Here is a 72,089-nt window from a genome sequence, read left to right as displayed (position 1 = left end):
AGCAAATGCACACAACTTCATATCAGCATTACCTCAGGGCTATAATACTCATGTCGGGGAATGTGGTGCTCAATTATCCGGTGGACAAAAGCAACGGATTGCCATTGCACGGGCAATAGTGAAGGACCCAAAAATCCTATTATTAGATGAGGTAACAAGTTCTCTAGATGCAGAGTCAGAAAAAGCAGTTCAAGCTGCACTAAACCAAGTGATGGTAAGCAAAACAGCAATTGTTGTGACTCACAGATTGACAGCAATTAGAGGAAGTGACACCGTTGCATTTTTAAGAAATAGTGTGATTGTTGAGAAAGGTAGACACCTGTGCATCCCATCCCCAAGAATGCACATGCGATAGAGAGGTGATTCGAACACACGACCTTGGGATTTAACTAGGCTACATCCGAGCCAACCCCAAGGGGCAATAAAAGCACATATTAATTATCATATTATTTCATGGATGAGCACAATCAAAGCCTTGTTAAAACTAGAGCTGCTAATCGAGTCGAATCAAGATCGAGCACATGATAATCGAACTCGACTCGAACCTCCAATCGAGCTAGCTCGAGCTCGAGCTGTTACTAGACATGATAATCGAGCTCGACTCGAAGCTCCAATTGAGCTAGCTCGATCTCGCTCGATTAGTAATTCGAGCTTCAAAAGCTGTTCAAGATCGACTCATCAAATTCGACTGAAAACTTGAACTCGAGATCGAACTCGAGTTCAAAATCGAGCCGAGCTTAACAAGCTCGATGAGCTCGAGGCTCGAGCTCGAACACCTGGACATTACAGCCATTATTGTCTAATCTGTAAATAAAATTTTCAAGCAAATTCAACAACTAAATCTACGGTTGCAATAGATACAAAAATCACAATTCAAGCAGTTCACAATTCCAGTAGTCCAAACATTTAAACATCAGCCATCAAATAGTTTTAAACAGATTCTAAAATGTCCAAACTCTAGACCTAGTTGACCAACATGTTTAACTTCAATTGTCCAAGAGTTAAACACAACTTTCTTGAGTGAAAACAACTTGTGAATGATGCAGCTTTTGAACAAAATCAGCTTGGGAAATCAGCATGTGAATGAAATCAGCTTGCACCAATCAACATCAACAGCCACCAAATCAGGTTGTGAATGATTCAAGAAGTTCAACTTCCTCAAATGTAATTGATTCGGCCGCATCAAGTGATTCCTACAAAACAAAAGTATGAAAGTTATGAAGTTCTTGAAAATCAGATCTAATGAAACTGTAACAACAAAGAAAACATCCAATCAATTACTTACGCGAGACTTATTCTTTAGGCCATGAAGACTGTGGATCCAATTGTTGCCGCAAAGCAGCATTTGCACCGTCTCAACTGACATAGAAGCTCGTCGATCATTAATTACTCTATCTCCGGTACTGAAGGTAGATTCTGAAGCCACAGTTGTAATAAGAACGGAGAGTATATCGGCAGCCATCCTCGACAAGATAGGAAATCTCAATCTTTCCCCTTTCCACCAAGCCAAAACATCCAGATTCGCATTTGCATCACAAGCATACCTACTTTCTTCTAAATAAACATCTAAATCTGATTTTTCTGGTGGAGTCTTGTCAAGTTCACTCACATGCATGTGAAATTTTTCTTTACTAGTTAAAATGGTGGGTCCAGTCATTTTACTAGCTTTCTTATTAGAAGAACTAGAACCTTCATTTTGTTGCCAATTTACAGCCTGCCTCTATTGTTGTTCAGAATGGAAAATAATGTGACAATCACCATATTCATTGTAAAGCTCATAAAGAATGTCTCTAACCTCAGCCACGAATTTAGGAGCTCCATCCTCACCATAAATCAGCAGAAAAGCATGATTAATAAGAACCATTTTGTATCTCGGATCCAAAATTGCACCCAAAGATAGCAGCACATTACTTTCCCCTCAATACTTATCAAATTTAGCAGACATACTTCCAACCATAGCCTGAATATGCTCACAAGGGTCAAGAGCTTTTTCATTTAAAAGCTCTTTAATCCTATAGATCTCCACAAGAAATATGTTAACTATTGGATACTCGGATCTGGAAATCATATCAGTGATTTCATTAAATATTTCTAGAAATTTGCACACTTCTTCCACTTTCATCCACTCAAAATCAGTAAGAACAGTAAAATTCGGGGTCAATATCTGCATATCTTGGAAAGAAATTCTTGAACTCTAAACCCGAAACCAACATCAAATATGTGCTATTCTACCTTGTTGGACAGTCCAAAATTAGCTTTCCAAAGGGCAACTCGAGCTATTTTTTAATTTTGGCAAACTCAAGAAGTCTAGATTCAGAATTGTTCAGGTACTTTATCCCCTCTCTAATAACATCAATTACATCATCAAGTTGACCAAGACCATCTTGCACGAAGAGAGTAAGTATATGTGCACAACACCTAATATGAAAATTTTTTTCTCCAATACTTAATCTCTTTCTTAGAGAAAAGTCCTCTCTAAGTCTCCTAATGCACACATCATTATATGAAGCATTATGTACAATTATGCTAGAAACTTTATTCTCAATCCCCCAATCAATAAAGTACTTACTTAGAGTATCGGTTATAATAACTCCAGTATGAGAAGGAGGAACATTGTAAAAATTCAACACACGTTTTTGTAACACCCAATCAGAATCAACAAAATGATCAGTCACAACCATATATTGAATTTTTTGGCCAGATATTGAGAAAACAAGATCCTCAAATAATAGTCATGTCAATTCAGATCCAAATCCAATTTTACTACCTGTTGATTTTGATCAAGAGGGACTCGAGACAGAACAGAGAGAGAATGTTGATAATGGTGATGATCCTGCTGCTGATGAATCTGAGCATGAGGCGCCATCTACTCCACCACCTCCATCACAAGATGAGGTTAGAAGATTTACCAGAGAGAGAAGGCCTTCTAACAGATATAATTTCCATAAATATGTGTTATTGATAGATGAAGGAGAACCAGAGTTCTACTATGAGGTTCTAGAGCATGAGAACAAAGAAAATTGGTTGCGAGCCATGCAAGAGAAGATAGTGTCCCTACATGAGAATCACACTTATGACTTAGTGAAACTGCCTAATGGTAAGAGAGTTTTGAAAAAAAAAATGGGTCTATAAATTGAAAACTCAGGAGTACAACTCATAACCAAAGTACAAAACAAGATTGGTCGTGAAGGGATTCAGTCAGAAGAAGAGTGTAGACTTTGAAGAAATTTTCTCTCCTGTTGTAAAGATATCGTTAATTTGAGTTGTTATGGGTATTGCAACCAGCTTGAATTTGGAGATCGAGCAACTTAATGTGAAGACAGCCTTCCTGCATGGTCACTTGGAAGAGAAGATCTACATAGAGCAATCGGAGGGGTTCAAAGAAAGTGGCAAGAAAAACTTTGTATGCCGTCTCAAGAAGAGTTTGTATGGGTTGAAACAGACACCAAAACAATGGTACAAGAAGTTTGACTCCTTCATGACAGACCATGAGTACCACAAGACTACATCTGATCACTGTATTTATGTGAAAAATTTTTCAGATGGTGATTTTATTATTCTTTTACTGTATGTTGATGACATGTTGATTGTTGGCTATACTATGAAGATTGACAGGCTAAAAAAGGAGCTACGTAAATCCTTTACAATGAAGGATTTGGGTCCGGTTAGATAGATACTGGGGATGAAAATCTCACAAGACAGGCAAAATGAAAAACTTTGATTGTCTCAAAAAAAATACATTGAGAAAGTACTTAATAGGTTTAACATAAGTAAGGCTAAGGAAATCTATACTCCACTTGCAGGTCACTTTAGACTGAATATCAAGTATTGTCCTACAAGTGAGAAAGACAATAAAGACATGAGAAAAGTTCCTGATGCATCGGCTGTTGGTAGTTTGATGTATACTATTATTTACACTAGACTAGATATTGCTCATGTAGTTGGGGTAGTCAGTCAGTATCTTTCCAATCCTGATAAGGAGTATTGAAATGCTGTCAAGTAGATCTTTAGATATCTCAAGGAAACTTTCAAGTTGTGTTTGTATTTCGACAATGAAAAAATTATGCTACATGGGTCCACCGATGCAGATATGGCAGGTGATCCCGATAACAAGAAGTCCACATCTGGGTACTTGATGATTTTTGCAGGGAGAGCAGTGTCATGACAAAATAAGTTGCAAAAATGTATCGCCCTCTCAAGTACGGAGGTAGAGTACATTGCAACCACTAAAGCATGCAAAGAGACTCTTTGGCTACAGGAATTTCTTCATGAGTTGGGTATGAAGCAAGAGATGTATAGTTTTCACTCTGACAGTCAGAGTGCCATTTATTTGTGTAAAAATTATACATTTTCCGCTCGATCCAAGCACATTGATGTGAGATATCATTGGATTTGGGAAGTATTGGATTCCAAGTTGTTGACACTTAAGAAGATGCATACAAATGATAATGATGCTAACACGTTGACCAAAACGTTGTCTAAGGAAAAACTCTTGTTTTGTAAATAGGAAGCAGGTTTGATTATGCCCCCCTCCCCCAAATGAGCTGGAAGGGGAGATTGTTGAGTTTGGACCAACCCATTTGTGGGCCAAACTACAAAATAAATCCCATTAGATTGAAGTTAAATTTGACTTGGGAAAGTTTGGCCTTTCTTTCTTGGGAACAAAAGACAAAAGCTTCAGTCGAGAGATAGAAATCAACCGAGGAAGAAATATAGCAGCCGTCACTTTTCTTTCTTAGAGAAAAATGAAGAGAGAGAAAAAATAATAAAGAACTAAAGAGAGAGAAACTTCAAGATCTTGATTGGAGGGTGATTCGAAACCCGATTGAGACAAAATTGTATCCACACGATCCTCTCGTCAAACGCTACTCATCACTGGTTCAGATTTTGGATTTTCTCTTTGTTTGGTAATACCCTTTCATACCCACTTCTTTGATAATTGTAATTTTTGGGAGTGAATTTGTAGTAATTCACTTGATATTAGTAATTCACTCTTTGACAATTGTAATTCGCTCTTACAACTATTGAGGGAGTAACTTGGTTATATAACTACTCATTTACTCCCTCAATAGTTGTAAGAAATAATAGAATTAAGAGTTTTGTCATTAGTTTTATAATTAGGGCAAATTAGGGTTTTCACGTATTCTGGTAGTGTGATTAATTATGGAGGTGTGTGTACTAAATTTGGTGATTAAGAGTGAGTTTTATTGACGTGCGCGGGGTATACATATAACATTTAACTCATCCACAATCAAGTTTTACATTTATAATTCCTAAATTCCCCGCACGCGATTTATTGCAAGTATACGAATCGTGAGCGAGTATATGGTATTAAGGATCGATCCCATAAGGAAGATTGCAATTACCGGTGTTTTTCGAACTTCTTTATTATCTAAACTACCGTAAATGTAAAAGTAATAAAATAACACTAGAAAGCTCCTAGAGATATGGAATTCCTTACTACTCTTGCAAATGAAGTTGCCGGTTAAGTGAATGCTATTATCTTTGCTAGTTATGGCATAATTTCCTAATGTATGTGAAACCTACTCTCGTAGTGAATCAACTATATTTGTAACTAAGTCATACCTACTCTCGTGGTTATGATATTAACTACAAGCTCATTTCTTCTATGAAATTACATGAAACAAGTCACTAAAGCCACATAGGTGCACCTCTACTCTCGTGAGTGTATTACATAGGTTTATCACTTCCTTGAACTAGTATTAAATTTCAATTCTCATTGCAAACTTAACACCTTTAGATAATCACAATTAATGGCTAGTTAATCATGATTAGAAAAGCGAAAGTGATAAGTAACTTGCTCAAAATAATATCATTAAATAACCAAGTAAACATCATATACAAGACATAGAAAGTTCATTCATACTCTAGGCATAAACTTTAGAAACACATATTTAATATAAATCCAAATCTTGCATTAACAAAACTTAGAGTTCAATACAAAGATAAAGATGTGGAAAGAAGAAAACCCTTGTCACTAGAGTTTCTTGAGCCTCTCCTTCTTCATCTCCCTTGGCCTCCTTGTTGAGCCAATACAAGAATGAATAACACTCAGAACTACCTAAACTAATGAACCAAGAAAAACTAGTGAAGACTACATTTTTGGTGAGTTTCTCTAGCCTTCCAAAATTATTTTGAATCTTGCAAGTCCATGGCTATATATAGATGAATGCAGTCAGGAAATGAGGCTTGAAACATCCCTTTTACAGCTGCTAATTGGTTGTCATACGTTCATCCATAGCTGTGAATTATTGAAGGAGAAAACAGGTTGTACCAGTGGAGAGCAGCTATTTCTGACCAGAATCTGGCTACTTCAACTGCTATTTTCTCTATGATGGCGGCTGAATTAGCTCTTGTGCAAAACATAAAAGTTGTAGGTCTTTGAAATAGATGTCCAATGCTTCAAGAATCATCCAAATCGGAGCTTTATAGACTGAGATATGACCAAAATACCAAAGTCTGGTCAGAGATCTATTTTCAACTTTGGACAGCAGTGTTGAACTTTGGTATTTCGACCTTCTGACTGAGAAAACGGCTAAATTGGACTCTGTTGTCTTCATACCAAATTGAGATACATCTCTTAGCTTCAAATTGGTTTAAGAATCATCCCAATCCAATGTTTGTAGCTCAAGATATAGCCAAAATACCAACAGTTGCCAAAGCTGACTTTTTTTGCATTCTTTTGACCTTAATTGCATTTATTCTTTCACACTTCATATTCTATTTTTATCACTTTAATCTATCATCAATCATCCAAATATCTTCTCAATGCACTCCATTTGATGATTGAATCATTAAACCTACAAAATATGAAATTTTTACCGTAAAAATCCATAGAAATGCAATTTTTACCACTTAAACCATAAAATGCATATTTTCACTAGAAACTTAGTTTATTAGCTATAAAATTAAATAAAACACACCAAAACTAATTAATAAAGAACACTAAAAATATGTAAAATATATTCTTATCATTTATATAAGAAAAAGTGTGTGATTAGAAGTGTTAATAATAAGTGAGTGAATCATAAGTTAAAACACTAGTACGTGCAAGCTAAAGAAAATCGGCTTGAACCGACGTGCACCGTTTGTTACCGATTGAATACACCACTTGAACACCACTTTATTACCTTAATCTCCTTGCTTTTATTTCAGAAATATCAACCCTAAAATATCCTAGAGGTGGCCGAAAATTTTGACCAAAAGAAAGAGAAAAAGAAGAAAAATGTTGAGATTTAACCATGCGGCGACACTTGGCGGAAATCTACCCAACTTTGACTAAACCAATTTTCTTTCTTCTTACCTTTCTCTTGGCTTCCATTCTGCTCCATTTCGTTCTTGTTGGCCGAGCTTCAAGAGAGAAAAAAAAAACAAGAGAGAAACTAGCAACTTCCACCTTGAATCAAGCTTGTTTGAGCGGAATCGACAAAACTAAACCGATTAACCTTTCCTTTTGGTGCTTGGAAGACTTGAGGTGCTGAAAATTTGGGGAGAAAGTAGTTTGTTTCTCACTTACAAGGGGCTTTGGGAAGGTATCATGCTTAAACTTGCTTTACTTTTGTTAATTTTGCTAAAGTTGGGGATAAAAGTTCTTAATATTGGATTTTGATGGTTGAATTCCTAGTTGTGATGGTATAGTAGAATGTTTAGCTAAGGTTTGCGATTTTCAGCCTTGATTATCATTGTTTACCTCATAATTTATGGTATTGAGCTAGGAAATGAATGTGGTGAAGTGTTTGGATATGAATTTCTAGAGTAAAAGTTCAATTTCAGCAATTATAGTGATTCTGCCCTGTTTTGGAATCGAACTGACCTGCATATTTTTCCATGATAAAGGCTGAATCAGGTCTAGCTCAAAACATGAAAGTTGTAGGGAATTGAGTGAACTAGCTGCCTGTAAAATTTCAGCTCAATCAGAGCACTGTAACATATAAAATGACTAAAATACCCCTGATTGCCCAAATGCCTGTTTAACGGACAGCTTTCTGTTTTCTCTGAAATTTCACATTTTAACCTTGAAAATGCAGGAACTGGGCATCGATGTCTTCATAGGAAATGTAGGTCTCTGTTTTAACTTCGAAACGCCATAACATTTACCCCAATTTGATAAGCGTAGCTTCAGCTGTGACCAAAACGCCGGAAGATGTCAAACCTATTACTTAGCCATTCGTCTTTAAAATTGGTTTCCAGCTTTGATTTTGATGGTTGCATTGTTAGAATTGCCTTGTGTTTGGATGAAATTGAGCCTAGTTGAAAGGCTATTGTATTAAGATTGCTTATGTGTGAATTTGGGCTGAGTTGAGGAAAATAATGAAGTCATAAATGGCTGAAAAATAGCTAAATACAAAGGGCATGCCGCCCAAATTTTCACTCGAGGGTTAGGCGTGTGTACTCGCGACTTGAGCAAAGATTTGAGGTCGAATTAAACTTGGATTGTCTATGGTATTCGAGTCTTCTTTCGTAGAAGTATATAAGCTGAAATTTGGCCAAAACTCGTACCCTTGGAAAAATGAAAATAGCGACTACTCGGAATATATTTTCCTCGTCTTTTAGCCCACTTACAAACTTAAACGTTTTAACCGCTTCCGAAACTAAAAGAGCGAGCATGAGTTTTCTAGGGTGTGATAAGTAAAATGAATACTACTTAAATGAGTTTCATTTATTTGATTTTCTGAAGCGAAACTCCTATGTTTCGAACTCTAGAGAATTTTACACTCTTAAATGATATTTTATCTCAGATTTGGACTCCAACCAAGGAGTTGGACCCGAACGTGATTTTGAAAAGCACTAGACCTTTGGTGAGTGCTTCCAAATACATGATTAAACTTGATACTTGATTTAAGTCCTTTACCAACGTGATCGGATAAGATTTACTTGGTTTGGTCGGGCAAGTGTGTACTTTATCGCATTTGACCTAACTCAACTAAACACTTGATATCTTATTCATGCTTGTACAAGTAACTTGATTTGCATTGACCTGTACTTGTATTTGTACTTGTGCTTGACTTGTAAGTGCTGAGCGGCAGTATGTACCACACTCTATCCGACTGGGAGGTGCCTCTCATTCTCGTCTCCGTACTTTTTCTCTTGACTAAGTCGATTGGTCATCGACTATGCTGACTACTTGGGAACCCAAATCCCACTGGGTAATTAATCGAGTCGAGTCGGCAAGGGTTTGGTCGATTAGATAATGAACCATGGGTCTCTTGTTTTGTCGAGTGGAGTGATACCTCCTCGACTAATCGGTATGCTCGAGTATTACCACCAGTGTTTAGTTGGTGTTCGGGCCCGGTAAAGGGATTGAATGGTGAACGGGTTGGTGTTAAGCGAAGCACTACTGGATTGGTTATTTCACTTGAAAGTTGACGGAGTGTCAACTACTACTTGATTAGACACTGTTGAAGCAATGGGAATTTGGCTCCGGAGAGCCATCTGTATCCTTATACTTTGATTGTTATTCATAGTGTTATTGTTTCTTTTAGAAAAAAGAATTTTACACTCGTTCATTTTAAGATTTGCTACTTGAAGTGTTATCACTCATTTTTATGGACTTGTTATGCTCGCTACTTTGCTACTTGATACGTGCACTTTTAAATAATGGTCAACTTGCTATTTAGAACCTCACTGAGTTTTAGCTCACCCGATTCCGTTAAATTTGTTTTCCTTACAGGGGGTACGAGCGAGGGCGTGAGACTGATACAGGCTAGCATAGTCTAGTTTTTTTTTGAATTTTTACGATTGTACTCGCGCTAGTACTCGGTTAGGGTTGGATTTATCTGGGATTCATATCTTTTGTTATAATTGGGATTGTACGAATGATTGAGATAGAAATAAATGTATATGTACGTTCCAAACTTGGGAACTGTTATTCCATTTACGTTTGAGGTTGTAACCTATTTTATTTGAAGTGAGTGAGTGAGTCCTGGTGAGAGCTGGGTAGACGGTCCGCTAAACCCTTGGGTACGCCTTAGGAGGAGGTGGGGTCGTCACAGGCATTGTTACTTGATGAAGTGATTTATTGCTATTTTAACTAGTACTTGGAAAAAGAGTAATTTGACTTGGGTTAATTCTGATATTGTGTGCCTGCACCAATACCCATTTTCGAACAAATAAACTATAAGGAGAACTTACCACACCTAAGTCTAAGCATAAATCTAGATGTATATTATAATGAATTTAAAATTGTAATTGATTTGTTTTATTTTCAAATTGCGGAGTGAATCAAGATATTTCAATAAATTTGAGCTCATTGTAACCATTTGTCACAGTGAATCGGTGATTTTTTATTGTTCAACTTCATCTTTGATAATATCAGTAACATTTTGATCTAACATATTTTAGGCCATCATCCTTCTCTCTTCTTTCTCTTTAGAAAAAACTCTCTAACTAAAACTCCCTTCAATTCTTCCATGGGAGAGAGATCAGATTTTTCTAATTTTTTCCCATGGAAAGAGCCCTCTCTATAGTTTTTTTTTCATTTATGTGAATAAAATATCTTTTAAGATTTTCTATTGAGAGTTTCTTCTCTCCTTAGAGTTGTTTAATGAGAGTTTTTTTTCTTCTAAATTTTTTAGTAGAGTTTTATTCTCTGCTAAGTATTCCTAGTGAGAGTTTTTGATAATTTTTTCATTTTTCTTTTATTAGATTTGAGTTTTTCATATTTTGGTTATTAGATTTGGAATTTCTTGAATCTAATCGGCAAATTTCACCATAATATGTGGACTTGAATCAATTAATCAGCAAATCTGATGATTAAAAGCATGCATAGATGTCCGTGGAGTTACAATTATTTTATCTCATTTTTTAAATTTGGAGCTTTATAATGTAATTTTTTTTGTTCTTTAGATCTATAGTATCCTTTCTTTAGATTTATTGTTTGGTATCTATGTATGTTTGATGATATAATTTCTGCCATTAGTACAGATTTTAAAGAAAATATGATAATTTATAAAAAAAAAAAATTCATCTTTGATCAAAACACAATCGGAAGTTGTTGGCAGGTCATTATTTTTCTCCCAAAAAGTGAAAAAGAAAGCTTCTTAACTCTTAGTGGACTTACTAGCATATGGACAATAGGTCAATGTTTTGAACTATTCATATTGTTGTTCTAAATATATTTTTCTCTTTTTATTTGGTTTGGAAGATAGTGGATGGAGGGCGGCAGGGTGGTTAATTTCTCATGGCTTTTCAGCTTATTTTTTTGCTTGACCCTTCGTCATCCTGTATTTAGCCATTCCTAGATCTTTATACTTCCCTAAACATATATCTAAAATGTTAACTTTAAAAATTATCACATCAACATATTCTTTTATTCTATCTTTCTCAGTAGGTAATTTTACAGAAAAATCAACTTTACCTACTAAAAAATCTCACCTATCTGATGCATTAGCGTTCAAATTTGGATAGACATGAAAACGTTAAATTAAATGGTATCATTGAATTGCTTCAATCAAAACCATATGGCAAAGTGCATCAGTGGCCATTAAATTTTCATTAATTTTTTTTCATTCAAGAAAATTCAGTAACTATTAGTACAGTTTGCCAAAAATTTTGGCACACTACGTATGTTAGTTCATGTCATAAACAGTTTTCATCCTAAAACTGCATGGTTAAAGAATTACAAGACTAAAGATAGAACATTTGATTTAAATTCCCCGGTTTGTGTGTGCTGTGCACGGTTGGTCAAATATACCTTAGAGGAAGAGGCAGCTAGGGGAATAAATGAGGTTTTCTTAAATCTTCTGGTTGAGTGATCATGTATAACATGTCTGCCCAGTCAAGCTTTTGCTCCTCTGATTTGACAAAGGCCTGCCCATATCCTTCTACATCTCCTGGTTCTTGACCATATTTGTTCTTTTCAGCCATCGGCAGATTGAAAAAATCTTGAACTTCTGATTTCAATTTCTCCACCAATGAAGAGCTAACTTCATGATTAATCAGCTGCTGACAGTTTTTCTCATAAGTAATAGCGTCTGGATGGAACAGCACATAAGCATATGTATACTTTCAACTGATTTGCACTCGTAAAATTCAGGTCAAAGATGATTAAGTCATTCAACGGATTCACTTTTCATAGGACTTTGCTTTCATTTGAAGATGCTTTCTTTTTATTTTCAGAACCAAAAAAAAAAAAAAAAAGGTGGGATGGTCTCAAACCTTGAAAAAGGTAACCATAGAGTTTTGGACTAGTGGCCACCAAGAGAAATTTAAAGTTTCTCTCCAAGGTGTTGGTTAGGGTTCAAACCTCACACCAAATTGATGGTTCAAACATTGAAAATTTATTTTTGTAAAAAAGTTGTATAATCAAACTATTTCAAATCTACAATAGCTCGTCACACGAATATATGTTTGTCACACATTCAATCCTTGTATATATAGCTAGAAAAAACCCCACTCCTTGCAAGCAGAATGCAGCTTCTGAAGCTCCAAATCGCTTACCTCCTCAGTAGAACTAGACAAGCTTTGCATATCCACAACTGGTATTTGGTGGAAAGAACCACCGTTAGAGATGGTTGGATATTGGTCTTTGTTGGGTCGAATGTAACGAGTTGGAACAGAAGAGGGATTTTCCTCAGCCAACTCTTGGACAAAAGGAACTTTCACAGATCCCCAAGCTTTCTTGTCTTGGGATCCATGATTGTGGTTCTTTTGAACTTCAAAGTTCTAATTCTTGTGTCTATCCACTGAATCCGTAGTGCAGAATATATATATATATTTTTTTTTTTCGCACCAGATGTTTCATTAATCCAACATTGTTTATTATTAGTCGAAATGCAAGGTGCTAGGTTTGGATAATATAAGAAGTTCTATACGGAACTACTTCCAGGCTTGACAATGATGTCTCACCTAAAGAGCTGCTATTATAATTAATTTCATCCATATTCCACCTAAATGCAGTGTTTCAAAGGAACCCATGGTACCATATAGTACAAATTAAACCTTGTCAAATCTCTTGGTCCTACAAATTACGTTGATTTCGTAGACCCATTGATAATTACCTCCTCCTTGATCACATCAAAAAAAAAAGAGCAAGTTTTATCACTTCGAAATTTTAAAATTGACTTATGATTAAGGGTGTATCAGCTACTGTCTTCGAAAATGGTTCATCACCTGCACTTCATGATGTTATCCAAATTTTAGATTATCCTCAAATATTTATTGAAATTATATTGGCCTTGCTACGTAGACGGAAGCATAACAATTACTTTGATTAAAAAAAACTGTATATATATATATATATAACTTTTTATCATTAAATTTTATAAATTTTTTTAGAGGCAAAAGTTAACATTTATGCTTTCAAACCTTTAATGAGGGAAAACTAAAATTTCTAGGCTTTAGAGAGTCGGTGACTAGAGGAATGACAATGACGTGGATATAAGGATAGGAAACCCTCACCTGTCTCCCTCCTTGTGCTTTAAAAACTTCTCCTGGCTTTAGTGCTGTCCCCCCACTTCTCTTATCCCTGACCCCATCTGTCTACCCAACCAGGGTGCCCTGATTGGTGGTTCAAAATAAAATTTTATTTTTTATTTTGATCTTATTTTTTCATATATAATATTAACAAATAACTTTATAAATCAATCTTTCGAACTTTTAACTAATATTCAACATGACATTATGTTTAAAATCTACTTTAATCTTTTAAAAACATTTCTCCGTATTTGTTAGCAAATCTAAACTAACAGCTGTTACTATTATTGTTACAAAATTGTAAATAATATAATATGTACATAGATATTGGCAAATATAGCTGCATATTAATTAATTAATTTAATTTAAAGGCAAGGATGGTGCGGGGATGGTAGCCACATGGTGGGGGGAAAAAAATCCCCACCACCCCACTCCTGCCCCCACAGCTCTCTTCACTCCATTTCTCTCCCCAAAGGACGGGCATCCATTCCTATCATGACCCCTCCCCACCTCTTAATTCTCATGCCATTGGATGGGCCAATTTAAGGCTTTGTGGGGTGGGAAGTCAAGGTTTCAAACCTTGCCTCTCACCCATTGCCACAATAAGTGGCTCTTCTAAAAAGTCCAGATGGGTGCATAGTGCACCCATTTGATCCGATGGTGGTTCAGTCCCCACCTGCCCCCCATAGGCCCAGTTGGGTTTTCCTTTAGATAGATTAGGATAGAGTCAGATATAGATAAAATAGCGACGAATAACAAAAAAAAAATTAGAGGGAAAGTGAATAAAGTTGGCATCTATCTGCCCTATGGTTTAAGTCGTTATGGAAAGGAGGTGACCTCTTAATTATCATGCCATTTCCAACTTTGAGTGATGAAACAAGGAAGATGAAAATTCAGGACAAATTGTTGTGTCTCAATCAATGAACTCGAAGATGGATCATGCAACGGCGTGATTCTTGGTATGTTATTGTCCAATTAGCAAATTTTGAAAACATCATTGATGGTTGAGATGAAAGTCAAGTAACAAGAGGTTTAAAACTATTCGGATTCTTCTATTCACGGAACATAATAAAAGATAGGTGCACTCTTCAATTATTCATGCCACCGTATGTTTCATTAATCAACATTATTGTTTATTATTAATCGAATGCAACGTTCTAGATTTGGATTATAAAAGAAGTTGTATACGGAACTAGATTATAGGCTGACAATGATGTCTTATCTAATTAAAAAGGTGCTATTTCAATTAATTTCATCCATATTTCACCTAAACGCACTGTTTTAAGGGTAGCCTATGGTACCGAACTAGGTATGTCAACGGGTCGGATTTTATCCAAATCAAATCTAAACCCAGTATATCTGAGTAGGATTTAGGTTTAATTTATTAACCCAGACCCTAACCAAATCTAGATCCCGTAAGAGAATCATGAATTTGGGTGGAGTATGGTTTTCTATGATTTAGATCCAAATTCAAATCCAAATTAGACCCTACCAATACCCATGCAATATTCTATGTGTGTGTATGTATCAGTAAATTCAGAAAATAACCTAATATTCTATGTCATTATAATTAGTACAAACATTTTCAAGAAAAAGAGAAAAAATGAAAGCAAATAAATAAAAGATTGAATATAGACACAGATGAAACTTTGAAAACAAATAGTTTTAGTTGATAATAATTCTTTCTTTGAGTTCATAATATAGTGTTCAACATCATGAATGTTGATTTTATTATTTGAAAATAAAAGTTGGATGATATTTATGTTATTTTTAACTCTATATATTTTCAAAATATTTTTACTTTGGTTCTTCACTGTATATTCAAAAAAGTATTCACGAATACCTGTTGAATACCTAAACCTATGAGGGTTCGAGTTTGAGTTTACTTTTTCAGACCCATAAGGGGTTGGGTATGGGTTTGGGTCTAACTAAATTTAATAAGTTTGAATGTAGATCAAAAGGATCCAAATCAAACCCTACCCACTAAAATACCTATAAAATACCTATACTATACAATATAAATTAAACCTTGTCAAATCCCTTGGGCCCACAAATTATGTTGACTTGGTAAACCCCTGGATAATTACCTCCATCTTTTTTTATATAAAATATCATAATTTCATTAAAATTTGCATTAATGATAGAAATTACATCATCAAACATACACAGATATCAAAGAACAGGGTAATATGGTGAGATCTATCGAATAGATCCAAAAAATTCCAAATCTGATAATCAAAATCTGAAAAAACTCATCTTGGGCACATGAAGAAAGCAAGTTTTATCGTTCCGAACTTCAAAATTGACTTTTAAGAATCTATTAGCTATTGTCCTTGAAAATGGTTCATCACCATCACTTCATGATGTTTATCCAAATTTTATATTATCCTTAAATTTTTTATTGAAATTATACTGGCCTTGCTATGTTACCTATGTAGAAGGAAGCATAACAATTACTTTGATCGAAAAACAGCATATACAAATAACATTTAATTTTATAATAATATTTTATAGAATTCTTTTTGGAGGTAGAAGTTAACATTTACTTCAAACGTTATGCGAGGGAAAACTAAAATTTCTAGATTTTAAAGAATTGGTGACTAGGAATGACAACGAGATGGATTTGGAATTAGACAACCCTCTCCCGTCTCCCCTCCTGTGCTTTAAAAACTTCCCCTTGCCCTAAGCTGTCCCCCCTGCCCTCACCACCCCACTACCCAATCAAGGTGCCCCAATGGGTGGTTCAAAATAAACTTCTATTTTTCATAATTTTTCATATATAATGTGACAGCCCCACCTTCCCCTAAGGCGAACCAAAGGGGTTAGCGGACTGCCTGCCCAACTCTCGCCAGGACTAACGGTTCAGTTTAAAGCGATCTAATACGTTCCGGAACATACAAACGCTTGTAAACAAGTCAAAATGTCAAAATAAAAAAATGAAACAAGAGTCGGCCATGAATAGTAACCGACACGTCAAAACCCAACCAAACATCAAGCAAATATTTACATGTTGAAATTAAGCATATACAATCCAAAGTGGCATACAAAAGTTATTCAAAAGTGGATACATGTACGGTTTGCCAAATCAAAAAAGAAACGGACCCAAAAGTACATTTAGGGTTTCAATCAAGGAGCTATACAAAAGATACGTCCATCTAACTCAATTCGGCAACCAACTATCAAATCCAGTCCAAAAGTATTTATTTTCCTGTAAGGAAAACAAAAGGGAATAGAGTGAGCTTACGCCCAGTGAGATAATACCACTCAAGCAGCAAAGTTCACATAAGCATAAAGCTTTTCATTCCAATTCATCAAAAGTAAGCAAAGGCACACATCAATAGTGGTGATAAAAGGATACGGACGGCTCTCAAGAGCCCTTTTCCTCGTTTGCATTCTTGATCGAACCTCATTGACCCTCCGTCAATGTTTAAGAGTAACCAACCGTAGGCTCCACTTTACTTCCATTCCTTCCACCCAACATACCCCTACCGGGCCCGAACTCCAAACAGTAGAAATTTGGTAATACTCGAGTATACCGGAATCAAGAGTCTCACTACTACAAGATTCCATATAACAGTCCCCATGGCTCGTCAATTTTTACGACCAAGCCCTCGCAGGCTCGATCCAATCGACTACCAATGGAGTTGAGCTCAGTCGTATCAGTAATGGTCGTTGGATACTCGTCCAAGCGACACCAAATTCATGAACCAATTTAGTATTTCATGTATCATTCAATCATTACAGTAAAACAGTAGACAGTCATATGAGATACCAAATGGGTGAGGACGATCAAGTACACCCTCACTCAATGAAGTTCAACGGAGCAAATAAGCCTTCAAGGCATCAAGTTCACATATACCAAAGCCACATTGTAAACAACAAGTGAGTGGTACACTCACCAATCAAGCAAATGATATTTCATGCACTTCCGCCTAAGAGCGTCTTGGACCACCGTCACGTCCTAAAACATTCAAATAAGCATAATAAGACTCGATTACCGGTCATAAACCAAGTCCAAATACCACCAAAATAGGGCTCCATAAGAATACATAAGCACTAGAGTAAACCAGGAAAATCCGGAAATGGAATTAAGCTCTAACCCAAAAAAATAGTTTTTGACATCATTTTGCGGTTTTGGCACCATTAGCACTACTATTATCGGATGGAGGTGCAAGATACACCGTTTCGATGCTAAGAGATAGGGATACAATGTTTAATAAGGCTACTCTGTCCATTTTCGAGTTTAACCAGGTCAAAAATGCAAGATACTAAACCAGAACCGCAAAAACAGGTTCACAAACCGCATGCTGGTTCAAACATCATAAGTCAGGCTACCTAAGTCCAAATCAAGTGATTCCAAATCCATCCGAAAGCTAAGATACAAGGTTACAATTCATCAGAAGTCACCAACAACCAAATCAGAAGCATTCCCAACCAAATTAACCAATTACAGACGCAATTATCAAATTCGGGTAGAACCAGGGCAGCAGGGGTAATTCAGTCTTTTCACAAGCTACGTTGGTCCGATTGACCTGAAATTTTGCAGCCATCTCTAAAATATCATTCCCTACAACTTTCATGTTTTAAACCAAGGCCAATTCAGCCCCTAACTATGAGTCACAATGCCGGGCAGAATGTAAGAACATGAAACCCTAACTTCCAAAATTTCTTCCAAAACAGAAATTTCCTGTAATTAACCACTTTTTCCACCTTCTAGCTTCCTTAAATATCATTTCCAATCATCATACATGACCCCATAATAATAATCATATGAAAACAGAAAAATCACCAATAATTATAAAACTTCACCAATTCAACCAAAATCAAGATATAATCCATAAAATTACATCTTAAACTACCACAAATCATGAATTAAACATCATTAGATGGATGAGAGGGGTTCCTTCACTACTCACCTTAGCAACACAAGAGAGGGAGCAACTAATCACCTTAGCCTTCCAAACAACTCCACTAAACACCTCACAATCACTCACTTAAGGTTTTCTATGGAACAAAAGCAAGATTAAGTGGTTGATTTGGTAGATTTGAGCAAGATTGAAGCAAAAACTTGAAGAGTTCTCTTTCTTTCTTTCTTGGAGAGGGCCGGCTATGAGCTTGCAAATTTGGAGTGAATTTTGGTCAATTTTTGAGTTATTTTAGTAAAATGGTAAAAGTATGAATAGTAGTCAAAAGTAACCACTAACCATATGGTGACACTTGTCACTATAATTAATGCATCTCTATCTCTTTGTTTCCTCTCACACCAATCCAAATAGCAACCTCTAATTATTTCATAACACCCAATAAATAAATCCAGTATCTAAAACTTAACCTAACTGGCCGAATTTTTTCGAACTTTTTGCACTAGCGGGTCCCACGTCCGGTATACACTCTTAATTTCTTAAAAACTAACCGATACTAGAAAAATCACCGAAAAACTATATTTACTCATAAACATTATCTAGAAATTTTCCTAATAACGAAAATGCAGAAAAACATGCCATTGAATATAATAAAACCTAGAAAATGAGAAAATTACGGGTTCTCACATATAATATCAACGAATAACTGTATAAATCAATCTTTTGAACTTTTAACTAATATTCAACATGAAATTAAGTTTAAAATATACTTTAATCTTTTAAAAATATTTCTCCATATTTATTAGCATAACTAAAGTAATAGCTGCTACTATTGTTATCTTATTGCAAACATGCAATACACAAAAAAAAAAGTTCAGTAAACTAAAAATAACAAAATCATCATTTTACCACACAAATCATGATATCATGAGTTTTCAAATTATAATGTATATGTCTGTATGTGTATGTGTGTGTCTATATATATATGTGGGCCCTACTATATTATATATGTACATAGATATTGACAAATATAGTTACGTATTAATTAATTTATTTAATGTATAGGTGGGGATAGTACTGAGACAAATTCCCGCAACCCCTACTCCCACTCCGCATCTCTCTCCGCCCCATTTCTCTATCCCTACAGGGTGGCATCCTTACCGATCGTGAGCCCTCTCCATCTCTTAATTCCCGTGCCATTAGATGGGCCAATTTAGAATGAAAGTCAATAAAGTTGGCATCCATGCTGCCGTATGGTTAGGTGGCCTATAGCATTGAATGGTTTCATTTCTATCTTTGAATAATGAAACCATGAAGATGAAGTCTCAAGGACGAATTGTCGTGCCTCAGTCAATCACTTCGATGATAGATCACGCAACGGAGTGATACTTGATATATGATTGTCTAATTAACCAATCTTTGCAACATCATTGATGATTGAGATATAGTCAAGTAACAAGGTTTAAAACTTTAAGAATTATTCCATTCAGGACACACGATAGGAGATGAATCTACTTTCCAATTATTTGTACAAGATTTTATAATTCAATAAATAAATAATAATAATAATTGAAATTTATAGCGAGTCCACCCTTTCTATTTTATATGCTTATTCTGTGCTAAATTTTTAAGGACATAATAGAAAAATCCAAAATTTGAATTTAATACCATATCAACGCATAGTTTTCCTTTTGATTTTTCTATGTTGCCACGTAAGATTGATATTTATTTGATAAATGTTAGAGTTAATGAAACTAATTTGACAAACTGTTGATAGAAGTGGACATGGCATTGACTATGTAATTCTTCTATTGATTAAGGTTTCTTATCCCATGCACTTGGAAGTTGACGTTTTAACTTTTAAGGGGAAAAAAAAAAGGAATAGTGAGAGGTCCGCTTAGAATTGGGCCCATCAGCCTAACCCTTTCGCCCAATCAGTTTCATCTGGCTAAATTTCCACAATGTTGATGGGGTAAGATTCGAAGGAGCGAAGCTATGTCGGTGAATAGAATATGAAATAAACGAAAATCAAACTTATGGAATAGCAATATATTCAAAGGTTTATAATTGTGCCTAAAATAAGTACCAGAGGAAAAAGGTAAAATTGGAAAGAGTTTTTTTTTTGGGTTTTTTTTGGTTCCCCTTATCAAGATTTGGCATAAAGAATGACTTCTAATACGTCGTCGTGATAACACATATAATTACTTATTATTCTCTTTCATATTTAAAAAATAGATTAATTTTCTATACATTAATAATGTATACAGTATTAGACCTGTATGCATACTATTTGTTTCAATTTTAAATTTAAATTATATTAATTATCATGTATTCGAATCTAATAATAAATAGTATTAGTGCACATAATATTAATCCTTAAACAATTATACAATTTGTGATGAATGAAAGTTGGGGGAGGAGGGGGAGGGGATGAAGAGGGGACACCATATCAACAGTGTACATAAGTTTCAAAGAGAAAAATCATAGAGGGACTAAGTGCCTAAAAGTCTTCGATTTGGGTCCTCATTGCGTCAATGAATGATTTCCCATCTAGTTCACGGGAATAAAACACTTTTAAATACTCAATCATACTAATTCTTCTGAAAATTGCTGGATTTTCAGGGGTGATAAGACTTGGCGCTGGACCCATGTCACCATCCAGTTTTGGAGAAAAGAACGTTGCAATGGAAAGCCTTTCGTTGTGCAAATTCACAGTTGCCCGATGCTCAACACTCTTGTAAATCCCATTTGTCACAATCTGCATCTCAGTTAAAAAACGTCATATTATTCCCAACTGTGTACTATGTAGCATACATTCTCATACAAGTTCAATTAGGCTCAATAATAGGATATGGTTACCAGGGTAATCTTGTGAGTCCACCTATAACTACTGTTATGCCCCAAAAACATTGGAGATAGAATTCAGAAGCTATACCCTGATAGATCCAGGACATGATTTGTAAGTAACTCGTGTAATTAGCATTGAAATCAAGACAAAAAGTAAATTCCTTTCTGAAAATCAAAACAAACTTGTTGGGGAAAAGAGCAAGTACTTTTTTCAAAACGATGAAAGGAAAGTAGTTTGAATTTTACCACTCGTACATCACAGGTAAGCAATAATTTGGAGGGTGGGGTGTAAGGGCATGTACAATACTAATTTTGAAGTTATTATGCCCAAGTTTTTTCAATATAAGACCTTTTCATCCATATATTTTATGTTTTTTTTGACTTTATAAAGATACGTGTTCTATTAAAGTAGTCAATATTCTACCAATAAACAACATTCGTTTAACTCTGACAAAGTAGCCAAAGTTAGAAGTTTAGGCACAAATTTGTCAAAAGTTAAAGTTTGGGATGAAAGCTACACTTTGACCTTGCCTCATTTTCTGGGCGGTGCAAGTTGATAATTAGTCTTACATCATAATCGGAAAGATTATCTCTTGAATCCTATTAAAATATGGGAAGGACATTCTAATTTCCATATATGTTCATAATTGTAGAAACCAATTTGAAAATATCTCATAAGGGAGGCCAAAAACTAGATAGATGTTGTAATTATATAAACAGAAAAGCAATTTGAAGAGATTGTTCATATTAACATTGCATCTTGGGAGAAAGGATTTTGAGCATGATTACCTCTAAAATGTCTCCAACATTGACTATGAATGCATTAGGAAGTGGTACAACAGGAACCCAAGCTCCAGCCTTTTTGATTTGGAGGCCTTCCACTTCATTGACTTGAAGCACTATGGTAAGCCCAGCAGCATCAGAGTGGGGGCAAAGGCCCATCACAAGCTCAGGTTGGGGACATGGAGGATAATAGTTCATCCTCATTGATTGCATCCCTTCTTGGAAAAGCATTGTCATATCTTCAAGCTTCATTCCTAATGCTTTTGTCATTTGCTCAAGGACCTTGATGGCAAGGATTTTCAATTCCTTTGAGTACTGATCTAGAGTGTCTCTACAATGTTAAAAAAAATGTAAATAAAAAGTAAAGAATATCCAAGATATAATAACAATGCCCAATTCTTTAGATGTTAACTAATTGTTGATGCATGCAAGGATGAATGTTTTATCATCATCTCACAGTGACATGGCTCATTAATTTTCCTCATAATGCCAATTAAGAATGTAAGATTTAAGAAAGGGATAATTTCATAAACCTCTCCTAAGATTTTTAACAATTTCACTGAGCTCTCTTAAGGTTTCAAAAATTACACCTACCTCCCTGGATTTGACACTTTTGGTAACCAAACCTTAGACTTGGTCAAAATTTTTAATGAATATCCTAAAATACCCTCCACATATAAAGTTTGATTTACTTTCCAAAACAATTGTAATATATTTAACACAAATATACAGAAAGAGTGTCAAGTTTTTAACACCATATTTATTATTTCATAAGCAATGATGACAATAGTTCTATCACTATGGTAAACTACTTTTAATGGTGATTTACTTGGGTATATATTTTTTAATTTGAAAAGAAAATACCGTCATAATTCTTTTAATGTTTGTAGACTTTTGGATTGGTGGAACTATCATAGCTTGGTAGCAATTTTGGGATTTTTTTAAAGTTAATGTTGCTTTTGATACCAAAAAAAAAATGAACAAGTAAAACTTAGATCACATTCAAAGTCATAAAAAATGTCACTAGTACAACATTTATTGTGTCAATGATTATATTTTATGGTTTTATTGGCAAAAATATAAAAAGGAGGAATAAGAATAGAAAAATAAAAGAAAAATAATTATTAATACCATTCTTTGTAAAAGTATATCTAATAAGAGAGTTTTATTAAAATGTTAAGACTAATATTGTCATTTTATGTGGGCAAAGGAGGTAAGTGTTATTTTGATAACCTCGAGGAAACTCAATGAAATTGTCAACCTTGGAGGAGGTTTCTAAACTTATGCCTTTAAGAAAAGCAAGAGAGGATATATTTTCCTATATGAGAGAGAGAGAGAGATGATATAATTTATTTCTATCAATCGTCACCATTTACTCTACTCTTATTCTAACCTATTTTAGGGGGAGGTTCAACTGAATTTATTAGAGAACCGAGGGGAATTGAATCACCATCGGGTCAGACGTACGCACTCATATGGATTTGAGAAAATCACATATAGTAGCAAAGTGATAGGGAGTAAATTTGAACCCTTAACCTCCTACATAATTAATACTTTAAGTCATTGGGTGGCCAATAGCCATATGATTAAAAGAAGAGAAATGTTTGGAAAACCATTAAGAATGAGTCCAAGGGAAAACAAATTAAGAAGAAAGAAAGGCCTATCATGTGGAGACTTTAAGAGAGATAATTAACAAAATATTCAATCCTTCGGACACTTTGTGGCTGGTAAGCTGTCTTGTTCATTATCATTCGATGTTTCATGTCGTATGTCGGCCCCTAAGACAGTACGACTTCTAAATAAATGCATCTGCATAATAAATAAATTTATATATATATATTTTAAACAGTAACTTGCTTTTATTGCCCAATCAGAAGCTTACAAGCCGAGATCAGAACCAGTCATCAAGACGATCCTTTGATAAGTCAAATAGAAGGAAGACCTAGCATATTCAACCTAACTTCCCCCCTTGCTAGTTGTGAAAGAGAACAGAGTTGGTGATACACCCTTACATGATCTTGCGGATGCAAGATACCTACATTAGCTAAGATGTCAGCCACTTTGTTGGCCTCCCTAAGACAATGCGAAAAGTGTGCAGGATCCGCGACTAGTTGCCATATTTGGTGTACCTCTCTTCGAATGAGCCATGGACACTGAAACCTCCGTTGTAATATATAAATAAATAAATAAATAAATATATAGATATATTGCGTACACCTGGATATTCTCTGCTACAATTTTTCATGTAACATCATTTGGCTTTATTATTGTCTCCTCGGTTTCATTTTTATGTAAAAGCTTCCTTCTGTAAACCAATTATCTGTTTGGTTCTGGTGGGCTAACTACCAGCATTATCAAATTATTTAATGAAAAAAGCATCTTAATAAGCAATGGATTACTTTTTATAAATAAATTGTGACTCATACACCTAGTTAAAGAATAATTGAGTGGTCATCGTCTTTTTTACCCCTCAACAACTGAATGAGACATATATTATTTTTTTCTTCGACAAAACAAAATTCACAAACAGTGATTAAGATGCTGCATAACCATTATCAGCATTTTTCTTTATTTATTTTTCTTTAAGATTTAAGACAAAGTACTTAATTGCCTCATCAAGTCCTTTATTACTTTGCTTATTAGAAGGGAATTATATAGTTCAAGTCCTCTATTTCAGTGATTAAGATTTAAAATCAATGCAGGAGTTGTAATAGAAAAACTAATGGCGCCGTTCCCATGTACGGCATGTGCACCATTAACAAAAATAAAAAATGAAAAAAAAAAAGAATCCAACAAGTCCCAATCTCCAATCTATCGACTACCCGTCTCCTAATTTTCCCAAATCTCTAATTACAACCCTTAATTCATAAACTTCCTTGCAATGTTGGTATTACAAAGATAATCGACATTGCCACTGTAGAAATAAAGGAGCAGACGAGATAAGCAATAAATTAGCAAGCGGTAATATATAAAGAACCAAATTAACCACCACTGCTATAATAAAGGACCAAAATGTTCATATTTCCATCAATTAAAACACATGAAAGAATCAAGCCGCCACACTTAAATAAATCTAGTGTGTTTGGATTGAGATGATTTGAAAAAAAATAATTTGCTTCACAAATGTCAATCACCTTTTTATTTTTCAATCATCTTTTTATCTCACATACATCACATCACAAAAAATTCTACAGTAATTATCTTAAATAAATTAGCCAAATAAAACTCCTATCCAAATGTCTCTTATCGTAAATCCAGTTTATAAATCATAAAAACCATCATTATATCTCTTTACAATTTCAATTCTAGACTTTCAGTTTCTTTATATATCAAGATGTAGACAATGTATGTAAAGGAAAATAGAAAGATTATAGATACTGTGATTTGCAAAGTTACAGACTGCTACTAACCACTTATTTTCTTAACCTATTACTAGTCTATGATCATCTTATCCCTAGCTTTTAAGTAGTTTCACTCACAAAATTTTAAAATACTTGTGGCAAGATATATCATTTACCTACAAGTCCTGAAAAGTCATAGTTATTAACATAATAAATATTTCAGAATTAATTTATTCCTTTGAAAGTAAGTTAAAAGTTGTGGTAAAAACCAAATTGAAATGACTAGTAGTATTAAAAAATCAGACTCCCTTATTAGGCCAACAACAATACCTAATATATGCATATACAAATACAAAATGACAAACCTGGAAGAAGCCCCATTCTTTGCAGGCAAAATGCAACTTTTCAAGCTCTGGATTCACTGATTCATCAGAAAGCAACCTTTGGATGTCAATTACTGGGATTTCCTCTGTGAAGACCCCATGAAGTTTGGTTAGATCAGGTCGTATGTGTCGGGGTGGAACTGATGCAAATTTCTCCTTAGCCAACTCCTGAACATAGGGTACTTTTAGAGAGCTTCCCAACTTTATCATACCAGATTCCATGTTTGTGGTTTGTGTAAATCTCTACCAAAATATATATATACGTAGCTCCAAGTTGCAATTGATGTCAATTCGTGATCAAGGCACACTTTATACGTGTCATATGTGTAAATAGTATAACTGATATTTAGTTGTAAAAGTTATTTTACTAAAATTTGGTTTTACATTTTGAAATTTTTAGAGATCATGTAAAAGATGACACAAAATTTTAGCACCACAGATTCAAATCACACTTTATATAGTTAGATATTCGAAAGATGTTTCCTTAGTGACATGTTATAGTTCTTGGACAAACATACTTGCTTTTGTTAAGGTTAATAAAAGACTAAAGGAATTTTGGATAATTTCCTTAATATTATGTTCATAACGTTTAATTGTATATTCTAATTTTTTGGTAAATTAACCAACCTCAAACCTGATCAAACATGAGGAGTTGTTTTTCTTTCTAAAATGACTCGTATACATGAGAGGCATGAACAGATAGTACCTTATTGGTTGAGGCCTCGATAATAATTGAAAGTATTAGAACCGCAAGCCAACTAGTCTAACCCCTTTGAAATGCTATGCGTGTAGAAAGATGGAAGTACTGGTAAAATTAGTAATTCCATTACCAGAAGTGGCAAAGTGCAAAAAATTAAGATAACGTTAAGGAAAAAGTGCAAATTACACTAAAAGTTAGGGCTTTGATTATTTAACCTTTTGTTTTGTTTGGTGGTTGTACATCATCGAACCTATAGGTGATGGTACATCCACATTTTTCGATATTTATTTTCATTAATTCCTAGTCATTGCTTTAAGTTAATCTTATGCGTGTCGATTTAGATAAAATTATGGTCAAGTCTTGTGGTTGATAGTGAAAAAGTTGTTGAAGGTTTAAATATAAAATCAGTTCATTTATTGTCTTGGAAAAAAATCAAAATACTTCTAGGCGTTAAGGAACAAATCTTTATGGTCTTTGAAGGTTTCAAATGAACCATCCTAGGTTTGGAGGAACATTTTGCAGATTAGAGATTGTGCTCAACCTCTTATTAGACACATTGTTGAGAATGGGACTAACACCAATTTCTGGTTTGATGCATGGCATCCCCTTGGGCCATTGTATAGACACTTAACAGGCAACTTACTTTACAGTTTTGGATGCAAACCAAATGTTTCTGTATCAGAAATTATAGCTGCAGTGAGGAGGCTAAAGGAAGTTACACTTGCGTGTTTTGAACCTTTGGTGGGGTTTGAGGATCAGATTGTGTTGGAGGGATGTTTATTTGGTGTATTCCATACAAAAGCTGCCATAAAGCTTCTTAGCGGCTCAAGAGAGAAGAAGACTTGGGCAAAACTAGTTTGGGGAAAAGGATTTGTGCCAAGATCTGCATTTATTTTATGGTTGCTACGTAAGAAAAGATTCCCTACATTGGAATGGGGAGTGGACTGGAAATGCTTGATAGATTAGTTGTTTTGAATACTGTAGTGGACTGTAGCTATAGTAGTATGATGAGGGATGATTGCCCATGTGTACAAGTTTGAACCCAGTAATCAAATAAAATCCTCATTATTTGCTCAAAAAAAAAAAATCAGTTTGGCCGTTAGATAGCATCAGATTGGAAAGCGCTCTCATTTCTTGGGGAAAATGACTCAGAGGAAACGAACTAGTATTTTATTGTGTGCAAAGAAATGAAGCGATTGGACTGGAAAATTGAACTAATATGTCTTTGCATAATTAACAGAGGAAAAAGAAACTAAAAGAGAAAAAACGAATAGGCAAACAAGATCTTGCTTAGAGAGACTCCAACAAATTGATAATTGTTTTTTATGACAGTGATTAGTTATTTTATCCAACAAAGATCAGATAACCACCAAACAACAGTTTTTTTAAGGAGCATATACATAACCACATCTTTCATTCACACCTACAACACAGTAGACATTATCTTCGCTTAAATTCGCATGGTATCGATATATGATTTCCCATCTAATTCACGAGAAAATAGTCTTTTCAAATAGTCCACCATGAGGACTCTGCTAAACTTTGCTGGATTTTCAGGAGTGATGAGACTTGGTGCTGGACCTAGATCACCATCCAATTTTGGGAAAGTAAACGTAGCAATAGAAAGTCTTTCCTTTTGTGAGTTTACAATTGCTCGATGCTCCACACTCTTGTAAGCTCCATTGGTTATAATCTGCCAAGTTGACGACACAAAATAATCAAGAATTGCTTTCATACCAAAGCAAAAGGTTTGTAAGTCTAACTATTATTGTAAATAAGCTAGACAGATTACCTGTTGTTCAATAGTTTAGTATCCATACTTCGTATAAGACATAATGCACTTGTTTGTAACTTTCAAAAGATTTTCATGTAGGAATTTTTTGTTTTGAGGAAAAAGGGATAATTGTAAACTAATTTCCGAATGACAATAGCGAATGGATAGTTACTTAACTGGCATCAATAGTTCAAGTCAATTACAAGTACTAATTCTACACACAAAGGCTTTTTTTTTTTCTACACACAAAGGCTACAATCTTTAGAAACATAACAATTATTTTGCGTTTGCTAAAAGTTGTCCCTTCCCACTCTCATGCCTTATACAAAGCAATAGTCTTAGTATACCAATCTCTCTCTTTGCGTACTCAATACTCATGCGAACATGTGTATGTGCATGTGTACGGGCCAGCAGGCATAAAAGGGTAAAAGAGAGAGGCTAGTGTGTTTATAAATAAATGTGTGTGTATGTGTGAATGCGCATGCGAGCAAGCATAAAAGGGTAAAATTCAATATTTTGCTCCAAAGTCCACACAAGACCAAATAATACATTTTCTCCTCACTAATTCAATTGGATCAATAACTATAGGAAACCTTCAATTGTTTTTAACGCCATGTAATCCCACAAATAGATGCCATCATGTGGATGTCAACACATGAAAAACTATGTTTTTAGACTTGGACTGAGTATCAACTCGGTCGAATTCAGGAGTCAGGGGTTAATGGGTTCGATCGGGGTTAAATCAGATAACGTCATAAATAAAAATTATTTAAATATTTAAATATTGTATGTAAATAACTTAAGCACATGTTAATATTAATAAATGTATATTCATATATATTTGATGTTTCAAATATATTTAACAAGAGAAGACAAAGAAATTAGAATGATCAAGTAGCAATTTATATTATTTAATCAACATTAACAAGTTTAGAATTAAAATTATGGACTTGATTGAAAAATAACACCAAACCTTAGGACAATATTTATAAAATATGAAATATTTGAGGCATATTAATAATTTTTAACAACCTAGGGATCAAAACATAATACTGAAAATGCTTTGACTTTAAAAAAAAAAAAAAAACTTTGACACCAATAGATTCTTCCAGTAAATCCAGACCCGACCCGTGTATCCAACGGGTCTTGATCTTCAAGTTTTGGAATCGGGTTCGACGGCCTGCGGATCTAGGTCTATTCGGAAAAAAAATTCAAATTTAAACATTTTAAAATTAAATCCAAAACCAATCATAAATCCATCTCCAAAATTAAACAAATCAAATTACAAAACTAAATCACAAATAACTCAATAGTCAATACAAAACTAAACACAAATCAATCTACAAAATCATTACTAAATTGTTAATTTGGTAAAAGAATGTATTTAGAAATATTTATATTTTATAATTATTAATATATTGTTTGGATTCGGGTTGGAATCCTATATTCCGTATCCAACCTATTTTTTGTTAGAGTAAACGGATCCGGGTATCGGAATTATTTCTCAACCCATATTCGGAAAAAATTATCGGGCCTGAGCCGAGTTCGGATCCAAACTTGACCCATTGACACCCCTAGAGGTGGCCAACCTAGGCCATGGGCCTTTTCTATCACCCATTGGCCCCATTTAGATAAGTAGGGAAGACTTTTTTTTTTTTTTGATAATAGGGCACAAATAAGAAACAAAAGCAATTTTAACACATATAAAAGTATTTGAGAAGAGAAGGAGAATAAATATACAAACAAACATTTAACTATTTATTAACTCAAAACTCAATCATAGCAATATCAAATTGTAACTTTTCGCTTACAACAACTTACGAATCTAAACTATGAGACTTTCCCTCAAATTTACTCTCAAAACTCGACTCAATTTTTCAAGTAATAATCTACTACTCTAGTAGTATTTATGCATTGTTAAACTTATTAAACAAATACAATTATAAACCGAAACTTATTTGGAACTGATTTGAAATCTCCTAAACCAATATGGGAACTAAACAAACAAGACACCGAAACAAGAAACTAGAAGAATTGGAAAACTAAATACTAAGATAGTTGGGTTTAATTTCCTTTATTGCCTTCCTTAAACCATGCTCGTTATTGTGCTCACCTCCAATGTCATTTCGAACTTGAATCTCTATGAAAAGCTCAGTTGCAGTAGACACAACATTTAACTCCAACTTATGATTGATTTTTAGTTTCATCTTTACACGTAACAGTGGTCGAAACTTATACTTTTTGAACAATTTCTTACCTTGATCACTTATGTCAAAAAAGTTAAACATGTTCATCCAAACTCCATTCATTACTCCACATCACCAAGAAAATTTCCCAACACTAGAAAATCATAGTTGCCACCTCCAATGTTTTTAACAACATCACCATATTTTTCCTTTAATTTTTTCACACTAACAATCGCATCAATTTTAACAATCGCATTTTTCGCTTCAAAAAATTCATCAACCACAATGAAATCAAAAATTTCTCTCTTATCACAATCTTTAGTTACATTTTCCATATCACCAACGACTTCACTTTCTTTCTCAACCACATGTGAAATTTCTTTTTCGGCCACAAATTTTTCATCTTCATGTGTACCCATAATTTCTACAATTTCTTCTTTCTTTGACTCATAAAAAAAAATTCTCCTACCTCATCACAAAATTCTTCTCCACCATGACCATAGAAATTCATCAAAAATTTCCAAACCTCCGTTGCTGTATTTACATCTATAAATTTTTTGGCTACATGCAATTGGACTTGGGTGTTGAGATATTGGAATGCCTTGCAGTCTAACTATTTATTCTTCTCTAACTCTTACACTGCTTGATAATTCGTACCTTCTATAGGTTTCGTGAACCCCTTTTAGACAAAATCCCAAATTCCAATAGCTTGAAGTTTTTTTTTTCATCATCCAACTCCAAATCTCAAAATCATTTTTACCATCAAAAATAAAAACATCACAACGTGATGAATAACATTGATCCATGCTTCAATTTCATGAACAAGCCCTAGAATCAAAGTCCAGACCTCTAATACTTTGTAGGAAAATAGCCCATAGGATAAATAATCAAAACAAATCACACACTCGAAGAAATAGCATGGCAGCGAAATATTTATAAACAAACAAAACGGGCTCAAGAAAGAAATGAAGGAAACTAATTCCTAAACTAATATTAAAACTAAACAAACAAGACACCAAAACAAGATATCAGAAGAATTAGGAAACTAAATACTAAGATAGCTTGGTTTAATTTCCTTCAGTTAGTGAAACTAGTTAGGAAAGGAGTTTGGTAGTCATTCCTTTCTTATAGTCAATCTTTCCCTCTGCATCTCTTTCTTCTTCTCTCGTTCTGATCATTCCTCATTCTTGAACTAATTCTTTCCTTCTCTAGTTCATTTTTCTCCCAAATCAATACTTAATTTGGACTCCAATGTTTGAGTCCCTGATAGTTGTTGGTATGAAGCGGTTGACTCTGGCTGCTTGAATACCCCCTGATCATGGCTGAAACTACTTGTTTTAAGCCTTTGAAGGAGCATGTCAAGAAACAGAAGCAAGGTTGAACAAGGCTCTGGCTTCCATAGGAAATTTTTAGCAGCAGTTAGACTCCATGAATAATTTCCAGCAACATTTTAAAGATGAGTGGGAAAGTAATGGCAAGAAGATGGAGTCCATGATTCATAATGTGCATCAGAAATCCAGCTCCTCTATGATGGTGATGTCTTGTAAAGACAATCAGAAAGTGATCTGCGAAGACGAAAATTGTGGGATTCCCACCTCCTAGAAGCAACAGAAGTTGCTGTCCACCAATGAGCCTAGAGCGACTACTAAGGAGAACTGGAGTAGGATTCCTTTTCCCAGTTACTCTTAAGGTTGAATTACCTATGTTCTTTAGGGATAATCTCAGGGAATGAGTCAGAAAATGCCATAAATTATTCTTGTTTTACAAATTTTTTTGATGAAAATAGAATGAATGTGATTGGAATGTATTATGAGGGAATAACAGATAACTAGTTTCTGGGGGTCAAGATTGAAAAACCTAGCTAGTTTGTCTTGGAAGGAATTAAAGAACTATCGTGCACACATTTGTTGACAGAGGAAATTTGGAAAAATTCAATAAGTCGCAATAGATTGGTAATTTAGAAGAATAACAAGAGAAGTTTGAACAGTTGAAAACTTTGATGCTCCTCAGGAGTAATAAGACTTAGTGAACGATATTCTGTCTCCAGTTTCATTAGCGGGCTTAGAGAAGAAATTAGGCACAGTCAAGATGTTCAAACCTGAGATTTTAATAGTAGCATTTGACGTAGACAGATTAGACAAGGGGGTAGGCAGAATGTGGACTCCAGATTTGAATTATATAAAATCAAAATTGGCCATGGTATTGGAACTAATAGCTATAGGCTCCCTCATTATCGAGTTGAAAAAGGAGCTTCTGCTAATTAGGATTCTAGTCCTAACATCATATAGAAAATTTCACCATCCAATACTAGAGGAATAATAATTTTTGTTTCAAGTGTGCCAACAAATTTGGAGCAGGACATCAAAGTAAAATGAAGCAGCTGCATCTGATGGCAGAAGACGAAGAGGAGGAAATTGAGTTTGCAGATGTCCAAGGGAAGCAAGATGAGGTTTCTAGTAATCTTGGGGTTGTGGTAGACATGTCATTTCATACTTTGTCTTCTGGGCTCAAAAGAAAGACCATTACTCTACAACAGGTTATGAGAAGTGTAGTAGTGAACGTATTGGTGGACACTGGAAGTTCTAATAGCTTTATCAGTCACAGCTTAGCAAAAGATTCTCATGACTAAGTTACTAAAAATTTGGTACGTAAGCTAATTGTAGTCGGAGAGTAAGTGCATTCCACATGACAATTTGGGCTTTTATAGAAGTGTTGTGGCACATTAATGTTGGAAAAAAAATGTAAATATTAGAAGTCTAGGGAGAGGACAGATCCAATCAAAACAACGCTTATTCACCATTTTGATGACATTATATATAGTTTACTATTAATGCCCTTTTACTGGTGAAGAAAGTGATTTTTTTATTTAATCTCTATTTATTCTCCTCTAAGTCTAGATGTAATATATATTAGTCCTTATTAAAAATTTAGTTAAGTAATTCATAGTTGACTAATCTGACAAACAAAATATAACAAAAATATTCTTCTAACAATTTACATAAACTAAAAGAATAAAATATTACGCTGTTAAGTAGTAACAAGCTTAATATTATAGCATGATTTCAAAATTTTGCCAACTCTATTTATTGTTATTACCATATTATTTTTTTATTACTACATTATTTATTATTACTATTAGATTTAAAGTTCAATAAATTGAAAACAATGGATAAGATAAAAGAACATTAATTCAACATGAATTTGAAAAGACTTTAAGGATATTAAATTAAAAAAGCTTTTTTTTTTGGTTTTATTAATTTGATTTTTTGTATATTAGATACTATAGAGAAGATATAAATTTTTTAGCAACAAAATGGCAATAATGATAAATTATTAATCATTTCAGAAATGAAAGGGCATTAACATCCTTACACTCACTTTTTTGCTTATGACGTTAATATTTATATCTTTGACTAGTTTTCAAGGGGCCAAGTATACAATTTTAAGGCTCGTAATAGTAAAGTCAAAAGTGTGCCTACCCCGAAAGCTTAGCAGAGCAGAGTGTGACTGACCCTTAGAACAAATAACGATGGAGCAAATTTAAAAGCATGTACTTGTTAATGGGGCAATTCACAATAAAGCCTTATATTTATGCGAATCCTTACCTCTAGGATATCACCAACGTTGACTATAAAAGCATTAGGAAGTGGAAGAACAGGAACCCAAGCTTCATTTTCCTTGATTTGGAGACCTTGTACATCGTTGATTTGAAGTAAAATGGTGAGGCTAACAGGATCAGAGTGATGGCAGAGGCCTGTGACCAGCTCAGGTTGAGGACATGGAGGATAGTAAGTGAGCCTCATGGATTGCAACCCTTCTTCTAAAAGCACTTCAATTTCTTCATGCTTCATTCCTAATGCTTTTGCTATTAGGTTGAGAATCTTCAAGGCAAGACTTTTGAGCTCTATAGAGTACTCTTGAAGACTTTCCCTATGTAGCAGAACCAAGAACATTTGAAGGAATACAAAGGTAACTAGCATAAATATCGGTTTAGTATCATAACAAAAGAAAAGAAAAGTAAATTTTGCGCACAAACTTCACTGTTAGTTTCATGTTTTGCAGTGTTATTGGATTGATTAACATGCAAATAAACTATAAGGAGAACTTAGCATACCTAAGTCTAAGTATAAATTTAGATGTATATTATAATGAACTTAAAATCATAACTGATTTGTTTATTTTCAAATTGCATAGCGAATCAAGATATTTCAATAAATTTGAGCTCATTGTAACCATTTGTCACAGTGAATTGGTGATTTTTTATTGTTCAACTTCATCTTTTATAATATTAGTAACATTTTGACCTAAAATATCTTAGGCCATCCTCCTTCTATCTTTCTTCTCTTTAGAAAAAACTCTCTAACTAAAACTCTCCTTCAACTCTCTCATGAGAGAGAGATCAGATTTTTCTAATCTTTTTCCATGTGAGGAGCTCTCTCTATAGTTTCTTTTCATTTATGTGAATAAAATATTTCTTAAGATTTTCTAATGAGAGTTTCTTCTCTCCTTAGAGTTGTCTAGTGAGAGTTTTCTTCTCTCCTAAATTTTTTAATGGAGTTCTATTCTCTCCTAAGGATTCTTAGTGAGAGTTCTTGATAATTTTTTAATTTTTCTTTTATTACATTTGAGTTTTTCATGTTCTGATTATTAGATCTAGAATTTCTTAGATCTATTCGGTAGATCTCACTATAATATATGGACTTGAAGTCATTAATCAGTAGATTTGACAATTACAAGCATGCGTAGATATCCGTGGAGCTACAATTATTTTATCTTATTTTTTAAATTTGGAGCTTTATAATGTAATTTTTATTGTTCTTCATATCTATAGTATCCTTTCTTCATATCTATTATTTGATATCTATATATATTTGATGATATAATTTCTGCCATTAGTGTAAATTTTAATGAAAATATGATATTTTATTAAAAAAAAATCATCTTTGATCAAAACACAAACGGAAATTCTTGGCAGGTCATTATTTTTCTCAATATCACAAAAAGTGAAAAAGAAAGCTTCTTAAGCCTTAGTGGACTTACTAGCATATGTACAATAGGTTAATGTTTTGAATTATTCATATTGTTAATTGTTCTAAATATATTTTCTCTTTTTATTTGGTTTGGAAGATAGTGGATGGAGGGCGGCAGGGTAATTAATTCCTCATTGGCATTTCAGCTTATTTTTTTGCTTGACCTTTCGTCATCATGTATTCAGCCATTTCTGGACCTTTATACTTCCCTAAACATAAATCTGAAATGTTAGCTTTAAAAATTATCACATCAACATATTCTTTTATTCTATCTTTCTCAGTAGATAATTTTACAGGAAATCAACTTTACCTACTAAAAAATCTCACCTATCTGATGCATTAGCAATCAAATTTAGATAGACGTCAAAACGTTAAATTAAATGTATCATTGAATTGCTTCAATCAAAACCATCTGGCAAAGTGCATCAGCGGCCATTAAATTTTCATGAATGTCTCTTTTCGGCCATCCAATTTTTTTTTTTTCCATTCAAGAAAGTTCAGTAACTAGTAGTACAGTTTGCCTAAAATTTTAGCATACTACGTATGTTAGTTCATGTCAAAAACAGTTTTTATCCTAAAACTGCATGGTTAAAGAATTACAAGACTAAAGATAGAACACTTGATTTAAATTCCGCGTTTTGTGTGTGTTGTGCATGGTTGGTCAAATATACCTTAGAGGAAGAGGCAGCTTAGGGAATAAATGAGGTTTTCTTAAATCTTCTGGTTGAGTGATCATGTATAACATGTCAGCCCAGTCAAGCTTTTGCTCCTCTGATTTGACAAAGGCCTGCCCATATCCTTCTACATCTCCTGGTTCTTGACCATATTTGTTCTTTTCAGCCATCGGCAGATTGAAAAAATCTTGAACTTCTGATTTCAATTTCTCCACTAATGAAGAGCTAACTTCATGATTAATCAGCTGCTGACAGTTTTTCTCATAAGTAATAGCGTCTGGATGGAACAGCACATAAGCATATGTATACTTTCAACCGATTTGCACTCGTAAAATTCAGGTAAAAGATGATTAAGTCATCAACGGATTCAATTTTCATAGGACTTTGATTTCATTTGAAGATGGTTTCTTTTTTTTTCGGAACAAAAAAAAAAAAAGTGGGATGCTCTCAAACCTTGAGAAAGGTAACCATAGAGTCTTGGTCTAGTGGCCACCAAGGGGAATTTAAAGTTCCTTTCTAGGATATTGGTTAGGGTTCAAACCTTACACCAAATCAACGGTTCAAATATCGAAATAACAACACTTGATAATTTAGTTTTGTAAAAAAGTTGTATAATCAAACTATTTCAAATATACAATAGCTTGTCACACAAATATATGTTTGTCATACATTCAATCCTTGTATATATACCTGGAAAAAGCCCCACTCCTTGCAAGCAGAATGCAGCTTCTGAAGCTCCAAATCACTTACCTTCTCAGCAGAACTAAACAAGCTTTGCATATCCACAACTGGTATTTGGTGGAAAGAACCACCGTTAGAGATGGTTGGATATTGGTCTTTGTCGGGGCGTATGTAACGAGTTGGAACAGAAGAGGGATTTTCCTTAGCCAACTCTTGGACAAAAGGAACACTCAGAGATCCCCCAAGCTTTCTTGTCTTGGGATCCATGATTGTGGTTCTTTTCAGCTTCAAAGTTCTAATTCCACTGAATCCCTGGTTCAGAATATATATATATATATATATATATATATATATATATATATATTTTTTTTTTTTTTTTTTCGCACCAGATGTTCATTAATCCAACATTGTTTATTATTAGTCGAAATGCAAGGTGCTAGGTTTGGATAATATAAGAAGTTCTATACGGAACTAGTTCTAGGCTTGACAATGATGTCTCACCTAAAGAGCTGCTATTATAATTAATTTCATCCATATTCCACCTAAATGCAGTGTTTCAAAGGTAACCCATGGAACCATATGGTACAAATTAAACCTTGTCAAATCTCTTAGGCCTACAAATTACGTTGATTTGGTAGACCCATTAATAATTACCCATTAAAAAAAAAAGCAAGTTTTATCGCTTCGAAATTTTAAAATTGACTTATGATTAAGGGTCTATCAGCTACTGTCTTCGAAAATGGTTCATCACCTGCACTTCATGATGTTATCCAAATTTTAGATTATCCTCAAATATTTATTGAAATTATACTGGCCTTGCTACGTAGACGGAAGCATAACAATTATTTTGATTAAAAAAAACTGTATATATATATAACTTTTTATCATTAAATTTTATAAATTTTTTTGGAGGCAAAAGTTAACATTTATGCTTTCAAACCTTTAAAGAGGAAAAACTAAAATTTCTAGGGTTTAGAGAGTCGGTGACCAGAGGAATGACAATGAGGTGGATATGAGGCTAGGAAACCCTCACCCGTCTCCCTCCTTGTGCTTTAAAAACATCTCCTGGCTTTAGTGCTATCCCCCCACTTCTCTTACCCCCACCCCCATCCATCTACCCATCCATCTAGAGAGGCAAAAGTTAACATTTATGCTTTCAAACCTTTAAAGAGGAAAAACTAAAATTTCTAGGCTTTAGAGAGTCGGTGACTAGAGGAATGACAATGAGGTGGATATGAGGCTAGGAAACCCTCACCCGTCTCCCTCCTTGTGCTTTAAAAACTTCTCCTGGCTTTAGTGCTATCCCCCCACTTCTCTTACCCCCACCCCATCCATCTACCCAACCAAGGTGCCCTGATGGGTGGTTCAAAATAAAATTTTATTTTTTATTTTGATCTTATGTTTTCATATATAATATTAACAAATAACTTTATAAATCAATCTTTTGGACTTTTAACTAATATTCAACATTACATTATGTTTAAAATCTACTTTAATCTTTTAAAAACATTTCTTCGTATTTGTTAGCAAATCTAAACTAACAGCTGTTACTATTGTTGTTGCAAAATTATAAATAATATAATATGTACATAGATTTTGGCAAATATAGCTGCATATTAATTAATTTATTTAATTTATAGGCAAGGATGGCGCGGGGATGGTAGCCACATGGTGGGGGGAGAAAAATCCCCACCACCCCACTCCTGCCCCCACTAGGGGTGGGCACGGGTCGGGTACCCGCCCCGAACGACAATTGGCTGACCCGACCCTAACATATCGGATCGCTATTTTTTTGACCCTAATCCGCTCCGATCATCTCCGGGTACCCGATCCTCGGATACCCGAAAAAATAGGGGCGGGGTACCCGCCCCTATTTAAAGAATGCAAATTCTTGTATATGAACCTGCCGTACGTGATTAATCCAGCCAAAACAAAGACAATAGCAGCATTCGTTTCAAACTAGACAAAGACAATAGCATATTCAATTCTCAATAGTTCAGACTTGTGTCAACAACTTGAATGTCAACAAATACAATAAAATTTCAAGAAAAATTACAATCCCTAAAATGTTTTATCAACCTCAACCTTCTACAACACATTAAGGAGCACAATCTTCAAGAATCATCAATCTTCAATATTAATAATAGAATGGTCCTCTGTCAAACCTGAAAAAAAATTAGCTCTGCAACAAGACACGTTAGGATCTATGCAGCTTATTTTGACCCTGAAACTAGTGAATTTGATCAAACACAGATGGACAAACTTACTCTTATTCTTGATCCTACTGATGAGTTCGTTTGGACCGATGCTATGTGTAATCAGGTTTACTCTTATTTCCAAGAACTTGTGGATCATTACGAGGTAACTTTTTTCTTTTTTTTTCATTTTGCTTAATTATTTAATTCATGGAACAGGAACTTGCTTTTTCGTTCTCTTTTTTTTCCCAGTTTTTGTCATGTTGGCTGAATTAGGATGATTAGTACTATAGCAGGTCTTAAATTACGTTTACATTATTATTTTCTGGACTATCTGTCCTAGGCTCCTAGCCATCACAATTTGCAAGATGCAGCATTCAAGCACTAAGACTACTCAACAAATCAAAGTTTTCACTGAAGGTCGGCATTCTAAAAAAAAACAAAAAACAAACCTGCAGATGAAGGTCGGTGTAGAACTTCTGCTTGAGGCTTGAGAAATCTGTTGAACAATCTGCTTGAGGCTTGCGGAAATCAAAATCCAAAGTCTCTGTTGAATCGTTTGCTTGAGGAGGCTTGCAGGCTTGAGTTCAACTTGACAAAATTGAAGAGATGGAGAAAGGGAGTTTTCGAGAAAGAGAAGGAGAAAGTAAAGTGTCGGCCGCTGATCTGAATGGATGACCATTCCAAATTTTCCAATTGACCTTAGGGTTAATAACTTTAAGATATTACACAATTACCCTATATTTTTAATATTTATATATTATACCCCCGGGTCGGGTACCCGCGGGTTTTTATTTCTATGATCCGTATCCGTATCCGAATGTTTAGGGTACCCGATCCTATCTTATCTGTTGATAAAAATCGGATCAAGTATCCTATTTTTCGGTGCGGATCGGATCGGGTTTCTCAGGTTTTCGGGTTTTCGGATTTTTTTGCCCACCCCTAGCCCCCACAGCTCTCTTCACTCCATTTCTCTCCCCAAAGGACGGGAATCCATTCCTATCATGACCCCTCCCCACCTCTTAATTCTCATGCCATTGGATGGGCCAATTTAGAGGGAAAGTGAATAAAGTTCGCATCTATCTGCCCTATGGTTTAAGTCGTTATGGAAAGGAGGTGACCTCTTAATTCTCATGCCATTTCCAGCTTTGAGTGATGAAACCAGGAAGATGAAAATTCTAGACAAATTGTCGTGTCTCAATCAATGAACTCGAAGATGGATCATGCAACGGCGTGATTCTTGGTATGTTATTGTCCAATTAGCAAATTTTGAAAACATCATTGATGGTTGAGATGAAAGTCAAGTAACAAGAGGTTTAAAACTTTTCGGATTCTTCTATTCACGGAACATAATAAAAGATAGGTGCACTCTTCAATTATTCATGCCACCGTATGTTTCATTAATCAACATTATTGTTTATTATTAATCGAATGCAACGTTCTAGATTTGGATTATAAAAGTAGTTGTTTACGGAACTAGATTATAGGCTGACAATGATGTCTTATCTAATTAAAAAGGTGCTATTCCAATTAATTTCATCCATATTTCACCTAAACGCACTGTTTTAAGGGTAGCCTATGGTACCGAACTAGGTATGTCAATGGGTCGGATTTTATCCAAATCAAATCCAAACCCAGTATATCTGAGTAGGGTTTAGGTTTAATTTATTAACCCAGACCCTAACCAAATCTAGATCCCGTAAGAGAATCATGAATTTGGGTGGAGTATGGTTTTCTATGATTTAGATCCAAATTCAAATCCAAATTAGACCCTACCAATACCCATGCAATATTCTATGTGTGTGTATGTATCAGTAAATTCGGAAAATAACCTAATATTCTATGTCATTATAATTAGTACAAACATTTTCAAGAAAAAAAAGAAAAAATGAAAGCAAATAAATAAAAGATTGAATATAGACACAGATGAAACTTTGAAAACAAATAGTTTTAGTTGATAATAATTTTTTCTTTGAGTTCATAATAATGTGTTCAACATCATGAATGTTGATTTTATTATTTGAAAATAAAAATTGGATGATATTTATGTTATTTTTTAACTCTATATATTTTCAAAATATTTTTACTTTGATTCTTCATTGGATGTTCAAAAAAGTATTCACGAATACCCGTTGAATACCTAAACCTATGAGGGCTCGAGTTTGAGTTTACTTTTTCAAACCCATAAGGGGTTGGGTATGGGTTTGGGTCTAACTAAATTTAATAAGTATGAATGTAGATCAAAGAGATCTAAATCAAACCCTATCCATTAAAATACCTATAAAATACCTATACTATACAATATAAATTAAACCTTGTCAAATCCCTTGGGCCCACAAATTATGTTGACTTGGTAAACCCCTGGATAATTACCTCCATTTTTTATATAAAATATCATAGTTTTATTAAAATTTGCATTAATGATAGAAATTACATCATTAAACATACACAGATATCAAAAAACAGGATAATATGGTGAGCTCTATCGAATAGATCCAAAAAATTCCAAATCTGATAATCAAAATCTAAAAAAACTCATCTTGGGCCCATGAAGAAAGCAAGTTTTGTTGTTCCAAACTTCAAAATTGACTTTTAATAGTCTATTAGCTATTGTCCTTGAAAATGGTTCATCACCTTCACTTCATGATGTTTATCCAAATTTTAGATTATCCTTAAATGTTTTATTGAAATTATACTGGCCTTGCTATGTTACCTATGTAGAAGGAAGCATAACAATTACTTTGATCGAAAAACAGTTTATACAAATAACATTTAATTTTATAATAATATTTTATAGAAATTTTTTTGGAGGTAGAAGTTAACATTTACTTCAAACCTTATGTGAGGGAAAACTAAAATTTCTAGGTTTTAAAGAATTGGTGACTAGGAATGACAACAAGATGGATTTGGAATTAGAGAACCCTCTCCCGTCTCCCCTCCTGTGCTTTAAAAACTTCCCCTTGCCCTAAGCTATCCCCCCTACCCCCACCCCACTACCCAATATGGGTGCCCCAATGGGTCGTTCAAAATAAACTTCTATTTTTCATAATTTTTCATATATAATATCAACAAATAACTATATAAATCAATCTTTTGAACTTTTAACTAAAATTCAACATGAAATTAAGTTTAAAATATACTTTAATCTTTTAAAAATATTTCTCCGTATTTATTAGCATAACTAAAGTAATATCTGCTACTATTATTATCTTATTGCAAACATGCAATACACAAAAAAAAATAAAAAATTCAGTAAACTAAAAATAACAAAATCATCATTTTACCACACAAATCATGATATCATGAGTTTTCAAATTATAATGTATATGTCTGTATGTGTATGTGTGTGTGTCTATATATATATATATGTAGAGGTGGGGATAGTACCGATACAAATCCCCACCACCCCTACTATATATAATATGTACATAGATATTGACAAATATAGTTACGTATTAATTAATTTATTTAATTTATAGGTGGGGATAGTACTGAGACAAATTCCCGCAACCCCAACTCCCACTCCGCATTTCTCTCCGCCCCATTTCTATACCTACAGGGCGGGCATACTTACCAATCGTGACCCCTCTCCATCTCTTAATTCCCGTGCCATTAGAAGGGCCAATTTAGAATGAAAGTGAATAAAGTTGGCATCTATGCTGCCCTATGGTTAGGTGACCTATAGCATTGAATGATTTCATTTCTAGCTTTGAATAATGAAACCATGAAGATGAAGTCTCAAGGACGAATTGTCGTGCCTCAGTCAATCACCTCGATGATGGATCACGCAACGGAGTGGGATTAGGGGCAAGAGCGGTCATCAGACCGATCGCTCCTGAACCGTCTCCTCACAATACTTAATATATAATTGTCTAATCAGCAAATCTTTGCAAATCATTGATGGTTGAGATGTAGTCAAGTAACAAGGTTTAAAACTTTAAGAATTATTCTATTCAGGACACACGATAGAAGATGGATCTATTTTCCACTTATTTGAACAAAATTTTATAACTCAAAAAATAAATAATAATAATTGAAATTTATAGCGAGTCCATCCTTTCTATTTTATATGCTTATTCTGTGCTATACTTTTAAGGACATAAAAGAAAAACCCAAAATTTGAATTTAATACAAAGAGTACTTATGGAATAGCAATATATTCAAAGATTTATAATTGTGCCTAAAATAAGTACTAGAGGAAAAAGGTAAAATAGCAAAGAGTTTTTTTTTTTTGGTTCCCCTTATCAAGATCTGGCATAAAGAGTGACTTCTAATACGCCGTTGATAGCACATACAATTACTCATCATTCTCTTTTATATTTAAAAATAGATTAATTTTCTATACATTAATAATGTATACAATATTAAATCTGAATGCATACTATTTGTTTCAAATTTTGAATTTTAAATTTAAATTAATATTAGTTGTCATGCATTCGAATTTAATAGCATATACAGTATATACAGGATTAATTCTTAAACAATTATACATATTGTGGTGAATGAAAGTTGGGGCAGGCAATGAAGAGGGGACCCCATATCAACGGTGTACATAAGTTTCAAAGAGAAAAATCATAAAGGGACTAAGAGCCTAAAAGTCTTCGATTTGGGTCCTCATTGCGTCAATGAATGATTTCCCATCTAGTTCACGGGAAAAAAACGCTTTTAAATAGTCAATCATACTAATTCTTCTGAAAATTGCTGGATTTTCAGGGGTGGTAAGACTTGGCGCTGGACCCATGTCACCATCCAGTTTTGGGGAAAAGAACGTTGCAATGGAAAGCCTTTCGTTGTGCAAATTCACAGTTGCCCGATGCTCAACACTCTTGTAAATCCCATTTGTCGCAGTCTGCATCTCTGTTAAAAAACGTGACATTATTCCCAACTGTGTACTATGTAGCATACATTCTCTTAAAAGTTCAATTAGGCTCAATAATAGGATATGGTTAACAGGGTAATCTTGTGAGTCCACCTATAACTACTGTTATGCCCCAAAAACATTGGAGATAGAATTCAGAAGCAATACCCTGATAGATCCAGGACATGATTTGTAAGTAACTCGTGTAATTAGCATTGAAATCAAGACAAAAAGTAAATTCGTTTCTGAAAATCAAAACAAATTTATTGGGAAAAAGAGCAAGTACTTTTTTCAAAACGACGAAAGGAAAGTAGTTTGAATTTTACCACTCGTACATCACAGGTAAGCAATAATTTGGAGGGTGGGGTGTAATGGCATGTACAATACTAATTTTGAAGTTATTATGCCCAAATTTTTTCAATATAAGACCTTTTCATCCATATATTTTATGCTTTTTTTGACTTTATAAAGATGCGTGTTCTATTAAAGTAGTCAATATTCGACCAATAAACAACATTCGTTTAACTCTGACAAAGTAGCCAAAGTTAAAAGTTTAGGCAAAAATTTGTGAAAAGTTAAATTTTGGGATGAAAGCTACACTTTGACCTTGCCTCATTTTCTGGGCGGTGCAAGTTGATAATTTGTCTTTTTTTATTCTTTCTTTGAAGGAGTGGTTGATAAGCTGTCTTGATCATTACACATGGAATTTTATTGAAGGAATAACATTTGATGTTTCATGTCGTACATCGGCCCCTAAGACAGTATGACTTCCAAATAAATGCATCTACATAATAAAAAATATATATATATTACGTACACTCGAATATTCTCTGCTACAATTTTTCATGTAACAGCATTTGGCTTTATTATTGCCTCCTCGGTTTCAATTATATGTAAAAGCTTTTTTCTGTTAACCAATTATATGTTTAGTTCTGGCGGGCTACCTACCAGCATTATCAAATTTTTTTTTCTGAATAAAGCATTTTAGTCATCAATGGAATACTTTTTATAAACAAATTGTGACCTAGAATAAAGAATAATTGAGTGGTTATCGTCCTTTTTACCCCTCAACAACTGAATGAGACATATATTATTATTTTTTTCCACAAAACAAAATTCACAAACAGTGATTAAGATGCTGCATAACCATTATCTACATCTTTCTTTATTTACTGTTCTTTAAGATTTAAGACAAAGTTCTTAATTACCTCATCAAGTCCTTTATTACTTTGCTTATTAGAAGGGAATTATATAGTTCAAGTCCTTTATTTCAGTGATGAAGATTTATTGCTTCCGTCTACCAATTAATCCCTAATTTCCATAAAATAAAATCAATACAGTATTTGTAATCTATCGATTTCCCCTCTCCTAATTTTCCCAAATCTCTAATTACAACCCTTAATTCATAAACTTCCATGCAATGTTGGTATTACAAAGATAATCGACATTGCCACTGTAGAAATAAAGGAGCAGAGGAGATAAGGAATAAATTAGCAAGCGGTAGTATATAAAGAACCAAATTAACCACCAGTGCTATAATAAAGGACCAAAATGTTCATATTTCCATCAATTAAAATACATGAAAGAATCAAACCGCCACACTTAAATAATGTCTCTTATTGTAAATCCAGTTTATAAATCATAAAAATCATCATTATATCTCTTTACAATTTCGATTCTAGACTTTCAGTTTCTTTATATATATCAAGATGTTGACAATTTATGTAAAAGAAAATAGAAAGATTACAGGTACGGTGATTTGCAAAGTTACAGACTGCTACTAACCACTTCTTTTCTTACCCTATGACTAGTCTATGATCATCTTATCCCTAGCTTTTAAGTATTTTCACCCACAAAATTTTAAAATTTTAGACAAGTGTAGAGAATTTTAGACGCTTATGACTTTCAAAAGTTATACTGTGTGTGATGTTACTATAGTCCTCATGTGTTTGACAACACAATTCATCATTTAAATTTAATGTATTTAGATCTTAATATATTCAAATACATTTGATAACCAAAAATTAAACATCTGAATTAATTAAGTGTCATTAAATTTTTTAGGCAAAACTTGCTATAAAAAATAAGTGATAAATTTTTCACTTATCACCGAATGTGATATACACTCAAATGTATTTGATTTAATACTTAATAATTCAATAAATTAATGGATTCAAATTTCAGATTTCAGTTTTCAAACTTCAATTTTGTCAAATGCATCCTAAATACAATGATATGAATGTGTGTGCAAATTTTCTTGTACCTGAATGGAAGAGGAAGGTTGGGAAGTAAATGAGGTTTTCTCAAGTGAGTTGGCAGAGTGACCATGTAAAACATGTCAGCCCAGTCAAGTTTTTGTTCCTCAGATACAACAAAGGCCTGTCCATATCCTTCTACATCGCCCGGTTCTTGGGCAAATCTCTTCTTCTCTTCAATCGTCAAATTGAAAAACTTTTGCATCTCTAGTTTCAGTTTGTCCACTAATGAAGAGCTCACTCCATGATTAATCAGCTGGTGACAAATTGTACAGTCACTAATTATTTGGTGCTGACTATTATAACACTTCTCCATTTTAATAGCGGCATGTATATCCATTTAAATTAGATGATTGTCCTTGTATAACAATTCAAAGAAGATCCTAGGAAAAGCAGGAAAGAAAAGGAGATCACTCCTATTACATTCTAGTCATGCATTATGTACTACTACTAGAGAAAACCAAATGAGTTCATATATTAGGGTAGGCATGCTTGCTTTTGACATAAAATTTCTGGATAATTACAAGAAAAGAAACATTTCAATATGAAAAAAACTTGTGGCAAGATATATCATTTACCTACAGTCCTGAAAAGTCACAGTTATTAACATAATAAATATTTCAGAATTATTTTATTCCCTTGAAAGTAAGTTAAAGTTGTGGTAAAAACCAAATTGAAATGACTAGTAGATTTTGACCAAATACTATTACAATCAGACTCCATTATTAGGTCAACAACAATACCTAATATATATATATATTTTTTAACGAAAGTACTTCTCTTATTTATTTGATCAAATCAAGGAGAGCATACATGGAGTGTAAAGCCATTGCTAGCACAACCTTAACCTATGCCCTAACTCGACGCAGGCTTGGAACACCCAACTGATCAAGGGAGACGTCACCTCTCACCAAGGAAGGCAAATCACGCAAAGAATGATATGTTATCGTCTGTCCTGAATCCGCACCAACACTGGCAAGGCGATCAGCCGGCCTATTCGCTTCCCGAAAGCAGTGTGACACCCTTCTAACAAACCTGCTGACCTGTAACAGGTCTTGTAGGTCCCCTTGCGAACGCCATGGGCACCGAGCCTTCCCTTGAATGATCTGAACTAGAGTGAAAGAGTCAGATTCCAAGTGTAAACTGGAGTATCCACTTGCAATAGCCAATCTAACACCAAACGTCAACGCCTTCAATTCAGCCTGCAAACTCGTCATCTCCCCAAAGAAGCACGAGTACCCCAACAGAAACCTTCCTTCCGAGCACCGAAGCACCCCCCACCTTCGCTCACTCCCGGATTACCCCGAGAGCAACCATCCGAGTTCAGCTTTACCATCAGGGAATCGGGGCAACTCCATCGAACCACCAAGGTCCTGGAAACCCTGTGCAAACCACCCACCATACCATAGAAACCTGGCCAATCCTGACCAAGGGGCCTGCGTCCCTGAAACCTATGGAGAAAAATGTCCCTAAGATCCCCAAAGATTGCCGCGCAAACTTGAGCCACGGGCTGCAAATGGTCATCAAATACAAACGAGTTTCGCATCTTCTACGAATTCCAACAGATTAAGGACAGCAATACACGGAACAGATATAGCAGATATCGGTTTCGAGTAGGCCTCAACCACCAGCTAACCAACTTGTGTCGTAGCGTATAGGAATCCCGAAACCCACCAATAACCCCTTCGAAATATCCCCAAATCTGCTTTGCCGCCACCCCAGTGCAGAAAATGTGATCAATGGACTCTTGACATGGATATAGGCAGCAAAAACACCGAGAAGGGCCGTGGATACCAAGTTTATGCAACCTATCCATCACCGGCAAACGGAACCCTACCAATCTTAGCATGAAAAATGAAACCTTCAGCGGTAGCCCGGGAAGCCAGAGCCGTGAGTAGAGCCAAGAGCGATTTCCACCCTCTCGAGAGATCCAGTAGGCTGATGCTAATGAGAATGCACCGGAGATACTGGGAGCCCAAACCATGGAATCATCTCGGTCCAGTGAAGGAGGCACCACTCCCATAATCCTTCCCACCCAACTGCCAGGCGCCATCTCGCTCAACCGTTGTACATTCCAGCCACCCTGTTCCACAAACTCGGAGACATTACATTCCTGAAAAGTATCCACATGACGACACAACGGTCCTGTCCCCAACCAGTTGTCATGCCAGAAACTAACACTTTCCCTAGCCAAAACCCAGTGGATGTGTTGCTCCACTACACCCAGGATAGCCACCATCCTCTTCCAAGTCCACGAATCCCCGGGCGAAATATCAGCAAAGCAAGGATGAAGACTGGGACTATTTTTGGTTCATGAACTCAGCCCATAACGATTACCGCAACCGGAAGTGCCACCCTAGTCTCATGGAAAATGCATCAAAAACGTGCCTAAGGGACCTCAAACCAGCACCCCCCCCTGTCGTATGAGGTGCACAACTGGTCCCACTTAATCCAGTGGAACCGTGGCCCAGCCTCTGAGGAGCTCCATAGAAAATTAGCAAAAATTCTCTCCATCATGCCGAATATCGACTTAGGAAGGGTTGATGCAGCGAATATGTGAATAGGCATAGAGGAGAGGACGTTCTTGAGAAGAGTTAATTTACCGCCATGCGAAAGTAGCCTCCCTTTCCATGACAACACTTTACTCATGATCGATTCACAAACCCCTGCAAAGTAGCATCTCCTCCGCCGCCCTGCATATAAAGGACATCCCAAATATTTGACTGGAAACTCCCTCGACTGAAAACCAGTCATCTCCGCAATACTCTGCTTCCTACTCCACGGAAAATTGGCATGAGCCAAGACACAACTCTTTTGCTGATTCACCTTTTGAACTGACACTAAAACATATTCGTCCAGAGCCTTCATCACCAATCGTACAGATCGCCGCAAACCACTAGAGAAAACAATAATATCATCTGCGTAGGCTAGATGAGTGACAGGCAGGCAACCCCGTCGAACTCTGAAAGGCGTAAAGCCCCGATAGCTACTCAAAGAGTTTAACAGGCGAGAGAGAACTTCCGCACTAATCACAAAAAGTGCGGGAGAGAGAGGATCTCCCTGTCTCAGCCCATGACTAGATTTGAAGAAACCCTAAGGCGCTCCATTAACTATTACCGGGAACCACACATTCGAGATAAGTCGCCATATCATATCAATCCATATTTCACCAAGCCCAAACCTTCGCAAAACCTGGAGCAAGAACAGCCACGAGACTCTATCATAAGCTTTAACCATGTCAAGCTTCAACACCACATTTCCCCCTCTATTCTTCCGGTGAATATCCGACACCAACTCCTGGGCTAGCAGAAAATTATCAAAAATTTGCCCGCCCTTAACAAAGCCACTCTGCTGAGGAGATATAATACTTGGCAGCACCTTTGCCAATCGAACCGCCAGGGTTTTAGAAATAACTTTATTTACAAAATTGCAAAGGCTTATGGGCCGGAACTAACTAAAGTCTTGGGGCGAAGACACTTTCGGGATCAGCACAATCAAAGTCGAAGACACGCTCCTCGGCAACTCATGACCACAAAGAAACTAACCACAACTTCCAAAACATCCTGACCCACCACATCCCATGCAAAGGTAAAAAACCTACCTGTGAATCCATCAGGGCCCGCCGCACTCTCCCCATTCATTGCGAATATAACCTCTCTAATTTTCTCCATTGAGGGGAGACGCTCCAACTCATCATTTTGCTCCCTTGAGATAATCTTTGGAATGACCTCCAAAGTGCGCCATGACGTCGGGCACGGTTCGGCGAGGAATAAGGATGTGAAATAATCCACTGCCTCCGCTGAAATCTGAGCTTCATCCGTCAGCCACTCCCCCTCACTACTCCTAATCCGGTGTATAACAGATTTAGCCCGTCTCTCTGCCACCACCGCGTGAAAAAACCTTGAGTTTTTATCCCCGTCATGAAGCCATTTAATTCTTGCTTTTTGCCTCCAATACCCTTCCTCCTTGACCAGTGATTGTCTCATTACCGCCCTTGCTTCCTGTAGTGCGAGCCATTGCTGCTGTGAATTGTCACTATCAAATGCAGCCTCTGCCGCCATTACTGCCTCTTCTGCCTGCTTAACTGCATCAAAGATATTGCCAAAATGCACCCGCGACCAAAGTTGGATTGCACGTTTAACATGCTGTCCCTCTTTTCTTCCGCACTGATAATGGTGTTAAAGTCACCCACCACCAACCATGGATCATCAATCGGTTTGTCTACTAGCAATGTTGACCATAACGGAACTCGCTCTTGCTCAGTGCACTTCGCATGGACGAAGGAAAGAAAAACTGGGACCGGCAACACCTGAGAAGAGATTCTAAGGGAAATGTGTTGAGGAGATTCCCCAACCTGAGCACATTGAAAGCCAGCTTGATAGAACACCCAGACCGACCCTTCCTTATTAACCATCTAACCATCCATTTTGAGACGGGCGCAAATCATATGGATGTCACACGAAGGAGCCTTAGGCTCACAAATAGCTACTAATTGAACCGAACTCAGAGATGATTCTTTTTAACCTACGAAAATTTGGAGTACGCAAGATACCCCGAATATTCCAGAATAAAAAATTAATCATCAGATAATACAGAGAAGGAGTTAGAGCACACCTTCGTCTTCGAGCGTAAAGTTCGATCAGTTGGAGCCCGCGGACGAATACCCTTACGCCTGGGTTTTTCAACTAGCTCAACATCCTCTCCAAAATTAGCCTTCTCCTGAACCTGTTGGATGATTGGGTCAAGGTTGAAAATATCGATCACCAAGGAGCTCGACTCACAATGCCGTTGGATCCATTGCCCCCTTGGCGATAAGCTACCAACCCGTTGCTCAGCCATGGAGATATCCGCCTCTCCCAACTGCCCTTCAGAGCTCATCTCGTCCTCTCCCTCACTCATTACCCCATGGCCTGCCTCACTTCCCACCACCGACCCAGCAGCTACGGATGGATGCACCTGCAACTGCTGGAGCGACAGCCCGCTAGCACGCTCGTGCATCAGCAGACTTTCATCCGCCTCTCTCTTACTAGTTCCAGCAGTCGCTAGCAGTACGCTAGTTCCAGTCGCAACCTGCTGCTGCCCTTCTCCCAAACCCACGACCTGCATCAGCGCCAACCCCTCCCTATCATCTATTCGCTGCCCTGCTGCCTTCCCCTCCTCCTTCAAAGGACTGACCTGTTGTTGCCGCACTGCCACACCTCCCCCAGCACTTGCCCCTCCGCTGGCCATAGGAGAAACTCCTTCCAAAGCCTGGGCAGTCTCCTTTCCAGCAGTCACCCGCGGATGCAGCACGTTCTCCCACCTGTTGGTGCCGCGCTGCCGCACCTCCCCCAGCACTTCCCCCAACGCTGGCCACAAGCGAATCCCCTTCCAAATCCTGGGCAGCCTCCGTTCCAGCAGACACCAGCGGATGTAGCTCGATCTCCCCCAGTTGTTGCCGCACTGCCGCATCTCCTCCAACACTCGCCCCTTCGCTGGCCACTGGAGAATCCCCTCCCAACGACTGGGCAATCTCCTTTCCAGCAGACACCAGCGGGGCTTTCTCAACAAACGTACGAACTACATCACCCTTCTTCTCCACCTTCTCCAGCTTCAACACAGGGTGAAGAACAAAACATGCATCCCTGTCATGTCCCTGCCTGAAGCAGTGATCACAATATTGGGGAAGGCGTTCTGGTACAAGCTGCTGCCAAAAACCACCGTGCTCCCCATTACCAATCCATATCCGCGAGGGAAGAGGTTGAAGCAAGTCAATCTCCACACACACCCTAGCAACACTCGGACGCACTCCAGACGCCGTTGCAGAGTCCACGAACAGAGCCTTGCCCAAGCAGCTCACAATCTGAAAGAGACACTCCTTGTGGAAAAGGTGAATCGGCAATTTCGGCAATTGGAACCAAGCCGACACCACCGCAGGCTCCCGATCCACATGGAAGGCAGCTGACCATTTAAACACTCGCAGCGGAACTCCATGAATATACCAAATCCCACGAGACCAAATCCTAAGGAAATCCACCTCGTTCCCCAGACGGATGAGAATATGCCGAGAGTCAAGTAAGCCAACTGACGCTGTCTCCTTGAGATCCAATGCCAGAAAAAACTTCCGTATAACCTCCATGCTAGGCCTTCCCTTCGAGAATTTGCCGACAAGAGCAAACGTGAATGGAACGGTCAGATTATCAAGATCCTCTTGCACAAAAGATATAGCAGGCTCGCCCCTATGAGAAGAGCGCGTAGCCTTAACATTGAGAAGGGGCTTTTCCGACTGAGCAAAGAGAGCAGAAAAAGACTTCTTCGCAAAGTTGGGGGACAGCGAAGGTGGTTGCCCTCCAGGCACATGCCGGAGGGCAGCCATGTCTGCCATGCAGCAACCGATACCCTAGGAAGAAAAAACAGGCGGCACCCTAGAGAGATTTTCGGATGCAACCCTAAACAATTCCCTCAATATTGATTTATCTTACAATACCTAATATATGCATGTACAAATACGAAATGACAAACCTGGAAGAAGCCCCATTCTTTGCAGGCAAAATGCAACTTTTCAAATTTGGTTTCTATTACCTTTAGTGACAGATCAAAATTTTTAGCGACTTTTTTAAATATTATATTAAAATAATTAATATTAACTTTAGTAAGTTTTTAATTAAAACTAGTAAGTATATGCCTGAAAGATAAGTTTCAGTCAGAAATAGAAATTTACACTTTGAGTAATTTAATTTACTTATTATTTGACAAAATTTACTTTTTTTAAAATTAAACTTACTAATACTAAAGTAAAAAATTTACATATTTAAGTAAAAAAATCACCGATTTCTGAAAATGGTTTTGGTTATCACATCTCTCTAAAGTTGCTTGCTTTCTTTTTATTTTCTTCTCACCTCACGATGTGATGAAATAGAAATTTTTTCCTGGCAAGATTACGACAGTTCTGATCGAGAATCGCTAGACGAATTCGAGAACGAAGATTCTAACTCCCACTGGATGCCGTTTAAAGGCCTTTCTAGCAAGGTATAGTTGCAAACAAAATGATTTGTGTTTTTGTTATTCCATTGAAAATTGAATATTCTTCTACATATTCGTTGTTCCTTTTTGTTTTTGTTTTGATTTTATCGTAGTTTTAGATGACAATGAAGGAGAGGCTTTTGCTGGTGAATTGAAAATTGTACCCTTTCGTATTTTGTGCATCTTCTGTTCCTTCTTATTTAAGTTTTATACATCATCTGGCAATGACTCCCACTGGATGCCGTTTCATGGCCCTTCCAGCAAGGTATAGTTGCAAACAAAATGATGGTAGTAGTATGTCGTCGTTAATGTGAAAAGTGGTTAATTTGGGAATGCATATAAAATGTTTGGTGAAATGTCCAAAAGAAATTTGTATGATACGATTGATGCTTGTACGGGGTTAGAAAGCACCGAACAACTTGATTAAAACCACAGTTGACGAATTTCAGTTACGCCGGCCAACTTGTACTAGGAAACAAAAATGTCAAATGCACTTCATCATTTATTGGTAAGAATTGATACTTTAATTTTACAATAAGCTTGGTTAAACTATAAAGGAGGTAAATGTAATTAAACCCCAAAAGTATTAGCCGCTCCTTCTTTTTATTCTTTTATTTTTTTATTTTTTAATAACTCAGTTTCAGTCTTGTGCTCTGCAACTTTTTGCTTGCATGATTTAGATCAGGAAGAATAAATCCAAATAATCAAATGTTATGGAGTTCTCTTTACGTGGTGATTACTTATGAAGCTTATTTACCAGTTGGAAATGTTATTTTGCTCTTCTTGAAACTGCAGTTTCTATGATTTGAAGTGGTTTCAATCTTTTCTTTGCCTGTACCTGTTCCAAAATGGAATGGTTTTTGAAAGTTATGTTCTTGTAGTTAAATCTAGGGGTGTTTCGCGAATCGAGCCGCTCGCGAGCCGATCGCGAGCGGCTCGAATACGAGCTCGACTCGAGCTCGTCAATATCGAGCTCGAGTCGAGCTCGAGCTAATTAAATCGATCTCGAGCTCGAGCTCGAGCTCAAAAACATTAAGCTCGTTGGCTCGCGAGCTCAATTATATATATATTTTTTTTTTATTTTTTATTTTAATAGTAAAATTACATATATATCCCTAATATTTTATTATTTATTAAAAAAATTATTATTTTATTCATTTTTTTAAAAAAATTATTTTTTATTTTTAAAAAATAAAATAATAATAATTATTTTTTTTTATTTTTTAAGCTCGAGCTCGAGCTCGAGCTCGACTCGAATTTGACTCGAGCTCGAGCTCGAGCTTGATATTTTGAGCTCGTCGAGCTCGAGCTCGAGTTCGAGCTTCACAAAATTAACTCGAGCTCGGCTCGATTAGCCAAAGCTCGACTCGAGCTCGACTCGTTTGCACCCCTAGTTAAATCACATGTCTGACATATTTTTATTGCTTGAATCGATTCTGTACATAAAGAAGCAACGTTGTACAGGATGAAGGCTTCATCAATTAAGCTTTGCCTTTGATCAATTTAATATCTGGTATATGTGTGAGAATAAATTAGTATACAATAAATTAGAGCGTGAACTATATTTGGGAACTTTGGAATTTCCCTGGTTTGAAAAACCAACCAAACAATGTATTTCAATTGATCATAATTCCAAATCCATTCAACTGAATGATTTATTGAATTCAAATCCACCGACCCAAACAAAGTAATTTATTTGTCAAATGCAACAAGTATTTTAACTTCGAACCATGCAGTGTTTTCATTAGGCATACAAAAGTTTGATTTTATGCATAATTTAAGAGGACAAGTTGATTGCACTAATTTGTTCGGTAATTTCTATTTCTTCAAGACTAAAAGAAAAAATCAGATGATAAAACTATTAAATAAATTATTTAAACCTATGGATGCATCCTTCAACTATGAACCAAATTTCCACTTTGATTTTTGAATTTCAAGATAGGACCCTTTAATTCCTAAAGTATAAATCTGGTCCCATCTTAGTTCCTAAGATATACAATCTGTCTTACTTTAGAAAGTACAAAATTTCTTCTACCTAAGTATAAAACTTGTCTCACTACCGTCAGTCAATGAATTTCCTCGAAAGGGGTAAATTTTATATGTAGAGACTAAAGTGTCTTATTTTAAGTTTATAAATTAGAGTAACAATCTAAGTATGGTTGAAAGTACAAAGTGCCATTAGCCGTATGAAACAAAAAGAAATAGGCAAACAATTAGATGTACATGAGTACTACTTTTACTCCTAATCTGCCCTTAGATTCCAATTGTAGGTAAACACCCTTTTAGTGGAGTGAAAACCACCCTTTTAATTTTTTACTAAGTACAAATACTGCCATGTGTAGGAAAAGATATTTGACTTTGTTTTACTTTGATTAGAAAAACTTGTGGTAGTAATAATGAAATAGTGATAGGGGATATAAATTTCAAATCAACAACCAATGTACACTTAATTACGGTAATTTTTTAGTTGATCAGACTAATATATGCCATAAAGTAGTAAGATTTGATCATTTATAAATTGACAATTTTAGCAATTTATATACCATTCACCTATAAAAATTATGATTATTATAAAATGACATTTTATAGTAATTTACATACTATTTGCCAATTAAAAGAAAGTTTGATAAAAAAATGTGTGCATATAAATCCATATTGTAAATGATACAAAATATATTTGAAACTCACGAAACTTAATATATGGGTAAATTTACTATAATTTTCAAAGATTATGCTACATTAGTACAACTTTAACTTTTATACTTGTGACTTGGAAAATAAATTTATTAAAACACATAACATTTATAAATGATACATACATTTATTAAAATGCTTAAAACACATAACATTTATGAATGATACATACAATCATGTATTATACATTTACGTTACCAACAATTACTAACTATAATATTAAGTTTCAATCATTAATAAAAAAATCTTAGCATTATTTTAAATAAACTTCCTAATACTTGTTTCATATAAGTTCTTTAAATAAAAGAGTAAATTTATGCCACAAACTAGTAAGTTTGACAATTAACCAAATTTACTATTCTATCAACAAGATTTACTATTAATCTATAAAAACTTACTATTACTTGAACTAAACTTACTCTCCAAAAAGTAAGTTTCGAATACAGAGTACTAATTTATTTTTTAAAAAAAGTAACTTTCATTTTTATTTCGATTTACTTTTTGAGACATAAATAGGATAACACTTATGTGACCATTTTCGATTTATTTTTGATTTACTGTTAGCGACCATTTGATTATTTGATAGGCCTATCCACCTAAATAGGATAACACTTAAAAATAAGAAAGTAAGTTTCCCATCTAAAATAGTAAGTTAACAGTAATAAATTAGTAACTTTTATACTTCAAAAGGTCAATTGGAATAAATATTAAAATTACTTTTTAAATAAATAAATTACTACTTTATATCCTAAACTTACTTTTTAGAGAGTAAGTTTAATTCAAGAATAGTAAGTTTTTATACATAAATAGTAATTCTTACTGATAACATGGTAAAATTGATTAATAATCAAAACTTACTGATTTATGGGACACATGTACTATTTTACTTTAAAACATATTTCAAACTAGTATTAGGAAATTTATTTGAAATAATGATAAGATGTTTTATTAATGATTATTCTTAGTACCTTAGTTAGTAAGTACTCATAATATACCTGTATAATACATGATTATAGGTATAATTTAAAAAAAATTATTTATATATTTTAAAATACTATGAAAAATAGTTTGACTTTTCGCATAATCTTGTAAAATATGTAATAAAATTTTGTCATATTATAAGTTTTTAATCATTTTCAATTTTTGAAAAGTTTGAAAGTTTGGATAACAATAACAACAAATCTTCCTAGTTATATATAGAATATTACTTGTTTATATATCAAAATTTTTATGGGACACATGATCAAAACTTACTGATTTATGGGACACATGTACTATTTTACTTTAAAACATATTTCAAACTAGTATTAGGAAATTTATTTGAAATAATGATAAGATGTTTTATTAATGATTATTCTTAGTACCTTAGTTAGTAAGTACTCATAATATACCTGTATAATACATGATTATAGGTATAATTTAAAAAAAATTATTTATATATTTTAAAATACTATGAAAAATAGTTTGACTTTTCGCATAATCTTGTAAAATATGTAATAAAATTTTGTCATATTATAAGTTTTTAATCATTTTCAATTTTTGAAAAGTTTGAAAGTTTGGATAACAATAACAACAAATCTTCCTAGTTATATATAGAATATTACTTGTTTATATATCAAAATTTTTATAATTTAACACCTATGAATATAATAAGGTGATAAAGTTTTAATAAATTTACATCTGAGACACAAGAAATAATAAGAGTAAAAGCCTAAACAAAATGAGAAATAATATCATAATAAAAATGACAAAATTAGTATAAAAATTAATATAAGAAAATCAGTATGATCTTGATTTTTTTCCTTGGGAGATTGTTTATAAGAATAGGATCCAATAATTATAAATAAAAATCACATGCATATATAATCTATTGTGTAATTTAAATTAAATTTAGTTCACGTATAAAATGGTCCTAAAATAATTAGTACACTATGATACAATGTTATTTTAACAACAAAATTTTTTTTACTAAACGTCTGAAATATCCATGACATACGTATGAGAGATATTTTACCATATTTGTATCTCACATCTAATCATGAAAGTTAATTTGAGAAAAAATATTTTTGACAATAGAATTATTTTGAATTTAGTCAACAAGTTGAGATTTTTTAAACAATAAAAGTGAAATATTTTGGGAACTTAGTTGTTTATTTTCCCATAATTAAAAATTGCAATATTTTAGAAATTGTTACCATTGACTTTTCATTCTGTAGACTAATTTTTATCAATGCAAAATTAGTTTTATTAACAATAATTGAAGTTCCATTGATCCGAGGATTGGCATTTTATTGCTATTATTTTATATGTAAATATTTAACCTAAGTAATAAAATAAATAATAGCTACTTAAAAAAAAGAAATTGAAATGGAATTAAATTTATTTAGTATTTTATTGCTAACAACTTTGACCCCATTTAATGGTTAAAGAAAAAATAAAAGAGACGTAGAGATTGGGATTGGTTCCTTAGTGTGAAAAAGGTAAGTTCTTCTAAACTAATGTTGCGTGAAATTCTGGATGCATATGAAATTAGAAATGTGATAACTTTGCAATTCATTCTCATTCATGATGAATAAATTGCGATTCTATAAAGAATCGCAATTTTTTTCGTTCAGCATGAAAACATTCTTGTTTTGTCATATTGATGGCTTTTGCTTTTAAGATTATCTACATGTCGGTGGTTAGTATTATTGACAAGGTTAGAGGTCATGGAAAATGTTACTAATTTTAGGAGAAATTATGAAGTGTAAAAATGGTTTAATAATTTTCTATTAAGCATAACTACTGCATACAAAAGGAAAAGATATTTGATTTTATTTTGTTTTGATTAGAAGAACTTGTACTAGTAATAAAGGAAATTTCAATTCAACAATCAACGTGCACATGATTACAATAATTTTTTAGTCATTTAGACTAATATATGTCATAAAGTAGTCAGATTTAGTCATTTGTGAATTCATAATTTTAATAGTTTACATAAAATTCGTCTATAAAAAATTATGATTATTATAAAATGACATTTTATAATAATTTATATACCATATGCCAATAAAAAAAGAGTTTGATAGACAAATCCATAATGTAAATGATACAAAGTATGTTTGAAAGTCACAGAACTTAACATATGGGTAATTTTACTATAATTTTCAAAGATTATGCTATGTCAATACAACTTTAATTTTTATACTTGTGACCCAAAAAATAAATTTATTAAGATTTTACCATTTTATTAAATTCATAGGCATTAATATATGAAAAATTGTGTACCATTTTATTATATTCATAGGTGTCAATATATGAAAATTGTGATGTATAGATAAGGGCAATTCTATATATAACTCGAAAGATTTGTTGTTACTGTCATCCAAACTTTCTAACCTTTAACAAATTCATAAGTAATTCAAAATTTATAATATGACAAATTATTCTTACATATGTTATAAGGTCATATGCAAAAAAAAAATCATAATAAAAAAATCTTAGCATTATTTCAAATAAACTTCCTAATACTTGTTTCACATAAGTTTCTTTAAGTAAAATAGTAAATTTATGCCACAAACTAGTAAGTTTTGATGATTAACCAAATTTACTATTCTATGAACAGTATTTACTATTAATCTATAAAAACTTACTATTAATCTATAAAAACTTACTCTCCAAAAACTAAGTTTTAGATATAGAGTAGTAATTTACTTCAAAAAAAAGTAAGTTCCATATTTATTCAAATTTACTTTTTGAGACATAAAAGTAACTAATTTATTGAGTTAACTTACTATTTTTAATGTAAAACTTACTAACCAAAATTTTAGGTACTATTTTATTTAGATGACCAGTACAACAGGTAATCAAATAGTCGCTAAAAGTATTTTTACCTGTTATATCAGATAAAAACAGTTTCGTTACCATAACGATTGTTACTTCAGACTTTTCCATATATATATATATATATATATATACACGTAGCTCCAAGTTGCAATTGATATCAATTCGTGATCAAGGCACACTTTATATGTGTCATATGTGTAATAGTATAACTGATATTTAGTTGTAAAAGTTAGTTTACTAAAATTTGGTTTTACATTTTGAAATTTTTAGAGATAATGTAAAAGATGACACAAAATTTTAGCACCAGATTCAAATCACACTTTATATAGTACTGGGTTTGTTTGGATTGAGCATTATTTCCCCAATTTTATTTACTTACATCATCATTACAATTTTCAATACACCTTTTTATTTTTTCAATTACCTTTTTATCTCACATACATCACATCACAAAAAGTGCTAAAGTAAAAATATCTCAAATAACTTACAATCCAAACAAACCTATATTCGAAATTTGTTTCCTTAGTGACATGTAATAGTTCTTGGACACACATACTTACTTTTGTTAAGGTTAATAAAAGACTAAAGGAATTTTGGAAATTTTCCTTAATATTATGTTCATAATGTTTAATTGTATATTCTAATTTTTGGTAAATTAACCAACCTCAAACCTGATCATATGCTACTTTGGTAAGATTAATTAAAAAAATAAAATTTAGATTTCACAATTATTGGCACTCTTTCCTATTTTTGATATGCCACATTTGGAATATTCTACTTTTAGAAACTAAACTTAACTAATAAAACAATATTTTTAGATTTAACCCAAACAAAAAGCATTAATGATATTTTGATCAATGAAATAAATTAAAATCTGAGAAAAACAAATGGGGAGCTGAAGGCTCATTGAGAGGTTTAGGTTGAAAAATGTACGTCTCCACATAAATATATATATATATATATAAAGTAAATTTTCTGATTTGTTTTATGACAAGGTCAGTATTTTTGTCATGGCTGATAAGAGAATATTTAATGTACATTTGGTACAAGTTTGGCATGAACTTTTGGTATGTTTTGAAAAGATTAAAGCCATATTTGAACTCATTTGGTGATAATTGCTTAAATATTGTTTAAGTGTTCAAAACTTGATAAATGAGTGGATTAATGCATTAATTTTGTGAAATTGTGAAGGATATTGATGTATAAAATTCATGTACGAGCTGAAAGAAATGTAAGGATCATCCAAAGGATAAAGTACACAAGAAATTAGGAACAAAAATGAAGAGAAAGGAAAAGAAGTGAAAAACGGGAAAATATTCAATACGGATCCGAGCTCGGATCCGTGTGAGTAAAGGGATCCGAGGCTCGGATCTGCCTCTCTCTTCTGCAAGTGGCATAGCCGTTTTTTCTCACTTTTCACACTACTTTCCAGCTATCTTGAGTGAGTGAATTCGGTGGCACATGCTTCTGCAACAAAAGAGAAGACAAAATGAGTTATTGACAAGTTAAAACAGCATTTCTTTTGACTTTCTTTACAAGATCTGAGTTGTCAGAATCATGAAGGAGAAAAAAAAGTGACTTTCTACCACCTTTTATGCAGAGACACAAGGGAGAAGCCAGAATAACCTTACGTAGCTAGTTTTCCTTCTTGTAACTAGTTTCTCTCTAACTAGGAGTTCTTGGAGAAGCATTTGGAGTATTCACTTGTAATCATCTTGTACAAGAACATAGCAGAATTTGAGGGCTTCACCATCAATTGGCTAAGCTTTCTTTTATCTTTCTTGTACTTGTACTTTATTATGTTTTGCATTAATAAACTTGTGAGTTTGATTCTTAAATCATTCATGAGTAGCTAAACTTCATAATCTAAGGAGTAGATGAAACTTATGGCTAAATAATACTAATTGAATGTGATTTACACTTGTTATATCTTGTATTAACTTGTCTACTTGTGTAGCTGTGATTACTTGTTATTGATTGATCACCAACAGCATGTTTATAGTTGTTATTATTCAATGAAAATTGGTAGTAACAATGGAAACACATGAGTAGAGCTTAAGTTGTATGTTCATGAAAATATAGATACACTTAAGTGGATTACTTAGCATTTCATGAAAGAAAACAGAGTAGTAGTAGTATTTCACCATGAAAATAGGAAAAACTGGACTACTCTAAGCCATTTTATCATGAGAATGAGATTTGGTAATATTGGAAATGAATCTCTGGTTAAACAAGAATAATAACAAGAGGTAAATCCATTCATTTGTGTTGTTTATGCCATAAGTGGAATCTACATCCCTAGAGTCTTCCTTGAGTGAAATTTCTCCATTTGCATTTAGCATTTGTTAAACTAGATTTATATATCAGATTTGTAGACTATAGCAATATACTTTCTCTGCTCAAATTTATTCATAAGTCTAAATAATAGAGAAACATAAGGGCCTAGTACTTGTTTAATTTGCTTCTCGTGGGATCGACCCGATACATACCCTACATTACGATTTCGGCCTGTATACTTGCAGTCAACGGGTATAAAATCGGAATTAAACTTGCATTGATATAAAAATCCCGTCAATGGCTAACTCCTTTCATGAATTATGCAAAACACAATCCACATACACACACACACACATACATACATACATATATACATACATATATATATATATGTATAGAAAAGATTAATTCATATATAAATACACACAAATTTTCTGATTTGTTTTACGACAAGGCTGGTGATTTTGTTATGGCTAACTCCTTTCATGAATCATGCACAACACAATCCACCATGGCTAACGATTTGATTTTATTTATCGAGTTTTCTCTCAACTGAAAAAAAGTTTATCGTTCACTTTCAATATCAGTGACACTTGAATAATAAGCTTGTTTAGTACAACTAAATGGAATTTCTTTGGTATTGGTCATCTGAAAAAGTAATCTCAGAGAAAGCTTATAAATGTTTCTACAAAATTGTTGATAACATGGCGACGACTTAAAGTCTTCATGGAACGTCTCTGGAGTGATGTATTCCTTTATGAATTTGTATCAAAATTGGATTAGTCCATCTCCAAAAATTGATGACTTACAAAATAGGATCCACATACTTTGCTACGCAGATAAGCTTGCGATTGTTCATTATTAAAGTAGACAACATCAGCCTACAGAGAGCACATCAGTGCCCAGCATGTCACAAAATATCAGTGTCAATTGTACTACAAAATGTAACTACTAACACAAATATTTAACCATTAAGACATTGAAAATACAAATAATAATAACGTACCTAATAATACAGCAAGTTTTATCACTTATTAAAAATTGTGTCTCAAAATCAATCTCATCTAGCGAACGTTCGTACTAAAACTATTTAAACCATCAATTGCAATTGCTCTATCAATAGTAGAGAATCTTCATCCAATTTGAGACTTTTCCCAAACTACGTATATACAATTAATATGTCGTTTGGAATTTTGCACTTCAACTATAAATGGATTGGTTTTAGGATAGAATTTTAAATTTAACATTATGACCCATGGAGTTGTTTTGCTGTAATGGAGCCAGAAAGAAAAGAGAAGAAGGAAGAAGACTTGAGCAAGAAGAGACTGAGATTTTATTCAAATGCCAAAAGTCCCTTTCTCCTCCGGATCCTCATGCTTATATACAGCTCAGATAATATCTAGTTGCATGCAAATGATGTCTTGGCTGCATACTGACTAGGCAATAACAGACTAACAAACTAACTACAAGAATATTCCCTCTAACTAACTCAACGGACTGTATGGATTGCATGGACTGCATTTCAATCTTTTCTAATGGCTGAGCTAGTCATTACATTACTCCCCCCTTAACCAAATCCTAGTCTCTAGGATTGAAGGAGAAAATCTGGAAACTGAGACCTGATAACCGCTGCATCTTCCCAAGTAGCGTCATCCTGGTTCAGGTTTTCCCACAAGATTAACACCTGTTCTGTAGCCTGACCTCCCCTCCTTTTAGTCCTCCTCTCCAGCACAGCTTGGGGTGCTACTCGTACCTCTCCTTGTTCATCCAGTGTGGGTAGAGAATACTGGACTGGTTCCCCCTTAGTAGAGGGCTTCAGCTGAGAGACATGGAACACAGGATGGATGGCTGAACCCATTGGCAGCTCTAGTTTGAAGGCCATTGGTCCTATTTTCTGCAGCACCTTGAAAGGTCCATAGTACTTAGCAGACAGCTTTAGGTTCCTCCTCAGGGCCACAGTAGTCTGTCTATATGGTTGTAACTTGAGATAGACTAAGTCTCCCACCTCAAATCTTCTATCAGACCTGAGCCTATCAGCATTCTGTTTCATCCTATTCTGCGCCTTTAGCAAATTATCCCTGAGCATCAAATTCCAGTTTACTCTTTCTGCCATCCAATCATCCACTGCTGCTATCATCGATGCTCCTGGGGTGAAGTTGAGTTGTGTAGGAGTGTAGCCATACAGAGCTTGAAATGGAGACATCTTCAGTGCAGTGTGGAAGTTGGTGTTGTACCACCACTCTGCTGCTGCCAGTAGCCTTTTCCATTTGCGAGGTTGTTCAGAGCACATGCACCTTAAGTATGTCTCTACACACCTGTTCACTCTCTCTGTCTGACCATCAGATTGAGGGTGATAGGCAGTAGAGAAATTTAACTGAGTCCCTAGCCGTGAGAATAGCTCCTGCCAAAATATGCTAGTAAATGTCCTGTCTCTATCTGACACAATGCTGGAGGGTAAGCCATGCAATCTGAATATCTGATCAAAGAACACTTGTGCTACACTCTTAGCAGTATAGTGGCTTGTTAAAGGGATGAAATGTGCAAATTTTGTAGACCTGTCAACCACTACAAACAGTGTATCACACCCCTCAGATTTAGGGAGCCCTTCAATAAAATCCATAGATATGTGCTGCCAAGCTTGTTCTGGTATGGGTAGGGGCTGTAACAGCCCAGGAGGCTTACAATTCTCTCCCTTATTCCTCTTACATATGTCAGAGCTCTGTACAAAGTCCTCTACCTCTCTTTTCATGCCAGGCCAGAAGAAATATGCCTTAGCTCTCTTGTAGGTACCCAGATTTCTTGAGTGTCCTCCAACAGCTAACATGTGCATGCAGGCAATGAGTTGTTGCCTGAGTGAAGTAGAGGCCCCTACATATACCCTTCCCTTGTACCTGATGACCCCTCCATTGTAGGAATATTCAGGCATTTCTGTGCCATTGATGGCTAATGCAGTGAGCAACTCCTTGGCTTTAGGATCTTGCTCATAGCTTCCAGCTAAGTCAGTGATCCATACAGGCTTCACCATGGATATAGCACTGAGCTCAAGAGAGTCCTTCCCCCTCCTGGAGAGTGCATCTGCCACTACATTCTCCCTCCTCCTCTTGAACTGAATCTCATAATCATACCCCATCAGTTTAGTTAACCATTTCTGCTGCAATGGAGTCTAGATCTTTTGCTCCAGCAAGTATTTTAGGCTATGATGATCAGTCCTAATGATGAAGTGAGACCCCAGTAAGTAATACCTCCACCTGTTAACACAGCAATTAAGGCTAGTAACTCATTTTCATAGATAGATAAAGCCTGATTTCTTGCACCTAATGCCTGACTCATATAAGCAATGGGCTGTCCTTGCTGCATAATGACAGCTCCAATAACTTGATTGCTGGCATCTGTCTCCAACACAAAAGGCTTTGAGAAGTCTGGCAATGCCAGAACAGGTGTGTTACTCATAGCCTGTTTGAGTTCAAGAAACGCAGCACTGGCTTCCTTATTCCAGACAAAACCATCCTTCTTTAAAAGATCAGTGAGGGGCTTGACTATGGATCCATAGTTCTTGACAAACCTCCTGTAATATCCTGTCAAGCCCAAGAACCCCCTTAAGGCCTTGATATCAGTAGGTTCTGGCCAGTTCACCATGCACTCTACCTTGGAAGGATCAGCACTCACCCCTGTGACTGAGCTGTACTGATCGTGCAGGCCTGCACAGCTTGCTTGAGTTTCTTCCTCATGTATCTTTTGGCCACCTCTCCCTGAGTTATCCTGGTGTTTGCAGTACCTTCATCCCCTCACAGTGTCACCATGTCACCATCCTTACTGAAAGAGACCTGCAGTTGCTTAAAATCAAATGTTAGTGGGCTGTAGGCTTTCATCCAGTCCACCCCTATGATCAGATCATAGGGCTCCAAATCTAACAGGTACACACTGTGGCAAAATTTTTGTCCCTGCATGCTCCATTGGAGATTGGGTATCCACTGACTGCAACAAAGTTTCTGACCATCAGCAATTTTGACTTTGAAAGGTTTGTGTTGCCGGATAAGCTCCTGCCACCTTTGTACAACTGCCTTCTTAAGGAAACAATTAGAACTGCCTCCATCCAATAGAATAGAAATTTCAGAGTCTCTAACCTTCCCCAACAACCTAATGGTGCTAGAGAGCAGATTCCCTGTGAGTGAATGTAAGGATAGTTCGACCTCCTGTTTGTTCCCACTACCCATGTATTCTATCACCTCCTTCTCATCTATCCTGTCCTCTAAATCAGTAGCAATAATCATGTGTACCCCCTTGTCCTTACACATATGACCTGGTCCAAACTTTGCTCCACATTTAAAGCACAAATGGTTGTCCTTCCTGTATTGGAACTCGGTGGGGGTGATTCTCTTGTATGGTTGAGAAACAGTACCTTGCTTCGTGGAATCTCCCTCGCTGACTATTGCTGCCTTGGCCACAGGTGGTCTGTGTATAGACATTCCTCCACTGGAACTCATCTGTAAAGAAGGAAAGAGCCTGTTAGATGCCTTGCTCTTTTTGAAAATTACCTCCAGTGCCTTTTCCTGCCATCTTGTGACCTCGAAGGCTTCTTGTAGGGTCTGAGGTTTGTGCATTTTGACCAGTGCCTTGAGCTCCTCCTGTAATCCACTCAGATAGCTGGAAACAAAATAACTCTCACTCAACCCTGGATTCCTGAGCAGTACTATGGCTCTCAATTCCTCAAACTTTTCCTGATAAGCCATTACTGTGGAGGATTGCTGCAGTTTGTTGAATTCCTCGACTCCATCCTCATCCCCTAGGTCTCCAAATCTGCGACTCACTCCTTCCTTGAACTCTTCCCATCCAAATGTCCTCTTATCCTGTTTGAAACTTTGGAACCAGACATTTGCCCTCCCTTCCAAGTGCATTCCTGCAATCAGCATCTTCTGCGAATCCAATATGGCATACAGATGGAAGAAAGTCTCACATTTCTGAATCCAATCCCTTACTTGCTCTCCTGTGAATCTGGGGAACTCTAGCTTGGACAACCCTGGGATGAAGGCATTTCGTTCTCCTCTTTCCTGATGTACCTGTCCTGGCCTGGGGTTGCCTTGCAAGGAACTTGTAGGGGTGGCTAGTAGTCCTCTTTCTTGTTGTGGATTCCAGTTAATCCCTCCAATCTGCGCCAAAATGCCGGCTACTAGAGCCTTAAACTCTGTGGAGTTAGCTAGCATCTTCTCCTCTATGGATTTCAGAGCCTCGCTGGTAGACTCCATGAATGTCTGCAACTTAGCTTCCTGCTTTCAGACCTGCTCCTCGATTGTTTTAAGGCGTGTACCTTCTGCCATGACTGTGAATCAAGCTCCTGAATCGAGGGATCGGAAGCTCTGATACCACTGTAGTGGAGCCAAAAAGAAAAGAGAAGAAGGAAGAAGACTTGAGCAAGAAGAGACTGAGATTTTATTCAAATGCCAAAAATCCCTTTCTCATCCGGATCCTCATGCTTATATACAGCTCAGATAATATCTAGCTGCATACAAATGATGTCTTGGCTGCATGCTGACTAGGCAATAACAGACTAACAAACTAACTACAAGAATATTCCCTCTAACTAACTCAACGGACTGTATGGATTGCATGGACTGCATTTCAATCTTTTCTAATGGCCGAGCTAGTCATTACATTTGCTTCTTAAATGACTCGTATACATCAGAGGAGTTAGGTTCATGAGTAAAAAGATTACGTCCCACATTGATCCGAGAGATGGAGAAAGAATGGTTAATATGTAAATAAGGACCCAAGACCTAATGGCTTAAGCTTTTGGGTCAAAGTTAGGTTCCTAACTTCCATATTGGATTCTTTGGTGGGCTCTCTCGATATGTTTCCCTCTATCAAGAATTGGTTTCATACCAAAGCAAAAGGTTTGTAAGTCTAACTATTATTGTAAATAAGCAAGACAGATTACCTGTTGTTCAATAGTTTAGTATCCATACTTCGTATAAGACATAATGCACTTGTTTGTAACTTTCAAAAGATTTTCATGTAGGAATTTTTTGTTTTGAGGAAAAAGGGATAATTGTAACTAATTTCCGAATGACAATAGCGAATGGATAGTTACTTAACTGGCATCAATAGTTCAGGTCACGGGATCGATCCCCTGCAATCACAAGTACTAATTCTACACACAAAGGCTACAATCTTTAGAAACATAACAACTCTTTTGCGTTTGCTAAAGTTGTCCCTTCCCACTCTCATGCCTTGTACAAAGCAATAATATATACCAATCTCTCTCTTTGCGTACTCAATACTCATGCGAACATGTGTATGTGCATGTGTACATGCCAGCAGGCATAAAAGGGTAAAAGAGAGAGGCTAGTGTGTTTATAAATAAATGTGTGTGTATGTGTGAATGCGCATGCGAGCAAGCATAAAAGTGTAAAATTCAATATTTTGCTCCAAAGTCCACACAAGACCAAATAATACATTTTCTCCTCACTAATTCAATTGGATCAATAACGATAGGAAACCTTCGATTGTTTTTAACGCCATGTAATCCCACAAATAGATGCCATCATGTGGATGTCAACACAGGAAAAACTATGTTTTTAGACCCGGACCGAGTATCAACTCGGTCGAATTCAGGAGTCAGGGGTTAATGGATTCGATCGGGGTTAAATCAGATAACGTCATAAATAAAAATTATTTAAAAATTTAAATATTGTATGTAAAATACTTAAGCACATGTTAATATTAATAAATGTATATTCATATATATTTGAAGTTTCAAATATATTTAACAAGAAAATACAAAGAAATTAGAATGATCAAGTAGCAATTTATATTATTTAATGAACATTAACAAGTTTAGAATTAAAATTATGGACTTGATTGAAAAATAACACCAAAATTTAGGACAATATTTATAAAGTATGAAATATTTGAGATATATTAATAATTTTCAGCAACCTAGGGGTCAAAACATAATATTGAAAATGCTTTGACTTTTTCAAAAAAAAAAAAAAAACTTTGACACCAGTAGATTCTTCCAGTTTTTCTGGTCAAACTCAATCAAATCCAATTTTTTACCTGATTTGACCGAATTTCTATCTATCCGATTTTTTAGGATAATTCAGACTAGACACTTGGCCGATTTTCAGTTTGATCGATCGAACAAACAGGTCCGGTCCAAGTTTAAAAACACAGATGAAAAACACACGAAGAGATAATGCTCTTAGAAGTGATACTTCAGAGGTCTAGCTCATTTGGTCCATGGACTGGATGAGGTTGGACAAGTGTATTAGGAATATACCATAAAAGGGCTTCGTTGCATTTTGGGCTATATTAAACTAAGATTGGGAACTCAAATTGTCTTTTCGTATTGCCACATAGATCGGATATTCAAGTTGAATGTCATTACCCTCAAAAAAAAAAAGTTGAATGAATCATTGGACATCATTTTCGTGATTTTAATAATGGCTTAAGTCAAAAGACATGTAGTATGCTGACTTGGCAAGAGTTTTTTTTTTTTAACCTCTTCTATTTTTTTTGTTTGCGAATGGAAACCCTCGCTATCACAAATTATTACATAGACCGTGCCACTTAGACAGACCTTAGGCAGGTACCCCTCCCAAGTGCAATGGAGGTGGCTAGGCTTGTCAATGGGTCGGGGTTCTGATCGAAACTGAAAATTCTGAACCCAACCTATTTTTATGTAGTAAATCCAGACCCGATCCATATACCCAACGGGTCTTGATTTTAGAGTTATGGAATTGGGTTCGACGGGCTGTAGGTCTATTCGGAAAAAAAATCCAAATTTAAACATTTTAAAATTAAATCCAAAACCAATTATAAATCCATCTCCAAAATTAAACAAATCAAATTACAAAACTAAATCACAAATAACTCAATAGTCAATACAAAACTAAACACAAATCAATCTACAAAATCATTACTAAATTGTTAATTTGGTAAAAGAATGTATTTAGAAATATTTATATTTTATAATTATTAATATATTGTTTGGATTCGGGTTGGAATCCTATATTCCGTATCCAACCTATTTTTTGTTAGAGTAAACGGATCCGGGTATCGGAATTATTTCTCAACCCATATTCGGAAAAAATTATCGGGCCTGAGCCGAGTTCGGATCCAAACTTGACCCATTGACACCCCTAGAGGTGGCCAACCTAGGCCATGGGCCTTTTCTATCACCCATTGGCCCCATTTAGATAAGTAGGGAAGACTTTTTTTTTTTTTTGATAATAGGGCACAAATAAGAAACAAAAGCAATTTTAACACATATAAAAGTATTTGAGAAGAGAAGGAGAATAAATATACAAACAAACATTTAACTATTTATTAACTCAAAACTCAATCATAGTAATATCAAATTGTAACTTTTCGCTTACAACAACTTACGAATCTAAACTATGAGACTTTCCCTCAAATTTACTCTCAAAACTCGACTCAATTTTTCAAGTAATAATCTACTACTCTAGTAGTATTTATGCATTGTTAAACTTATTAAACAAATACAATTATAAACCGAAACTTATTTGGAACTGATTTGAAATCTCCTAAACCAATATGGGAACTAAACAAACAAGACACCGAAACAAGAAACTAGAAGAATTGGAAAACTAAATACTAAGATAGTTGGGTTTAATTTCCTTTATTGCCTTCCTTAAACCATGCTCGTTATTGTGCTCACCTCCAATGTCATTTCGAACTTGAATCTCTATGAAAAGCTCAGTTGCAGTAGACACAACATTTAACTCCAACTTATGATTGATTTTTAGTTTCATCTTTACACGTAACAGTGGTCGAAACTTATACTTTTTGAACAATTTCTTACCTTGATCACTTATGTCAAAAAAGTTAAACATGTTCATCCAAACTCCATTCATTACTCCACATCACCAAGAAAATTTCCCAACACTAGAAAATCATATTTGCCACCTCCAATGTTTTTAACAACATCACCATATTTTTCCTTTAATTTTTTTCACACTAACAATCGCATCAATTTTAACAATCGCATTTTTCGCTTCAAAAAATTCATCAACCACAATGAAATCAAAAATTTCTCTCTTATCACAATCTTTAGTTACATTTTCCATATCACCAACGACTTCACTTTCTTTCTCAACCACATGTGAAATTTCTTTTTCGGCCACAAATTTTTCATCTTCATGTGTACCCATAATTTCTACAATTTCTTCTTTCTTTGACTCATAAAAAAAAATTCTCCTACCTCATCACAAAATTCTTCTCCACCATGACCATAGAAATTCATCAAAAATTTCCAAACCTCCGTTGCTGTGTTTACATCTATAAATTTTTTGGCTACATGCAATTGGACTTGGGTGTTGAGATATTGGAATGCCTTGCAGTCTAACTATTTATTCTTCTCTAACTCTTACACTGCTTGATAATTCGTACCTTCTATAGGTTTCGTGAACCCCTTTTAGACAAAATCCCAAATTCCAATAGCTTGAAGTTTTTTTTTTCATCATCCAACTCCAAATCTCAAAATCATTTTTACCATCAAAAATAAAAACATCACAACGTGATGAATAACATTGATCCATGCTTCAATTTCATGAACAAGCCCTAGAATCAAAGTCCAGACCTCTAATACTTTGTAGGAAAATAGCCCATAGGATAAATAATCAAAACAAATCACACACTCGAAGAAATAGCATGGCAGCGAAATATTTATAAACAAACAAAACGGGCTCAAGAAAGAAATGAAGGAAACTAATTCCTAAACTAATATTAAAACTAAACAAACAAGACACCAAAACAAGATATCAGAAGAATTAGGAAACTAAATACTAAGATAGCTTGGTTTAATTTCCTTCAGTTAGTGAAACTAGTTAGGAAAGGAGTTTGGTAGTCATTCCTTTCTTATAGTCAATCTTTCCCTCTGCATCTCTTTCTTCTTCTCTCGTTCTGATCATTCCTCATTCTTGAACTAATTCTTTCCTTCTCTAGTTCATTTTTCTCCCAAATCAATACTTAATTTGGACTCCAATGTTTGAGTCCCTGATAGTTGTTGGTATGAAGCGGTTGACTCTGGCTGCTTGAATACCCCCTGATCATGGCTGAAACTACTTGTTTTAAGCCTTTGAAGGAGCATGTCAAGAAACAGAAGCAAGGTTGAACAAGGCTCTGGCTTCCATAGGAAATTTTTAGCAGCAGTTAGACTCCATGAATAATTTCCAGCAACATTTTAAAGATGAGTGGGAAAGTAATGGCAAGAAGATGGAGTCCATGATTCATAATGTGCATCAGAAATCCAGCTCCTCTATGATGGTGA

At 35.0% G+C, this 72,089-nt stretch overlaps 3 protein-coding genes, 1 long non-coding RNA gene and 1 pseudogene across 4 annotated transcripts in view; 1 reads left to right on the top strand and 4 right to left on the bottom strand.

Moving 5' to 3' along the window:
- LOC113782535 (ABC transporter B family member 9-like) overlaps positions 1-355 on the top strand; it is a 1,951-nt gene extending 1,596 nt beyond the window's left edge. Inside the window, exon 5 of the mRNA XM_027328422.1 lies at positions 1-355. This exon is cut by the window's left edge and continues 256 nt beyond it. Within this exon, the coding sequence (XP_027184223.1) occupies positions 1-355 (355 nt within the window).
- An 11,233-nt stretch (positions 356-11,588) lies between these two features.
- Positions 11,589-14,083, bottom strand: LOC113782534 (annotated as a pseudogene).
- A 6,638-nt stretch (positions 14,084-20,721) lies between these two features.
- On the bottom strand, positions 20,722-52,544 carry LOC113783369 (probable 2-oxoglutarate/Fe(II)-dependent dioxygenase). The gene is made up of 4 exons (XM_027329489.1): positions 52,505-52,544; positions 46,012-46,259; positions 21,933-22,257; positions 20,722-21,054 (listed from the first exon to the last, which is right to left on the bottom strand). Exons 2-4 carry the CDS (start codon positions 46,206-46,208, stop codon positions 20,797-20,799), a joined length of 780 nt encoding a protein of 259 aa, XP_027185290.1. The 5' UTR covers positions 46,209-46,259; positions 52,505-52,544; the 3' UTR covers positions 20,722-20,796.
- Positions 27,801-37,012, bottom strand: LOC113783368 (protein SRG1-like). The gene is made up of 4 exons (XM_027329488.1): positions 36,705-37,012; positions 36,012-36,259; positions 33,916-34,240; positions 27,801-28,043 (listed from the first exon to the last, which is right to left on the bottom strand). Exons 1-4 carry the CDS (start codon positions 36,960-36,962, stop codon positions 27,801-27,803), a joined length of 1,074 nt encoding a protein of 357 aa, XP_027185289.1. The 5' UTR covers positions 36,963-37,012.
- Positions 38,644-39,548, bottom strand: LOC113783370. The gene is made up of 2 exons (XR_003469898.1): positions 39,343-39,548; positions 38,644-38,877 (listed from the first exon to the last, which is right to left on the bottom strand). It is a non-coding gene; the product is annotated as an uncharacterized LOC113783370 (long non-coding RNA).
- Positions 52,545-72,089: the final 19,545 nt, after the last annotated feature.

The sequence above is a fragment of the Coffea eugenioides genome, chromosome 9 (assembly GCF_003713205.1).
Source record: "Coffea eugenioides isolate CCC68of chromosome 9, Ceug_1.0, whole genome shotgun sequence".
NCBI classification, from domain to species: domain Eukaryota; kingdom Viridiplantae; phylum Streptophyta; class Magnoliopsida; order Gentianales; family Rubiaceae; genus Coffea; species Coffea eugenioides.
This window is presented reverse-complemented; position numbering and strand designations above follow the sequence as displayed.

Bases quoted from the DNA above. Each gene is read 5' to 3' on its own strand.
- LOC113783368 (XM_027329488.1), bottom strand. From the start codon at position 36,962: ATGGATCCCAAGACAAGAAAGCTTGGGGGATCTCTGAGTGTTCCTTTT. The intron at 36,260-36,704 runs GTATATATACAA...AACTGTCAGCAG, and splicing joins AGGAGTGGGGCTTTTTCCAG to CTGATTAATCATGAAGTTAG. The intron at 34,241-36,011 runs GTATATTTGACC...TCTGCTACATAG, and splicing joins AAGCTGCCTCTTCCTCTAAG to GGAAAGTCTTCAAGAGTACT.
- LOC113783369 (XM_027329489.1), bottom strand. From the start codon at position 46,208: ATGCAAAAGTTTTTCAATTTGACGATTGAAGAGAAGAAGAGATTTGCC. The intron at 22,258-46,011 runs GTACAAGAAAAT...TTAACATTGTAG, and splicing joins AACCTTCCTCTTCCATTCAG to AGACACTCTAGATCAGTACT. The intron at 21,055-21,932 runs GTAATCATGCTC...ACTGAGATGCAG, and splicing joins ATGTTGGAGACATTTTAGAG to ATTGTGACAAATGGGATTTA.